Source organism: Loxodonta africana, chromosome 12 (genome assembly GCF_030014295.1).
Source record: "Loxodonta africana isolate mLoxAfr1 chromosome 12, mLoxAfr1.hap2, whole genome shotgun sequence".
NCBI classification, from domain to species: domain Eukaryota; kingdom Metazoa; phylum Chordata; class Mammalia; order Proboscidea; family Elephantidae; genus Loxodonta; species Loxodonta africana.
The window spans coordinates 61,280,331-61,352,419 of record NC_087353.1 but is presented as its reverse complement, the minus strand read 5'-3'; positions in this window follow the sequence as shown (position 1 = coordinate 61,352,419).

Here is a 72,089-nt window from a genome sequence, read left to right as displayed (position 1 = left end):
GACTGTGAGAGAATAAACTTCTGTATGTCGAAGCCACCCATTTGTGGTATTTCTGTTACAGCAGCACTGGATGACTAAGACAATTGTTGTTGCTGTTAGGTGCCCCTGAGTTGGTTCTGACTCATAGCTACCCTAGGTATAGTAGAACAAAACATTGCCCAGTCCTGCACCAACCACACAATCATTGCTATGTTTGAGCCCATTGTTGCAGCCACTGTGTGAATCCATCCTATTGAGGGTCTTCCTCTTTTACGCTGACCCTCCATTTTACCAAGCATGATATCCTTCTCCAGGGACTGGTCCCTTCTGGTAACATGTCTGAAGCATGTGAGACAAAATCTTGCCATCCTAGCATCTGAAGAGCATTCTGGCTGTACTTCCTCTAAGACAGATTTGTTCATTCTCCTGGCAGTCTATGGTATATTCAATATTTTTCACCAGCACCAGAACTCTAAGGCATCATGTCTTCAGACTTCCCTATTTATTGTCCAGCTTTCACATGCATATGAGACAACTGAAAACACAGTGGTTTGGGTCAGGTACACCTTAGTCCTCAAAGTGACACATTTGCTTTTCAGCACTTTAAAGAGGTCTTTTGCAGCAGATTTTCCCAATGCAACACGTTGCTTGATTTCTTGACTGTTGTTGATTATAGATCCAAATAAAACGAAATCCTTGACAACGTCAATCTTTTCTCCCTTTATCGTGATTTTTTTTTTTATCATGATGTTGCCCATTGATCCAGTTGTGAATATTTTTTCTTTACGTTAAGGTGTAATCCATACTGAAGGCTGTGGTCTTTGATCTTCATCAGTAAGTGCTTCAAGTCCTCTTCACTTTCAGCAAGCAAGGTTGTGTTATCTGTATATTGCAGTTTGCTAATTTTTTTTTTTAAAGAGTCTTCCTCCAATCCTGACCTTGCTGTAAACCCTTAAAAGATTACTTTGCTTACCTCTCACAATAGTTATACAGATCATATTTTTTTCTTTTCCTTTTTTTAAATATGAATTTTCCAAATCATAACATTCTCTACTGATCTCAAACTGGTGAGCCAAAGACTAGATAGATAGACGGATTTTTTTTTTAGGTCTGGGAATGGTTTTAAAAAATGAAATGAGCAGTCAAATTTTAAAACATAGAGATTTCATATACAGACTTTCTTGTTAAAAAAAAAAGATCAGAAACTCAGGTATAGTCCTACATTGCAAAAACGGCCTAAAGCCGAGCAGTGAGCTGCCCTGTTAGACTGAGCTTGAACTCTTTATTTTGCCTTTCTCCTCACCACTCCTATAGCATCCCTAGCAGAAAAGGAGGGTCAATTGACACATAGCTTCACACACGATGTGGTGTTTTTCTTATAGGAGAGAAACATCTCTTTTTGTCCCTGTTATGGTCAAAAGGGAGTCCCTGAGTGGTGCAAACGGTTGAGCACTAGGCTGCTAACCGAGAGGTTGGAGGTTCGAGTCCATCCAGAGGGGCACTGGAAGAAAATCCTGGTGACCTACTTCTGCAAAACCAGCCATGGAGCTGAAAACCCTGTGGAACACAGCTCAGCTCTGGCACACCTGGGGACACCATGAGTCGCAGTGGATTTGATGGCAACTGGTTTCTAAGATCAAAAGTGGGACTGTAAAAACTAGACTGACACAAGTATATGTGTTGTTGACCCAGTGTTCCTCCTTCAGGTGTGTTAACTGCCCAGCCCCAAGTTTAATGCCTCTGATCCTTACACAATACACAATATGAGAGAAAAGACAGAGAGAATTGGAAGGGTCCCTTAGGTGCCAAGCCACAGGGTTGCAGGTTTAATGGAGACATCAGTTGGATACTTACCATATCAGAGCCCTGGACCATCCCCCATCACGCCTGGATTAAAGTGCCTGTTCTCCAGAGCATCACAAGCAAAAGTGACTGCTGGCTCTGACGCAGTGGAACTGTGCCAAAGACACACTCCCACTTAAGAAAATTGAATCTGATTTTGCAAAAGAGATGACCAAACTTGGTATCGATACAGCAAGCAATGACTCAGACGTGTGCTGAAATGGCTGGCTCAGGAAAAAGTGCCAGCAGGGCCCATGAGCCTGTGCTCTGGCGGTTCCACGAAGCTGCTCTAGGGCCAGCCACTTTCAAAACCATGAGGATTTCAAAGACGGAGTGTCTTTAATGCAAAGCACCAGAGTTTGTGTGTCTTGTTAGATAGTTTGGAATTTTCCAGGAACACGTTCTGAAAAGGAGATAAAAACTGCATCATGATGAATGCTCTAATATTTTTCCCTACGAGAAGAACTCTCAGTGACAATGTTGTCCTATAAAATCTAGGTGGGAAAGGCTTTACTGCATGATGGTTATTTTTAATCTTGTTGACAACACAAAGATCACTTTGAGACATTGATTTAAAAACTATGAACATTCTCTCCAGGAAAAATAAATAAATAAAAATCACACGCCACACACATATGGAGTTTTGTGTGCTCTTTCAGATCTTGAGATGGTTGCATAACATGATTACTGTAATTGATATCACTAAATTGTATGTTCGAAAAATGTTGAATTGGCAAAGGTTTTGTTATTTATATCTGTGTGTGTGTGTGTGTATAGTACAGCAATAAAAAAAATTAAGATCTTCAGGTGGACACTTGAGACTATGTTGGCATCTCCTGTCTGGAGGGAAGATGAGAGGTGGAGGGGGTTAGAAGCTGGCGAAATGGACACCAAAAGAGAGAGTGGAGGGAGAGAGCGGGCTGTCTCATTAGGGGGAGAGTAAGTGGGAGTGTGTAGCAAGGTGTATGTAAGTTTTTATGTGAGAAACTGACTTGATTTGTACACTTTCACTTAAAGCACAATAAAAATTATAAAAAAAAATTAAGATCTTGATTATGTGGAATCCAAGAATAAAATATAATTGTTAAAACTGAGTATGGTGGTAGCTTTTTGGAGTCCCCTCTGGCTCATTCACACCCTAAGTGAACTGTCTGAGCTTCAGCTCCTTCATCTACAAAATAAGGGTTCTATCCATCCATAAAGGAGCCCTGGTGGTGCAATGGTTAAGCGTGTGGCTGCTAACCAAGAGGGTTTGAACCCACCCAGTGGCTCCACAGGATAATGACCTAGTGATTTGCTCCCATAAAGATTGCAGCCTAGGAAACCCTATGGGGAAGTTCTACTCTGTCGCATGGGGTTGCTACGAGTAGAAATCAATTAGGCAGCACCCAACAACAACATCATCAACCCATAACTCATAGGCTTGTTTGGAGGATCAAAAAAAAAAAAAAAAAAATTCTGTCGAGTCAATTTCGACTCATAGCAACCCTATAGGATAGAGTAGAACTGTCCCATGGGGTTTCCAAAGAGTGGCTGGTGGATTCAAACTGCTGAATTTTTGGTTAGCAGCCATGAAAGAACTAAATTCATACCAAGTGCTTGGAATAGCTGCTCCTACAAAAAGATTGATAACTGTTTGCTGAAGACTCACTTTCTGATTTAATATTGGCTGTGTTACAATTTTAATGCAGACATTCAAATATATTTTCCACTGGTATTCCTAACATTTTCAATTAAATGAAAAAAGGCTGCATTAATGCTATTTATATAACTTATATAATGCATAAATACTATCTATATAATAAAACACTAGAGCTTGACATTCTCCAAATGAAACGAGGAGGAAGAGAACAAGAGAGGGAGGAAGGTGAAGATGATGGAGATATGGAGCAGACATAGATCCGCATGCACAGCAAGGATACAGAGGCTTGTCCGTTGTCCGTGTCCACAGACCACACAACTACCCCACTGCAGGGCACTGTCTGCATTTGGCCAAGACAATCAGGTCTGAACCAACAGATCTACCATTTGGCCATCTGTTCTATAAGACAACTAGTCAGTGTAAACACGTCAGTCATGCATGTGGCCAAAGTCTCAGTCAGGAACCCAGCCCAATTGGCTGCTTCAAGTCCCAGGGACCCAAACGAAGACACACTGATGTCCAACTGCATTGAGTGAGTGTTGAAGCATCATGCAGCTGTCGACTCTGATGGTTTGCTCAGCTTATCCCCAGCCAATGGCCAGGAGACCTTCAGAAGCCAAGCAAAAGTGTGGACCAGGGCATCCTATTTCTTTAGTATGTATGTGATGGAGGGCATAGCCTGAGTTCAACAAGTGGGAGGACTAAAGGGCCAACCTTCCCTGTGCTAAGAAGACCATCAACCCATATGGATATCCTCTCCTTTTATGGATGTTAGGTTCTAGAGCCTCCCATGGCCAACTCCAGACCAGACCCATTGCCATCGAGTCAATCCCGACTCACAGAGACCATAGAGTAGAAAGTAGAACTGCTCCAGAGGGTTTCCAAGGCAGACTGCCATCTTTCTCCCTTAGAGCAGCTGGTGGGTTCTAACCACTGACCTTCTGGTTAGCAGCCGAGCATGTAACCACTGCAGCACCAGGGTTCCTATAGACAACTAGCCTTTCAAAAAAAATAGAACAGAATTTGACGCCTCTTGGGGGAGGAGTCTGCCTTCAGACGAAAGTATTAGGAACCTCTTCAGCCATTCCTTTCATGTTCAGAGACCCGGGAACACGTCTCCTTGTCTGCATTTTGGCCCACCTCTTTCTCTTTTTTTGCCTTCTTCTTTACCTTACTTTCAGAATCAATTTTGGAAACAAGTATAATGCCCCCATCCATTTCATAGATGATGGGATTAAGTCTCAGAGAGGTCTGGTGACTTGCCCATGGTCACACAGCTGTCACATGAGACAGCAAGACCTGTGCCTGCTTTTCCCACGATGATGAGCTGTGTCTGTCATTATCATTTATTTCTATTTATCTGTGTGCAAACATGTCACTGAATTCCTGGTGAATTATTCTATCAGTCCGTAATGATGAACTACTCATGTAACAATGCTTTCCACACCTATTACAGAGTGTGTATGACATATGTGTGTGATGCGTGTGTGGTGTGTGTGTATGGTCTATGTGTGTATAGCAGTGGTTCTCAACAGGGAAGCATTTGGCAATGCCTGGGAATATTTTTTTATTGTTATGACTTGGGTATGCGCGTAATGGAATCTAGTCGGTAGAGGCCAGGGATGTTTTTTTAAAACATCATTCTACAATGTTCAGAACAGTTACCCACAACAAAGAATTAGCAATCCAAAATATCAATACTGTCCAGGTTGAGAAACCACACACACACATATATATACATACCTATTTTTTTTTTTTTTAGAGAGAGAGAGAGAGAAAGAGCCCTGGTGGTACAGGGGCTAAGAGCTTGGCTGCTAGCCAAAAGGTCGGCAGCTTGAATTTACCAGCCACTCCTTGGAAACCCTAGAGGGCAATTTTACTCTGTCCTATAGGGTCACCATGAGTAAAACCTACTCGACAGCATCTAACAACAACAAACAAATAAACATTGTGTATATGCATATATACAATTATATCTACCCATTTGAATTATACCTGTCTTCCAGGTATGAATTTTCATAATTCATTTTTCCTGAAAACACTGACATGGTGCCACCTTTGCACAAGGAGAAATGGAGGCAACAAAGAAACTTCTTTGTTCCTTACTGTGACTTCCTGTACAACATATTTTAAACCCACCTCCCCCCTACAATCCCCTAACTCTAACAAAATCCATGAAGACCCATGCTATACAGTATTTGCTGTGAATTTTTAATAACTTTTACAATGTCCTGGCCAGAAACATTTTAGTTATCTTGAATGAACCAAAGGGCTTAATTAAACAAGCACACTTAGATGTTGGAATGCATAATTTGCTCAGTGAACTGCAAATACCCTAATACCACGGGGAATCACAGGCTGTTTCCAAGACAGCTCATGGGGCCAGGAGGTGACTTGCTCTCTGCTTGGTCCACATCCATTACTCAAGCTGAGAAGAATTAAAATAAATACCAGCACTGGAACAAGGTGCCAGAATTCAGTTAATGAGTATGAGCACTACGTTGCGATTTATGTTAGAGGTGGGGCAATGCATTCTGAGGTTTTGAATAATCAGTCCTCCTGTGGTTTTCTCATTTTCCAAATGCAAGGGGTACTTCTATGCTGGCTCCCCTAGCCAGAAATGGCAATCTGATGTAAATACTAAAAATCCTGCTTAATAATAAAAAGTTGCTTTCCTAACCCAAACCCAATGGCTTAATTTCCATCATAGCAGAATTAATGTTGTTGTCCATCAAGGTGATTGCTTGGTAAGGTGTGGAGGGAATAAATGTCACATCTGTGTAAGAAACTTTTTTTCTGCTGTTATTTTTTAAAAATCTAAAGCAATATCAGTACTTCAGGAAAAGTTTTCCAAAACAGTATAAATAAAAATCAATATAATAAAAGCATACTTGTCTTTTGTCTTTAACATATATCTTTAACACACACAGTATGTATCAACTAAACCAAAAAATCCATTGCCACTGAGTCAATTCTGACTCATAGCAACACAATAGGACAAAGCAGAACTGCCCCATAGGATTTCCAAGGCTGTAAATCTTTATGGAAGCAGACTACCCCACCTTTCACCCTTGGAACAGCTGATGGATTGGAACCACTGACCTTTAGGTTAGCGGCTGAGTACTTTAACAACTGTACCCCCAGGGCCCCTTCATATCTGAACTAGGGATTGTCTTTTTTTGTTGTTGTTAGTTCAGTTTCCTCATCTATTAAATGTGGACGATGATACATAAGTAGTATATACTCATTTTGTGAAGTCCCTGGGCGGCGCAAACAGTTAACATGTTGGCCGCTAACTGAAAGGTTGGAGATTTGAGGCCATCTAGAAGTACCTTGGAAGAAAGGCTTGGTTATCTACTTCTGAAAAATCAGGCATTGAAAACCCTACAAAGTACAGTTCTACTCTGAGACACATAGGGTCACCATGAGTTGGAATACATTTTTTGAAAGTATTTTATGAAAAAAAAATTTTATGAAGAATAATGAATTATCACAGTAAAGCACTTAAAACTGTGTCTGATATATGTCATTCCTGTCATTTTATTATTGTTCAGGAGAAAGATGTGGCAGACTGCTTCCGTAAAGATTTACAGCCTTGGAAACCCTATGGAGCGTTCTACTCTGTTCTATAGGGTTGCTATGATTGGGAATCGACTCGAGGGCTGAGGGTTGGCTTTGGGTTTTGGGCTGTGTTGTTGCTGGCCACCTCTGATTTGGTTTCAGCTCATGGCGGCCCTATGTGTGCAGAGTAGAACTATGCTCCATAGGGTTCTAAAGGCTCTGACCTTGTGGAAGCAGACTGCCAGGCCTGTCTTCAGGGGAGCCTCCGGGTGGATTCAAACCACCAACTTTTCAGGTAGTAGTCTAGCACTTAACCATGTGCACAACCCAGGAATTCCTATCTTACAGTGTTCTATAAATGTTAATTATCATTTTTATCAAATTTTATCATCTCAACTAATAAGGAATTTTTGGAATTTCATGACAATTGAAATATTAATCAACAGTGAAGAATTTTCTTTTGAACATAGTGAGCTCTATGGAATGTAGAGCTAAGCCTTGCTGGAAAACAAGTTGATGGACCTGGGCTCAGTTTCAAGTAATAAAATGAATATAAATGGTATTTATTTTTTGCCTACAAGCCACATGTCCCATTTCTGTTCTTAAATGAGTTATTGCTGATTCAAAAGAAACATACACAAAACCTCAGCAAATTCTAATAGGCTAACTGCCAGGATCAAGGGTCTGATGTCCAGAAAATAAAATAATCCTCAAATTTAGGAAAATTGTGTCATCACAGTCCTACCATGAAAGGGGAAATGGTGCCTTAAAGCACCCCTACATTTTTCTGATTTTATCTTTCATTTTTTGGTTTTCACACAAAAAAACAGACCTGAGGGTCACTTAATACACCTTTTGCAGCCTGACTCCAGCTGATACTACCTTCTCTGAGCACATCTCAGAGTTCATGGTCTCTACAAAAATGGTAGAAGCTCCATGGGAGTAGCAAAAGCTGTGCCTTGGGAATGGCAAAGAAGGACAAAGACAATGGAAGGAAATGCAGATTATTGTTGTTGTTGGGTGCAGTTGAGTAGAATCCAACTCCTAGTGACCCCGTGTGACAGAGTACAACTGCCCCATGGAGCTTCCTAGGCTGTAATCTTTACAGAAGAAGATCGCCAACCTTTTAGTTAGTAGCACTTAGTTGTTGTGCCACCAGGGCTCCTCATGCACTTACGAGATTCAGAATTAGGGAGGCACACCAGGTGGAGAGAAGACAAGGTGGGTTTTACTTGAAGGACTTGCCCTGAGAGTTAAAGGCCTAGGAAGCTGGTGACAGAAATTAGAGGCAAGGGGCTAGAAGCAGCTGAAATGCCAGATATTCTCCATTCCTTCAAACGGGGGCCAGGAACCTTCATAGGAAGCCGACTTGGTTTGGTGGCATGGGGAAGGCTTTCCTAAAGATAGGATGTTTGGGCCAAAGTTTGGAGAGTAAGTAGGGTTTATGTAGGAAAAAGAGCAAAGGCTGTGGGCAGAGGAAACATCCCGCACAAAGGCCCTGCAGAGGTAAGGAGTGGGGTCTGCTTCAAGAACTCACAGAAAGGTGGTTCGCTCAGGTGCAGAAAGCTAGATTTATCTTCTGAAGTTATGCGTATGGAAAAAGACAGGCTGGGATATGAAGCTTCTTAGTCCAACTTAAGGGTACAATACCATTTTCTTTAAATGCTGTCTTGGTACAGTTTTGAGGCCCTGGCTGGAGGTAGTCCATTCCCCTTCTTCAGCTGCTGATGAAGTCCAATCTCCAGCCACCCCCTTACACTCCTGGGCCACTATGCATTGACCCTCATCAGCCCGGGCCAGGTGCCCGACAACTGGGACCGCCCCTAGGGCCCCTGAGCTTGCAGAATTATTTAAAATGCCCGGTCCCCAGGAAGCCCGCACAACCTAGCCTGCCCCACCCTGCTTGCCATACACAAGCCCTCTCCTACAATTCCAGCTTGGTGTTACCTTGTCCCCAGGTATAACCCCCTATGTGGTCCTGTGTCATGGTATGCTGTGCCTCCCTGTCTCCGGGAACTGTGAATATAACAAACCTCATTACTTTCTGTGGCCTCCCTGACTTCTCTTTCCCATGTCACACCTAACTTGCCATCCCTTGAATCTGTTAGAACAGAGGATCTGAGCTATTTGCTTTTTACTTTGCTTGTTCCCTTCTGCTTTAGGCTAATAAGATATGTAGGTAAATACCAATTACGTAAATGAGTTACAATCTGTGCAGCAATTAGAACGATTCCTGGTCCATCTGAAAAAAAAAAAAAATTGCCTTTGAGTTGATTCTGACTCATAGCGACACTAGAGGCAGAGGTATATAAGGATTGGTTTATATTATTGTTATCAATTGTTACTACTATGCATAGAACTTTCAACTCAGGGTACAACCGAAGTCTATTTCATAGTCTCCAACGGCCCATCCAAACACCCAGTGGATGTGGAGGATAAAGGAACAGAGGGGCACATGGGACCAACTGGCCCACCATGTGGTCTTCAGGTTGACAAGGCAAGACCAGGTGCCAAACAGGGCAGTTATTTTCTGTGACTGCATCTGGCATGCTGGCCTCTCCTACTGACATTTGTGTTGGCTGGTGTGTGGCAGTCCCTGGGAAGTTGGGGAGGCATCTGACTGCTCCAAACCCCACATTGCTCTTCACCCTCTTGAGTCTGGCTGATGAGTGATGTAATAGCCTCTCCTAGTGAAAGAATAAGCAGCTCTGGTGGTGTAAAGGTTAAGTGTTGGGCTGATAACTGAAAGGTTGCAGGTTCAAACCCACCAAGCAGCTTTGTGGGAGAAATTGGTGGTGATCTGCTCCTAGAAAATCCTATGGGGTGGTTCTACTCTGTCATGTGGGGTTGCTGAGTCAGAATCAACTCAAGGGCACCCAACAATGACAGTGAAAGAAAGGCTCTCATTTCCCCAAGCCAGCCTGCCCTATGTCCACCTGGAATCCAGACCACAACACAGAGGCAGGCACACCATGCTCATTGATGTTGGAAAGAATCCTATCAAACACAAACCTCCCAGAGAAGGGAAACCAGACTTCTCACCACCTCTCGCACCTATGTGCTTACAAGGAATCAAGTGTTTGCTGAGAACAGATGTGTTGTCAAACCCAGACACAATGACCAGACTCTTCGCATCACAGACTGCTTTCTCAATGGCTGGTGAATAATACAGATCACTGAACCCTGCTGCATGCTCTTTGTGATGGAGGGAAAAACATTTAAAGTCTTTAAATTATTTCGGAAATCAACTACCAAAAGCCACACGGAGACATCGCTATTTAGGAAGGTGACTACCACAAGCTACCTTACAATGGGGCCATTTCCAGCTTAGAAACATCAGCTCTCGTGATGGTAATTACCAAAACAGATGGGCAAAGAGCCAAAAGGAAGATCTTAATGGCAAAGGAATGACTGCATATGGCAGCCATGGAGCAGAGAGAGATTCTGCCAGACTGTGTGACAGCCAAGAGGAGAACTGGTGGCCGTCTGCCATGCCATCTCAGAACCACCTAAAGGGGGGCATGATACTAGAAATAAAATGGGAAGGGAGGAATTGCTACATGTTTTTGCATATGTGACATTTTTCTCTCCATAAACTGAGTTAAAGCATATGCTGTTAAACACATCCTATTAACGCTGGCTCGCCCTTAATGTGAGTGCTTGGGCCTCCCCTAACCTGTTGCCATTGAGTTGATTCTGACTCATGGCAACCTCATGAGTTTCAGAGTAGAAGGGTTAAGTGCTCAGCAGAAAGGTTGGTGGTTTGAACTCATCGGTGGCTCCTTGGGAGAAAAGACCTTGAAATCTGCTCCTGTAAAGATCACAGCCTAGCAAACCTCCTGGGGCAACTGTGCTCTGTCAAACATGGTCTCTATGAGTTGGAATCAATTCAACAACACACAACAGTAACAATCATAGGGTTATCAATGGCTGTATTCTCATGGAAGTAGATCAACAGGCCTTTCTTCCCCAGCGCTGCTGGGTGGATTAGACTGCCAAGGTTTCAATTAATAGGGCTTCCCCTTAGTGATCTAAATTAAACTACTTGAATATTTCCTATGTGATTTTCGAGATATGAAATAGCAGAGAATTAATGCTTAATAATGGCATTGTTTAGATGTCCAAGATGGAACACAAAGAAGAAAACCCTCTAATTCCTGAGATGCTGAAGAGTTGAGCTGTGTCCAGATAGACAGTAGCCAGGATCCTTTTGATCTGAAGAGTTATTAAAACGAGATGCCCAGTTCCAGCTAAATCCCTCTTCTCACTAATCAGCTATCGTGCAATCCAGAGAATGCACCTTTTGTAATGAATATTGAAATTGGCTGTCATTAGGAGAGAGTGCTCATAGGAGGGTAAGGAGACAGTGATCAATATTCATATGGATCCTTGCTGCCTCATTGATTAATAGCCTTCAACTGAAAAAACTAGAATAGCGATAATAAAGCATTATTTTTAGTGCAGGCTGACACAGGATATTACTTAGACTTAATTTTTTTTTTTTCTAATTAGGAGCAAGCCTTAATAAATAAAGGAAGGAAAAAGGGAAGGCTTCAGTACACCCCTAGACGGGATGTTCCTAATGCCATAGGAGAGGGCAGCATCATAGTCATCTCAGAGGGGCTTGCTCATCCCCAGACATGGCCTCTCGTACACTCATACAGCCAAATGCTGCCCTCCTCCTTCTAGTACACATCTGATAAAGCTATGGGGCTCGAACAATGTCCCAAACTACTTGCTTCCCCTTGCTAATTTATAACGTTGGTGGTTCAGTGGTAGAATTCTTGTTTTCTATGACAAAGATCATGGTTCAATTCCCGCCCAGGGTACCTCACGCACTTTGCTGTGATGCTTAACAGATTTCGGAGGTGCTTCCAGGCTACAATGGACTAGGAAGAAAGGCCCGGGGATTCACTTCCAAAACTCTACCAGTGAAAACCATATGGACCGCAGTGGTCTGATCCTCAACTGATCAGAGGGATGGCACAGGACTGGGTAGCATTTTGTTCTATTGTGCATGGGGTTGCCATGAGTCTGGGGCTGAGTCTATGGCAGCTAACAACAACGAGGACATATTTTAGATACATAAAGATCCTTTGGCCAAAATATTATGCTACACCATTTCTCTAACAAGTTTCTTCATCTCAGGCTGCCAGATACACATCCCCTGTCCCCTCTCCCCTGAGATGCACACCCTTTTCTAAGATGAGAGCCAAAAGTCTGACTGGGATGATGGTCAGGCTGGTTCCTACAGTTTGACAACCTTGAACAACTTACGAACTTTCTGTCTGGCACGTCCCTTACACGTGAAAGGAAAATTCTCGTCCTAGAACACTTCTTCCCTTTCCAAGGGTTGTCATTGCTTTAAAGCACTTTGAAAATATATGATGCTAAATGAATGGTTATTATTAGTGTTACTACTACTGATGTTTAGATTTATATGCTCCTTCAAGAATCTCTGCTGCCTTATAGTCTTGCCTCTGGTGAAGCTTGCCTTCCAGAGAAAAAACGCCGCCATGACACTTTGACTCTCCGAGCAAAAACTCATTAGACATTCCTTTTTTCTGACTGCAGCGGTAGAAATAAATTTCTTGGATCCGAGCTATAACTATAAAAGCAAGTTTACAATAGGTCTCTGAAAATGGAATTGGGAGATGTTCGTGAATAATTCTTATGGGATATATAAAATTTCTATCCATTAAATGCTAAAAAAATCCATGTAGCAAAAATGGGTGCCTTGCCTTTTTTTTTTTTTAATTGAAAAATGACATTGAATGTAGTCTATTACCGAGCTTCTGATTTCTCTGTTCAGTTTGGAAGGAGTTTGTGAAAGAGCATGCTCACTTGATTTTTGGGGGGTTGTTTGCATCGAGCAAACTTGATTTGTAAGATTCGTAAGTGCTTAATATGACCCAGGACACAGTGTTTATATTCCAGGCTGAAGGCAAATGTTCAGGCCAAGTTCCCCCTTCTTCGTTGGGAGGGGGCTTGTTTCATGAATGTCATGCCTTACCTTCCACCATTCAAGAATTAGTCATTTTCACCTTGTGGTTTTATTGGCAAATGCAGAGAACCAAAACCAAGTGGATTTCTCATCCTAGCTCACTCTTGGATGTCTATGTTACATGCATGGTGTTCCTTGCATAGACCTTTCTGGAGGAGTCCCTGGGTGGTGTAAATGGTTAACAGACTAGGTTGCTAACTGGAAGACTGGAGGTTCAAGTCCATCCAGAGATGCCTCAGAAGAAAGGCCTGGAGATCTATTTTTGAAAAACCAGCCATTGAAAATCCTGTAGAGTGCAGTTCTACTGGGACACATGTGGGCTCGCCATGAGTCACAATCAACTTGTCAGCAGCTGTTTTTTGTTGTTGTTGTTTAACTTGCTGGAAGCTAAACCACTGAGAAATTAGCTTTCCCCACTCCTCAGAAGTGTTAGCCTTTATTTGACCTGAGGAACCCTTGACTTCAGCATGTGAGGACCAACAGTCCGTTCGCTGTGTGCCACAACTCGATTGCTGTGACCCACATACCTGATGAGGGTGTGGGGCGGCAGAACACACTTCTGTGAACGGAGCTGAATGCAATGGGAACAGAACAAGCAAGCTCGTGAAATAATTCCCAGGCTGTCCCCTCTCTTCATGATAATGTGGTGGTCTCCTTTGAGTGGTCTCCATTTCGCTGAAAATGAAAAGTATCCAAACGGAATTAAGCACATTCCGCTCTACTCTCGTAGGACCAGCAGAGCCAGTCAAGATGGAAATTTGTCCATTGGCTGACCCGTCAGAGCAGCGCCTGTCTGGCAGTGATTGACTCCCTGGCTGAGCTCAGCAGAAATGAAGCCTGTGGTCAATTAGCTTTTCCCTTAATAGCATTGTGTTGAGTAAAATAAACTAGAGAAAGAAATGGAAGGGGAAACCGTCATTTAATGAATTCCCAGACGATGTCACGTTTCCCTGACATACGCATCATAAATAAAAGAAGGGTTCCAGGTTCACTGGACTGCTACTTCATGCGGAAGTCACAATCTTGGTTGAAATGATGGAGTATAAGGACACAATGAGCATCCAAAAGGCAAACTATAGGTGTGTCTGCTAAAAAGGTTATTCCACCAGTTTGTACTTTGGGCAAAGCAGACACTGGAGTCTTTCAGGACCATACTGGTAGTCCCTGGTTTAGGACGTATTCTAGTTATGAGCAACTGCACTTACGACCATCTTTTTTTTTTGATGCTATATACAATGTTGCAGTGAGTAATTTGCTGTTATTCTCAGAGGTTCACTGGCACATGTTTTTTGTAACATTTCCAACCCCCAAAGACAAATAGAGATTGGATTTATAAAAATACTGACAATAAAAGGCAATAATAATGAAAACTAAAAAAAAGAGAAGGAGGTATTTGACTTAAGTCAGAGCCAACTTACAACGGAGTCTTCGGAACAGAACCCCGTCGTAAGTTGAGGACTACCTGTGATGATAATTTCCATACATTAATCTCATTTAACAAATGGTGATTGCTGTAAACCAAGTACCAGGTTAGTCAGTGGAGCTGTATTCATGAATAAGCCAAACAAACAGCAAACACAAGTCAATTAGTAAAATTACAAATTGTGCTATGAGTTTTGAAATAAGCAGGGAGCCGTGACAAAGAATAAAGATGGAATAGGTCTCTCTCTTTTTTTTTTTTTTAAATGAGTGGCGAGAGAAGGTCTTTGAAGAGATAACTTTTGAGCTGGGATGGAGCCAAGCTTAGGAAGATTATGAGGGAAACAATGTGATCAGATGGGAAAAAAAGAGGGATGTGTTCATCAAAGGTGGCAGTAACCTGATCTTTCAGGGTCTCACACAATGATACCAAAAAAAAAAAAAAAACCTCAAAAAACAAAAGCAAACAAACAAACAAAAACCTGTTGCTATCAAGTCGATTCCAACTCATGGAGAACCCTGTTTTACAGAGTAGAACTGCTCCATAGGGTTTTCTTGGCTGTAATCTGTTCCGGAACAGATCTCCAGGCCTTTCTCCCACAGAGTTGCTGGTTGGGTTCGAACTGCCAACCTTTCAGGACTATACTGGTAGTCCCTGATTGATGGCTTATTCGAGTTGTGAGCAGCTAAGCACTTAACCATCGTGCCACTGGAGATCCTTCAAAGAAACCCTCTCTAGTAGGAATTATTCCGATACCAACGCGTGTGGGTATATTTTGGGGGTATGTGCATGTACATATTGAGTACCTACTAGTTTCTCTGAATAATGCAGTTAACGTGCTCGATGGCTAAGCGAGAGATTAGAGGTTCGAGCCCACCCAGAGGCACCTCAGAATAAGGGTCTGCCAATCTGGTTCCAAAAAATCAGCCACTGAAATCCCTATGAAGCACAGCTCCACTCTGACACACTTGGGGTCGCTAGGAGTCAGAGTCAAGTCACTGGCAACTGGCTTGGTATTTTGATATTTTCATATCTCAACATCTGAATAATACAGTTACCTACTTAGCTGAGAAGAAAACTTGGCTAGATCATCTCCATCCATCCTTTACAGGGCAAAGTCCAAAGCGCTGTTATCTTTAAGGTTAATGCAAAGAAAGCTTAGTAGTTCCATTTCATTTTTTAAGGAAACTTGGACCATCTGAGCGACTCATCAGCTTGGGGGGGGAAAGTGTGTCTTCAGGAAATACTTTAGTGTCTTGCAGAAGATTGCAATGAATTATTGGGACATTGCAAGGTTTAAGACCAACGCTTTCTGAAGCATGAAAGAAGTATCTGCAGCTTTTCTTTTTTATGTTTAAATTACTTTGCTTCTTACTTGACTACTTTTTCTGACCTTTTAGAATGCTTCCTTCTTTACATTTCTCCTTGAGTCCCTTAACCATTTTTTAAAGTAGTTTAGATACATCTCTTATGCGTTTCTCTTTCTCAGCCTTCTGTTCCCCATCCTTCCTCACCTTCTCCTCACTTGACCCTTCCATATAAAGCCTTGCAAGATGATTATCCTCTTTGCCCCACGCCATCCATCTTCTTCTGCCTCTAACCACACAATAGGCAGCGGGAGGCTGTGGATCTGTGAAACTCCCACTTATCAGTTCCAAGTGAACATGGAGTTATGACCAAGTGGTTCTGTTCTAAATCCCATTTAAAAAACAAAAATTGCAATGAGAAATTTGGTCAAACCCACTTAACCCCTTGAACATCTCACCTAGAGGTTAATGACGTTCATGCTGTCCTGCTTTGAACTTTGACTGAAGAGACCAAAATCCAGAGCCAATGGGATGCAGAGAGAAAAGGGGGCTCTGAAGAATCCTTCCAAACCAGGGCTGGAATCAGGTCTCCACTAACTATCCCAACTGTGTGGCCTTGGGCCAATTACTTAACATTTCTGGCTTTTATTTTCCCAATTTGTAAAATTTGGTTGGTATTACCTACTTTCATGGGTCATTATGGAAATTGAATTCAATGAGGACACCTATTTAAGTTGCCACACAGTGGTGCTCAACTTGGGAGAGCAAGGGTGGATTTTATTCTGCAAACGGATATTGAGCTCATTTGATAAAGATGGTTGGGGAGAGGAGAGAATGAGAAAAAAAGGTAGAACAAAATTCAAATTCTTAAAAAACACCAGACTTACTGAATTGGTGGAGGCTAGAGGAGGCCCTGAGACTGTCACCCTGGGAGACCCTTTACATTTGGAACTCACACCACTCCCAGGGGTCACCTTTCAGGCAAAAGACAGGGAAGCTGATAAAATAAATAATATCACCTGCCAGTACTGTGCTCCTCCAGGCAATCATCTAATGAGACCTAAGAGTCAACATCTACCCTAGGACGGAGATGGGAAGGTAAGGGGGCCAAGAAAGCTGGATTAATGGAAACAGAACAACCAGAATGGAAATAATGAGAATGCTGACACAGTGTGAAAAGTGTAAACAATATCACTGAATAATACGCATAGAAATTGTTAACTGAGAACATAATTTGCTAGGTAAATTTTCTCCAAAAACACAATAAAATATATATATATATATATTTTTTTTTTTTTTTTAAAAAGATGGTTGGGGAAAGGGAGAGGGAAAATAGAGGCCCTTGACTTCCCTTCTTAAACGTGAATTACAATCAGGATTGTTTTTCCATTTAACCTTGGGGATGAATATGACCTTCAGCTGTGACCAGTAGCAAGCTCCTTCATCCAGTCAACAAATATTTGTTGGGAATCTACTGTGTGTTTGGCCAACAACCATGCGCAAAAGCAGATACAACGCTTGCTCTCACGGAGTTTACTGTCTAATGCTCTCGTCTGGGCTACGTTCCCGTGAGACAGCAATTCTCAACTGGGGTGAACTTGTCCCCAGGGGACATTTGGCAATGTCCAGAGGCATTTTTGGTTGTCATGATTGGGGTGGGGTACTCCTGGCACATAGCGGGTAGAGGTAGATGCTCCTAAGCATCCTGCAACGCACAGAACAACCCCCTGCAACAAAGAATTGTCCAGCCCAAATGGCAATAGCGCAGAGATTGAAACACCCTGTAATCAGGGAAGGAATACGGATGTGAACTAATCTGCCATATTGAGGCTGCTACTGTTGTGTACCATGGAGTCTATTGCAACTCATAGTGACCCCATGTGACAGAGCAGAACTGCCCCGTAGGGTTTCCTAGGCTGTAATTTTTATGGGAGCAGATTGCCACATTTTTCAACCACAAAGCGGCTGGCAGGTTCCAGCTGCCGACCTTCTGATTGGTTAGCAGCCGAGCACTTAACCATTGTGCCACCAGGCAAGGACTAAAAACAGCCAAGACTGACTTTGCCATTGCCCTGGGCTTTCTCGGAAGCTGCAGTTATGAGATTAGAGTGTCATGAGGCTGCCACAGGAAGGAGAGGATTCCTGGTGCCTGGGCTAGGTGGGTGTGGGCCAGGCTAGAGGCAGGAGGATGGCCCCACTGCCCACTGGGAGTGTCCCATCCTCCCCCGCTGCAGTGACTGGGCTGGGAGACCACAGGCGTGCAGCTGGCACCCTTGGCTTTACATTTCAGTTAACGCTCTCGGCCTCCGAAAGCTGCCCCCAGGGAAACCACTGCGTATGGAGAGCTGCAGAAGTAGCACTTCAGTAGAGATAGTTAGATAAATAATCCTGAATAAAATTGCATATTTCTAAGTGCTTTATTAATATGGTTGGATAGAGAGCATGCTAAATTCCCACATTGTGGAGATGAAGGTTACAAGAGGCGGATTACGCAGCGAGCTAAATGAGAGGGGGCAGGGAGAGCAAAGAGCAGCGCCAAGGTGAATTCTTGACTCAGTGTGTGTGTGTGTGTGTGTGTGTGTGTGTGTATGAATAGATATAGATACACAGATATGGAGCACATGGCGTGTTTGGGATCAGTTCTGAAGGGACTTAACACATTGCATAAGCTACCCCATACATGAGGAAGATAGCGATGTGATGCTATCACTCCAGGCTTGCAAATGCACCAGGGCCAGACAGACTCCAAAAATGACTGAAGCTGGCCTGGTAGGGACTTTGGGGGAGTTGGAGGCAGCACGCATGGCAAGAAAAAACCACCATGTTCAACTCCAGCCATTTCTTATACTGGATGGGTAGGGAGAAACCAGAAATTCAGATTTTTTATATGAAATGTTATGTTTTTAATTTTATATATGTATGTATGTTGGAAAGGAGGCCTGGTGGTGCAGTGGTTAAGCACTTGGCTGCTAACTGAAAGGTCAGTGGTTCGAACCCACCAGCTTCTTCATAGGAGAGAGATGTGGCAGTCTGCACCTGTAAAGATTACAGTCTTCAAAGTCTCCTGGGACAGTTCTACTCTGTCCTGTAGGGTCACTATGAGTCAAAATTGACTCGATGGCAATGGGTTTGGTATTTTTTGGTTATCCTGATATACAGCCACTTTCAACTTGGTACATTCAAACTATAAGGTATGCTGGTCAACCAGCCATAAGAAATATATGCATTATAATAAAGTCACTGCTATTTCTAGTTTTTTTTTTTTTTTTTTTATTGGTTAACAAATATCCTAATTTCTATCAGACTCCCTCCTCCCCACACACACACAAAAAAAAATCACCAGGGAGAAATTCTCCACCTCTATCCAGCTTGCTCCATGAAGGTGGAAATCATACGTTGCACATTTTTGTATCTCCCATAATCCACTGTTTGCACATAGTGGGAAATTTGAGTCAACATTTCTTTAGCTGCAAGGCATAAGGAACTAAAACGAATAACGCGGTGCTTCAGGGCTTTTTTTTTTTTTTTTTTCAGGGCTTGGCTTAGGAGTTAACCTGGCTCGAACTCGTGCTGAATCTCCTGTGCAAATCATTAGCTGTGTCAGTTTGAGCCAGTTACCTCCCGTCTCAAAGCCATATTAACTCACCTGTAAAATGGAGGTTCTGCTAAGTACCTGCTACAGGTAAAGCACTTAAGCATAATCTCTTTTATTACATCATTAACATTATCAATACTAATTTGTCATTATCAAATGAAATGCACTTTTTTTCAAATTGTGATTTAGGTGAGTGTTTACAGAGCAAATAAGTTTCTCATTAAACAGTTAATACACAAATTGTTTTGTGACATTGGTTGCCAACCCCATGATGTGTCAACACTCTTCCCTTCTCCACACAGGTTCCCTGCTTCCATTCATCTAGTTTTTCTATTCCTTCCTGCCTTTTCAACTTTGCTTTTGGGCTGGTGTGCCCATCTGTCTTGTACACAAGGTTGAATACAATGCACATTCCTCATAGGTGTTATCGTTGGCCATATAGACCTGTCTAATCATTGGCTGAAGGGTAAACCTCAGGAGTGACTTTAGTACTGAGTTAAAAGGGTGTCTGGGAGCCATACTCTTGGAGTTCCTCCAGTCTCCGTCAGACCAGCAAGCCTGGTCTTTTTTTGTTTTTTTGTGAAATACACATTTTGATTTGCTTTCTTTTATCATACCCTTTTTTTTTCTTCAGTGTAGCCCAACACAGAGACCCATCAAACCCTGAAGCTATTTCTACTACTGACTTTCAAAGTCTAGGCTCAGAGAAAAATCCTTTCACAAATTTCGGAGAATAAGGAGGCTCATGCATGTTATGGATGGAATTTTGTCCTCCAGAAAGACATGTTGAAGTCCTGACTCCCGAACCTGTGAATGTGATTTTGGAAATAGGTTGTTTCTTCCACGATGCCTTCAGTTAACAAGGTTACAGCACCACTCCCTTCTGTACAGTGTATTATAAAGGAAGGAAGAACAGGCAGGGAGACAGAGCCACATGGGGCAAAATACCAACTGAAGATGCACTTAAGAGCCAAGGAAGAACAAGGATTGCTGGCAGCCACTAGAAGTGAGGGGACAGGCATGGATGACTTCCTCTGTCAAAGCCCTCAGAAGGAATCAACATGGCTGATACCGTGGTCTGGACTCGTAGCCTCCAGAACAGTGAGAGAATAAATTTCTGCTGTTTAAAGCCACCCACTTTGTGGATTTGTTACGGCAGCCCCGGAGAACTAAGATGACATGGTTTTACCTGGACCTGCACTAACTCTCAGACCTCAACCTTGAGTTCTTAGGCTGACCCTCCCATGAATAATTAGGTTCCTGATCCTGGCTAGTCCACCTCGTACTTTAGCCTCTAGTCCTTAGAGACACGGGATATGCTCTTGTGTACCCCAATAGCCAACCTTCCAAGCAGCTGCTGCTGACATCTAAAAGGGAAGCTGGAAGCTGTTCTGCAATCAAGCTTGAGCATACAATGATTTCTTTTCCTTCCTTCCTTCCTTCCTTCCTTCCTTCCTTCCTTCCTTCCTTCCTTCCTTCCTTCCTTCCTTCCTTCCTTCCTTCCTTCCTTCCTTCCTTCCTTCCTTCCTTCCTTCCTTCCTTCCTTTTCTTCTCCTTCTTTTTAGATGGAAGGCTGAAGAGTAAGCCACATTGGCATGGCCATACATCAAAGAAGTACATTCCGGGTCACATGGAATCCTCACAGAAACAAATTCACCACAAATAAGAGAATGGTTGTGCAAAACTTAGAGGACCAAGGATCCTGGCAGCACACCTTTTGGTAAACCACTGAATGATGCCTACAAATCAGAGGCTGTGCTCTTTCATGAAGAGAGAGGGCATTGATGGTTCAGTGGTAGAATTCTCACATTCCCTGCAGGAGACCCCAGTTCAAATCCCAACCAAGGCACCTTACCCACTCATCTGTCAGTGGAGGCTTGTGTGTTGTTATGATGCTGAACAGGTCTCAGCAGAGCTTCCAGACTAAGAAGGACTAGGAAGAAAAGTGTGGCAATCTACTTATGAAAATCAGCCAATGAAAACCCTATAAATCATAATGGTACAATCTGCAATGGATCATGGGGATGGTGCAGAATCCCACAGTGTTTTGTTCCATTGTTAATGGGGTCTCTATCAGTAGAGGGCCAACTCAAGAGCAACTAATAACAACAACAACCCTGGAAAGAACCACTTCTTGTAGCTGAGAAATGGTACTGGTTCCTGGCTACTACTTTAATAATAATTGCTATAGAGCACATGGAGCCCTGCTGCTAACCAGAAGGTCGGCAGTTTGAATCCACCAGCTGCTCCTTGGAAACCCTATGGGGCAGTTCTACTGTGTCCTATAGGGTTGCTATGAGTTGGAATCGACTCGACAGCAACAGGTTTGGTTTGGTTGTATAGACCATATACTGAATGTCAATCATTGGGCTGAACCCAACACATGATCTCATTTAGTCTGTACAATAATCCTGAAGAGGAAACACAGGCTTTGAGGTGCTAAGGCACTTGTCAGAAACACACAATTCACAAGTGGCCAAGGGGAGAGGTTAAGTATAGGCGGCCAAATTTTAGCCCCCAGGTGCATACCACCCTACCTGCTGCCTCCCCGCTTCCTGTAGGCCCCATTATTGAGAGTTTTATTATGCATTAGGTTGTCACTTCCCTCCGGTGCCAACTTTCCAAGGAGGACAACTCATTTTGACAGAGCTCTGGGCCACTGCATGCCCTAACCGTTTAGTAAGAATGAACGAGAAGGCTCTCATTGCTGAGGAATATATTCTTAATTGGGGCTGACACGGAAACTACCTACACAGCGAATGTGAGACTTTGCACATTAGGCTTGTTTGCTGTCAAGTGCAGAATTATATCTTTAATTGCTCAGATTCACTTCACCCAGGCAAAATAAACAAAAGCAAAGAAGATTCCACCACCCTTTGAGAACCCCCTTCTTTTGGCTGCGGTCGTTTCTCTGGGTCTCTCTTGCTGCCAGCCAGGCTTTTGAAACGAGGACTCTTGTCTTAGCTGAAATATTCACCACAATCTTTCATAACATCAGCTGGAAGCAGTGACCACGGTATTCAAAACTCCGCTCCACGTCTTCACGAGGAAATTGTAAATGACTGGCAGGCTGGCTAATGATGGAAAAAATAAAATGCTGCCTCTTTCCTTTTCCACCAGGACTGAGGTGCCTTTTACAGAGGAGAACTGGAGTCTTAGAAACTTCGTCTGCATTTCATTGTTTCCTGTCCATTTTGTAGGTGGCGGTGCTGAGACATCAGTTACGGCGGATTACGAAGATAAATCAGGAACGCTTCTGAAAAGAGAAATCAATTTTCCCAGTCTTCAGCGTCTTGCATCTTTCTCTCTCAGATCTCACTTCTGAAAGATGTGCCCCTTCCAGTGGAAAAACAAACCTCAGTGGGCGTGCAGTAACTGTACTCATATTTTGAGTACTTTTTTTTTTTTAAGTACTTCTTTAAAAAGGGTTGGGGGGAGTTTTTAAAGAAAACAGAAGTTGGGATTTGCTTTTCGCAATTTGATCACCTCACCTTCTGAGATCTGCCTGGTGACTCTGCAGTCCTTCTTCGGACAATTTCCAAACTCTATATTGAACCCTCACGACGTTCAAGGGACCTGTTTTGAATTGCACTTCACAAAGGGCACGAGAAGCCAGAGTGTTGCTATCATGGACTGCTGCAGCTCTTCCGGCCCATTGCTGTCGGGTCGATTCCAACTCTTAGCAACTGGATAGTACAGAGTAGAACCATCCCATGGGGCTCCCGAAGCTGTAAATCTTTACGGGAGCAGACTGCCAATCTTTTCTCCCGCAGAGCAGCTGGTGGGTTCCAACTGCCAACCTTTCAGTTAGCAGCCGAGCATTTAACCACTGTACCACCAGGGTTCCTAACTCCATGGCAGGTACTTTAATTTCAAAATGAAGCCTTAATCAGACCATATACACCATACCATCAAAAACCAATTGGCTTCTGTTTTTTTCTTTTTAAATCCGAAGCTGCCACTAGAACCTATTGACTTGCTATTTTTTGATTAAATAGGTATTCTCTTTGGATTGGAAATTTGTTTGCCCAAATGCTCTTTTCTTTCAGCAACAGTGTGAAAACCTTTGGTGGAAGGTCGTGTTTTTATCTTACAAACATAGAGAAAATAATAAATTATCTATCTGGCTTTCTCTGAGAAGTGCAATGTTTCCAACACCACTTTATAAAACTCCCTCCTTTCCGTTTCCAGGGTGCACTCAGAGCAGCTGTATCTGCAGAGGAGGAGCCAGGCTTCGCCTTCATATTTGTTGTGTAAAACCTCCGCCATGGTGCTTTTCCTGGAACAGCGACGTCTCCTATTTTCTGGGCTCTACAAAATGCCTAGTCTATCATGTTTGTTTCCAAGTGCACATTACATCTGTTAACATACCTAACAGCTACTTTCAGGGGAAAATACACTTATAAATGAGCAGACTGCAGAACCCTACAGTCCCTTTTCCCCCAAAACTTTTAACTATGCTCATCAATTACTCTTAACACTGTAAAGAGTTGGCGGTGTTTACCCGCCATCCTTTCTGAGTTATTCAGCTCGATCTTGCGGCTCATTAAAAGCATCTCTATTTATTTGCTGTGTGTTACAGTCCTTAACTTTGGCACAACATGCCAAAAGAAAGCCCATTTCACTTTTCCCTGTGGTGTTAATTGGTGGAGCATGCTGCCTGCCTCTTCATTAATTATGTCAATGCGTATGAAACTTCCATTTTCATGGGGGTGAATTAACAAGGCTTCTCTGAACAGGGCTGACAAAAAGCCAGCCCGGCTGCCTGCAACGATAGGGCTAATGAAGACTGCTGGTGGTCAAAGCCATGTTCACTTGCAAAGGCTTGCTTTGTCTGGCCCCAGAGCCCTCCTCACCCCCCCTTCTCCTCTGACCACCAACATGTAACAGGAATTCTTGCGAAACCAGCAATACCAGCTCTGCTGAGGAAAACCCCTATGGCTGCCCATACCACAGAGATGAGATCACACTGAACACCCTAACTGCATGGGGTGAATGAAGGATGGGGAGGTGAACAAGATTCAAGTTCACAAACATGTAGTAGTGACTTCTGATGCTGCCGGACAGTTTCCTGCAGGGGAAGAGAAAAAATAAAAGGAAATCCCTGCTGAAACTCCTCCTTCTATTTCAATAAGAGGGAGACAACTTGCCAATGTCTCATGTTGTGGTAGAAGTGAAAAGAAAACACACACACACACACACATGCACACTGCGTAACCCTGAAAACCTTAAGCCAAATCACATCTTCTGGGTAACAAAATCATTCAAAAAAATGTTTTGCCTACTTCTCTGCTCATTTACTGCGAAGGTTGGTGGAAGAGTGACACCTAGTTACTATTTTCTCTCTCAAGGATGCATCCTCTTGTTTGAGCTGTCTCCTAGGATCACATGCAGATCTCTGTCCCTCTCTTTCTCACTCTTGCTCTCTCTCTCTCACTATCTCTATCTCCATCTCTCTTTTCATTTCTGTGTGTCTCGTATTGCACACATATTGCAGTAGAGTAAAAAAAAGGTAGATAGATGATTGATAGATATAATAGATATAAAGAGATACCTAGATACAGATAAAGATGACAGATAGATAAGTAGATATAGATACATACGATAGACAGATGATTGATAGATATGATAAAACCCATTGCCATCCAGTTGATTCTGACTCATAGCAACCCTATAGGACAGAGTAGAACTGCCCCAGTAGGGTTTCCGAGGAGCTGATATGATAGATATAGATGACAGATAAGTAGATATAGATAGTCTTGACAGACAGACAGATAGATGAAAACCTAGTTAGAGAATATTTTTAACTGCCACCACCATCTTCAAAGAAGCAGGAACTGCATTCCATATCTCTGTGAAGAACTGAATAGTGATTTGCTTGGGATTTAGTCAGACTCATGAAAAGTAGGAAAAAGCAAGGCTTAAGCTCACTTGCCAACTCCCCAGCTAAAAACACTGCAGGGTTAGAAAGAGCCAGCAAGATGGGAATGGTTCTACATGTCCTTTGAAGAGCAGTGCTCCAGTCAGCTCCAAGGCACTGGATAAAGTCCGTGTAGAAAGCACCATCCACCACCTGTCTATCAGTGTGTTGTACTGCAGTGGCTTGCATGTTTCTATGATGCTGGAAGCTATGCCACTGGCATTTCAAACACCAGTAGGGTCACCCATGGTGGACAGGTTTCAACAGAGCTTCCAGACTAAGACAGATTAGGAAGAAAAGCTTAATGATCTACTGCCAAAAATTAGCCAACAAAAGTTCTATGGATCACAGTAGAATATTATGGATATTGCCATAGATTGAATTGTGTCCCCCTAAAAAATGTGTATCAGTTTGGCTAGGCCATGATTCCCAGTATTGTGTGATTGTCCACCGTTTTGTCATCTGATGTGATTTTCCTATGTGTTATAAATTCTGCCTGTATGATGTTAATGAGGTGGGAAGAGACGGCAGTTGTGTTGATGAGGCAGGACTCAATCTACCGGATTGGATTGTGTCTTGAGCTGGTTTCTTTTGGGATATAAAAGAGAGAAACATGCAGAGAGACAGAGGACCTCATACCACCAAGAAAGCAGTGCCAGGAACAAAATGTGTCCTTTGGACCCAGGATTCCTGCGTGGAGAAGCTCCTAGTCCAGGGGAAGATTGAAGAGAAGGACCTTCCTCCAGAACCAACAGAGAGAAAGCCTTCCTTTGGGGCTGACACCCTTAATTTGAACTTTTAGCTCAGTTTACTATGAGGAAATAAATTTATCTTTGTTAAAGCCATCCACGTGTGGTATTTCTGTTACAGCAGCACTAGATAACTAAGACAGATATAGTGCCGGAAGACAAGCTCTGTAGGTTGGAAAGCACTCAAAATATACAATAGTGACAACAATGGATTCAAACATACCAATGATCAAGAAGATGGTGCAGGACTGCGCAACGTTTTGTTCTGCCATACATGGGTCATGATGAGTTGGAGTTGATTTGTTGGCAACTAACATCTAAGGTGTTCACTGAAAAACTGGGTCATGCTACTTGCTAAAATAGAGAATTCTGTTGAGAAACATATTTACTGGGCAAGATCATTGTGTCATTGTGAAGGCTTCTGCTTCCACAGTCAGAAGAAATTAAGCCCAGAAAGTGCTTTGGGGAAGACAGATTGGAAAATAGTATGGAAGACAGCCTTGATGAAATGAAGTATCTACATCTGCTTTGTTAGAAATGTAACATTGCCTTGCTTAAGATGCACAATCCAACCAAAAAAAAAAAAAAAAAACCCACTGCCGATGAGTCAATTCTGACTCATATACCCTATAGGACAGAGTAGAGCTACCCTACAAGGCCTCCAGTGAGTGGCTGGTGGACTAGAACTGCTGACCTTTTGGTTAGCAGCCAAGCTTTTAACCACTGTGCCTCAAGGGCTCCAAGAACAGGGACCAAAAAAATAAGATGGTGGTAGAAATAAGAGAGAAAATAAATTTCCTTCAGCAACCTTAGAAGTTTACAGAGAATATCCAGTTCTAGTCAAGGTGATAATGTCAAATTCCTCCTTACATGCTCCTTCAGGACAGTGGAGACTAATCCTGAGCTAAAGTGCAGACCTGGAAGATTTTACTTTCTTAACAATGCACCACTGCAAGTTGCTATTTGCCCTCTGGCTGGCAAAGCCCTCTAGCTGTCTTTGAGTTCATTCCCATATTTCTGAGCAGGACTTTTTCAACCCTCATTCATCAGGGAAGTCTATTAAGAATTGGCTTTGGCATTAAGTAGATTTGAGCTGGTTTATGGCTCTATCCTTTATTTGGGGTGGCATCTAGGTCATGTTCCCTAGCTTCCTGGAACCTCAGCTCCCAAGTATATAGTAAAACAGGGCACCACCAGGATTGTTGGGGTGGCTCAATGGAATAACCCATCTACAGTGTACACTTCAGATCTTGGCACATGGTAGGCTCTCAATTAAAGGTGCTGATTGTTACCATCATCCTTCAAAACAATGACTTTTTACCTCTTTTGGTTTGTTGGCATTAGGGGATCCCCTTGAGAATTAGGAAAAGCCACAGCTCACGCTCTCAGTAAATGCTCATGTGTGAAAATGTAGACAAATCTTTAAAAGTCTGATCCATGGACCACAGTCTGCCCATTACAATTACTTTAGATAAAACCAAAACCATAAAACTCTTAGAAGAAAACATGGGGATAAAACTTCAAGGCCTTTTATGACGATGGGTTTTTTGATATGACACCAAAAACACAAGCAACAAAAGATAAAACTGATAAATTGGACTTCACCAGAATGAAAATTTTGTGCATCAAAGGACTTTATCGACAAGGTACAGAGGCAATCAACAGAATGGGAGAAAATATTTGGAAACCATACATCTGGGAAGGGTTTAATATCCAGAATATACTTGAAAAAAAAAAAAAAAAAACCTCTTACAACTCAACAAGAAAAAGACAAACAGCCCAATTTAAAAAACAGGCAAATTACCTGAATAGACATTTCTCCAGAGAAGATATACATATGGCCAGTAAGCACATAAAAAGATGCTCAATATCATTAGTCATTAGGAAACTGAAAGTCAAAACCACAATGAGATATTGCCTCACGCCCAGGAGGATGGTTGTTATCAGAAAAGCAGAAACTAACAAGTGTTGGCGAAGGTTTGGGGAAATTGGAACCCTTGTGCCTTGCTGATGCAGCTGGTATAAAAGAGTTTGGCAAGCCCTCAAAAACTTTGAACATGGAACTACCATATGACTCAGGAATTCCACTCCTGACTATATATACAGGAGATTTGAAAGCAGGGACTCTCACAGATACTTGTAAACCAGTGTTCATTGCATTCCAATGGCTGAAAGGTGGTAATAACCCAAGTGTCCATGAACAGATGAATGGATAAACAAAATGTGGTATATCCATACAATGGAATACTCAGATATGTAGAGAAATGAAATTTTGAGACATGCTACAACATAGATGAGCCTTGAAAACATGCTGAGTGAAAGAAATGTCAGACACAAGAGGACAAATATTGCATGACCCCACTTACATGAAATAGCTAGATAAGGCAAATATGTAGAGACAAAATTGTATAAGCGGTTACAGGGCATGGGAGGAGGGAGGACATTGCGAAGGGGCACTGAGTCTCTGTGCAGGTAATAAAAAAAACTTTTAGACAGGAGAGTGGTAATGGAAGCACAACATAGTGGGCGTAATTAACATCACTGAATTCCACACTGAAGAAGGGCTGCAATTATAAACTTCGGTTATGCATATCTCACATATAAAATGAGAAGGAAAAGAGAAGAAGCAGACACCGGCGGAAAAACACCCTGTGAAAACGGAGTTGGAGACCGGAGTTAGGCCTCTGCTACAAGGAACACCAAGGGTTACCAGAAGCCGGAGGAGACAGGACGCGCCTTCTCAGAGAGTCCTTGGAAAAAGCCTGCCCTCCTGACACTCTGATGTTGGGATTTCAGCCTCCAGAGCTGTGAGAGAATATATTTCTGTTGTTTTAAGCCAAAACAAACAAAAATTTACTTGGGGAACATTAAAAAAAAAATTGGATAATCAAGTCCCATCTCCCCAAAATTATTTTTAATTGGTCTGGGGTTGGACCGAGGCAGCATTATTTTTTCAAGGCATCCCAGGAGCTTCTAATATGCAACTTAGAACGCAGAACCATTGGAAAAGGAGAAAATACGTACACTACCTTTCCTCAGCCCAAGATATTGTTCTGAGTATCCTGTGTTTCCTCCCTTTCTGGCATTGTTTTGTGGGGGTTGGGAGGTCAGGGTCTGGGGTCAGTATGAACTAAAGCCATCCACTCTAGACCCTACATTAGCATAATCATGCCCGTGCAACTCAACACTGTAGTTCGCATTTATTTCTCCCCATCTGTACAAAAAAGGGGTGAAGGTGATCATATTTGTCTTCCAGGGTTATTGAGAGCACCAGATGAAGTAATAGTCTCATTCGACAGTTCTCAAAATACACCTGGCATAGCCATAGCTCCAAAATAGGTCACATTCAGCCACCACGACTTTCATTACCATTAGTTAATATCATCATTTTAGCATCGTATTTCTCTGTCCTCAATAACTAAACTCCTCAAATATTGATGCTATTTTTCTTTTTTTTTTTAAGCAAATGTCTAAGCATCTGCTGAAAATTCCTCAAGGAGTGTGAGACTCCTGTGCCTGAAAAATGTTAGTGCGCAGGCCCTACCGCTAGTAATTCTGGCTCAGTCAGCCTACAGCGTGGCTTGATTTTATTTTTAGGAGTCCTGGTAATGCTGAGAAACTCTGCTTCAAGGTGGACCCAGATCGGAGGAATTCCCAACAACCTAAAGCCACTTCTGGGGTGACTCAAGCAAGCTCACACATTCAAAACGTGGGGAATGCTAATAAAACAGGTATCCCTCAGTCATCAGACACTGTTTTTGGTGGTGGTCTTGTTAGCTGCTGTGGAGCTGCCCCCGACTCACAGCGACCCATGCACGATGGGATTGGAAGGTTGTAATCCACAGGGTTTTCACTGGATGACTTTTTGAAAGGAGATCACCAGGCCTTTCTTCCTAGTCTGTCTTAATCTGGAAGTTCCACTAAAACCTGTTCAGCATCATAGAAACACCAAATCTACACTAACAGATAGGTGGTGGCTGTACATGAGGTACATTGGCTGGGAATTGAACCTGGGTCTCCTGCATGGAAGGCAAGAATTCTAGTGCTGAACCACCACTGCCCCTTCATTAAACACTAGCTCCACTGATACTTTTTCAGCCAAGAGCACACTCACCCTCACGATAAAGAACCTCTCCAATGCTGAGAAAGCAGAAGCAAAGAGATCCTATGAAAGGTGGCCAATTGTTGGCAAAATTCAGTAGCATGCACTTCTCTCACTTCCGGCTCCTTTCTTTTGACCCTGAGTGACACATGTCACTCAACCCTTCTGCTCTGAGCAGCCCTTCCAGCCCTGCCACCCACACGCGTTAACCACATCACTTTTCTTTTGGTGCATTCCCCTTATACGGCTGCTCATCAGCTAACCATCACTCCGTTGACTTGTCTGGAGCCTCCCTGGCCCTGTTTTCCAGAAATAGTGACTCAGCCAGGCAAGGCAGGTTATTTGGGGTGGCTTGATGGGGGTGAGGGTGGGGGTTAGAAGGGGTAGGCAGGAGCGAGGAGGGGTAAGAGGGAAAGGCAATTTGTGGTGCCTGTGGGTAGCTGGCTTCCCCCCGCTGGCACATTTCTAATTTTATGTTGCTCGCATTTATATTAGGAAACACAGCACCACCTCGTGCTAAGGGCGGGGGATGAAAAGGAGGAAGATGTGAAGGCTTATAGCAGCCTGGAGACATGGGGGCTGGGAACCACCCTCTGAGGCTTCCTAGCTCAGGCCATTGCCCACCTGGTTGGTCTAGGAGCTGAAGAGGAAACACACCCATCACTCCCAGTGAAGAATGACCTGGAAAATGGGTTCTGTTCACTTACCAGGTGTGCTTCTTGATCCCAACAGCACTCTCTTCCTCTCTCCTTCAAGTTTCATGGGGGCACTTTTTATGTGGAAATGATTCCTGGAGCTTTTTGATAGTTCCTATGTTTGTTAATGGCAGAGCCTGGGAATCCAGAATTTCTGTCCCTTTGACAGCTACTAGCCCACTGGGTTAAATCATGGATTAGGAGATCACATGGATGTGAGTTTTATCCAAAGAACTGTCAGTGTAAATTTGGATAAGTCACTGAACCTCCTGGTGTATGAAATGAGGATAATAAGAGGGCTAGCAAAGTTGTAACTTAGAAAATACATGCGAGAATCTTAGAGTGTCTGGTACCTACTAAGAGCACACTGAAGAGTAGCAGTTATCATCACCATCGTCAGCATCATCACCACTATCATTGTGATGGTCAGTTTTATGTATCAGCCTGGCTAGGCTATACTATCCAGCTATCCAAGAAAACGCTAACCTAAATGTTGCTCTGAAGGCATTTTGTAGATGTAATGGACACCTACAGTTTTTAATTTTTAAAAAGGGAGATTATCCTGGGTGGGCCTGATGCAATCAGTTGAAAGGCCTTAAGAGCAGAAATGCGCCTTTCCTAAGGAAGAGGACTTTTCACCTCTGGACTGAACTATCAGCTCCTGCAATAAAGTTTCTACTCTACCCTTCCTGACTGGCTGATCTAAGGATTTCAGACTTGCCTAGCCAGCCCCCACAACTGCATAAGTCAATTCCTTGCAATATCTATCTGTCCATCCACCCATCCATCCACCCATCTATTCTATTGGTTCTGTTTCTCTGGTGGAACCCTGCCTGATACAATCATCACCATCATCACTATCCCCTTCCTCCTCCTCCTCACTATTATTGTATGCATTTTTATGACAGGTTTGCAAGTGATGACTGCACTGGTATAACTGATATCACTGGGTTTTCCTTAACCTGGGGAGCCTGTCCAGAGCTGTGTCATGCGTCAAGTTAGTGGAAGGAAGAGCAAGTGCAAAGGCCCTGGGGCAGGGAAGGAGTTTGGCATGTTTGAGGAGGAGACGCCCACTGGAATAGCTGTGGTGTGACTGGGACACAGTCGCCGAGGGACAGTGTGGTAGGGGATGGAGACGGAGGAAGGAAAGAGGCCAGATTGTGTAGGGGTTTTTAGCCATTGTCTGTAGCTTGTATCTGGGGTCTGTGAGAGATAAGGGACTAAGGATATCCACAGCAGGAGACTTTCTTCTGCTTCCCTATTTCCTACCATGCATCCTCCTCCAGGCCACCCCTGGCAGCCCTGAGAGTGGGTTCCCTAAGAGCAGCTGTGTTTTCATTTTGTGGGCTTGGCCTTTCCATATTTTCCATGGAAACATATTTAGTGTGGGATGGTGAAAGAAATGGCTACAGTTTAATATCTCTGCCTCCAAAAGTCAAACTCTCAGGATACACAGATGGCTGTCCCCAGGCTTACCTTCAGCAAACCAAATCTCTCTTGGCTTCACAACAGTTATTAGACATGGGATTGATCATACCTAAAGTTCTAGCTTACGGCAGATGATAACCAAGTTCAGTGGATGGCATGCAAAATGAATTCCATGTGTATAAATGCCCCAAACAGAGGTTACTGATGAGGTCCCTCAACTAGGAGGAGAGTGGAGGTAGGTAAGGCAGCTTCCTTGGAGCCGGATTTCCCTGCTGTGCTGGTATGTCGTCTTTCTGGCTCTGTCTCTGGACTAAAGTAAGATGGTCACCATGACAGATGGTGGTTGGCTGTCCACCATCAGTGCAGATTACGGCAGGAAGCCATCTGGCCTCGGCCCACCAGGACAACTAACCTTCTCTGAGCTAGAAGCAACTTCCATAGAGAGAACTCCAGGTTGCTACTCAGTTGTTGGGCTCTGCCTTCAACTCCACCCATCTTTAGGTTGAAAAGACAGTTCTTACCATGGAGCACTGTTTGGTTGTAAGACTTCGTAGTAAACATTTTGAACTTCATAGTATTACCATGGAGCACTGGTGACGAAGTGGTTAAGAGCTCAGGCTGCTAACCAAAATGTCGGCAGTTCCAATCTACCAGCTGGTCTTTAGAAACCCTATGGGGCAGTTCTACTCTGTCCTATAGGGTCACTATGAGTCAGAATCTGCCCGACAGCAAACAACAACAACAACAAGTATTACCATGGTCTCTGGGTGGCTTAAACCATTTGCATTGAACTACTAACCTAAGGGTTGGGGGTCCAAATCCACCCAGCGGTGCTGTGGAAGAAAGGCCTGTCAATGTGTATCTGTAAAGGTTACATTCAAGAAGACCCTATGGAGCAGTTTTACTGTGTAGGATGTTGGGTTGCGGTGAGTTGGAATCAACTGGCCGGTAAAGGGTTGAGTGTTACCACACATATTTATCTGGTTCCAAATATGAAAGGCTGCATTTTCATCTCATTATTTTTTGTAGCGAGATCAATGATTAATGCAATTATTTAGTCCCTGTAGTAATATTCATTGCTTCATCTATTATATCAAGCGCTATATTAGGGGCCAGTCCGTAATTTTTTTTCCTTTGGTAAATAATATTTAAATAATAATATGGTAAAATTTTTTTTGGTGAAGGTTTACACAGAAGCTTAGGTTCCCATTCAACAATTTCTACACAAGCTGTTCAGTGACGTTAGTTACATTCTTCACAATGCATGAACATTCTCGTTATCTCTGTTCCGGTTGTTCCGTTTGGTTTGGTTTTGACGACGCTTCTGTTTTGGCTGTTTCATGCTGTTGGGTTCCAAAGAAACACCCATTTATGAGTTTTATTTTTGTTCCTTCCCTCACTACCATGTGAATCTAATGGAAGGAGTAAATATTCTTGGAAGGGACATTGGAAAAATAATGAGACGCATGTTCCCTGTGCTAAGAAACCGGCACAGTTGATCAACCTGAAGCTAGCAGAATGAAGGGCCAGAGTGAGGCTAGAGGACCTGTCATTAAGCCTGGCGGATGATGCAATATACATGGAAATAGGCAGCTATGTAAGAGGCAAAGGTAATGAAGATGCTATAAAAGAAAATACAATGTAAACCTCTTGCCGATCAGGTAAGAAATGCCGTTAAGATGGATGGGGTTATTTGAAGACTCAGCTACCAGACTCAGAAGCAGCTACACTTCGGTATGGTATTTCCAGAAAGCCTTTGGAGATGCCAGGATGAGGAATGAGATTATGATGAGCTGCAGAGGACTAAACTGGCTGCAAAAGGCCATGGAGCCGTGCACACTGTAAGTGGAGGGAACACGCCAGAGAAGGAACGGACCACAACAGTAAGAAGAAACAAGGAGTGCTTCACATCCAGATGATTTCTCCAGCCTCCTCAGCAATTTTTTTATGATAATAATATTGTTTCATAAGTTATAAATCCCAGGCTAAAAAATATAGACAGAGAGAGAGAGGAGAGAGAAGCAGAGAGGGAGAGACCAAGGCGACAGGGAGAAAGAGAGAGACAACTGCCTATATTCTAAGATGTGTCTGTGGTAAAATGGCCCCTTTCAAATTCTCCTAGTGCACATTTCTTCTTGGCCAGGAGCTGGGATTCAGTGATGGGAAATCTCATAGTAAATGTCATGGGCATGTGTTTGTCACTTCGTAAATCCTCACTCTGTGCTTGACAGGACTCCAAGATCACCTTTTAAAGCTAATCTAGCCGAGGGATAAGACAGCATTCTTAGCACTTCAACTCGAGCACAATATGACTGGCAATAAAATCAGCCTTAACCCACATGATTGGCGGAGGGCTGTAGCATGGTAGGCAACTCGCTTTTGAAAGCTTGCATGTTTCTCTTTTACAAAAACAAAAAACAAAACAAAACCTACAAAAAAAAATCTTTATTCCTAAAAACACGCAGTGTATCAGTAAGGGGTCTGTTTAGGTTTATTTAAGAGTCCCTGAGTTATACAAGCTTGCTTAGCTGCTAACCAAAAGGTGGGAGATCTGAGTCCACCCAGAGGTGGCTCAAAAGAAGGCCTGGCAATCTAATTCTGAAAAATCAGCCATTGAAATGCCTACTCTGCTACACATGGAGTCTTAATGAGTCAGAATGAACTCAATGCACCTGTTTTTTTTTTGTTTTTGTTTTTTGTTTTGAGGTTTATTTGGCAATACAAAGTCAAACACATTATATGGTGCCAGCGTCAAATTACTACCCATCCCATTCATCATTCTTGATTTAACCAAACTATTACACTGCAAACACCAAATACTAAGGCATTATTTCCACTTTACCTAAAGTAAGTCCATTTTACCTACTAACTCTCCCTAGAAAGATAGTCTCTACTGGTTTACTCCGACACTAAATATTATTATATATACGGGATTATTTGTCTACATTAGACATAGAAGTAAGCAAGTACCAAAATCTACTGAACAGTTTATGAGATGGAATTGACTCGGTGGGAGTGGGTTTGGTTTGGTTTTTGGTTTAGTGTTGGCTCAACTAAAAATAAACATTCTACTCCTACCTAGGTGACCAAGCCACATTTGTGTTCAAAGAGCATACCCTCCAAAGACTCATCATGGTGTTGACTAGTCATCTCAGAAAGCTGGAGGATCTTCCTCTATTTTTCCCCAAACACTGAGGAGTGAGCATGAAGGACCACGTTGTTTTCAGTGTGTATGCAAAATACTGCTTGCTCCTCAGTAGTTACTAGACCTGCCACCTGTCTGTCTGTTGCACTGTGCTGGCTTGCATGTTGCTATGATGCTGGAAGCTAATGCCACTGCTATATCACAGACCAGCAGGGTCACCCATCTTAGACAGGTTTCAGCAGAGCTTCCAGACTAAGACAGACAGGGAAGCAAAGCCTGGTGATCTACTTCTGAAAATTAGCCAATGAAAACCCTATGGATCACAACAGAACACTGTCCAGTATCAGAAGGCACTAAGCAATAGCTACAGCAGTGGACTCAAACATATCAATGCTCATGAATATGGCACAAGGCCAGTCAATGTTTGTTATGTTATGTTAAACGTAAGCTCGCTATGAGTTGGAGCTGACTCGATGGCAACTAACAACAGCAACAATTGCTAGACACAGTTTGCTCCATGATGAGGGTTATGGATTTAACTGTGTCCCCCCAAAATATCTGTCAAATTGGCTCGTCCGTGGTTCCCAGTATTACGTGATTGTCCACCACTTTGTCATGTGATGTGATTTTGCCGTGTGTTGTAAATCCTATCTCTATGACGTTAAAGAGATGGGATTAGTGGCAGTTATGTTAATGAGGCGGGACTCAATCTACAAGATTAGATTGTGTTTTAAGGCAATCTTTTTTGAGGTATAAAAGAGGGAAGCGAGCAGAGGGACAGGGGGACCTCATACCACAGGAAGGCAACACTGGGAGCAGAGCACGACCTTTGAACCCAGGGCCACTGAGCTGAGAACCTCCTAGACCAGGGAACGATTGATGACAAGGATCCTCCCCCAGAGACTACAGAGAGAGAAAGCCTGCCCCTAGAGCTGGCATTCTGAATTTGGACTTCTAACCCCCTAAACTGTGAAAGAATAAATTTTTCTTTGTTGAAGCCATCTACTGATGGTATTTCTGTTATGGCAGCACTAGATGACTAAGACAATGAGGCATCAACTCACCTTACAGAGATAATCATAACAACCCCTGTACTGGCCTTCACCCTTTCAAAAGACTCCAGGAGCTCCTCCTCTGACTGCCCACCACCAAAGACTGTAGGTTGAACGACCAGGTTTATGTCAAAGCCATTAAGGACTCCAAAGACATGACAATCCAGTTTTCGAAATGCATTATACATTGTAGAAAAAGATGGCAGAAATATAAACATGGTGGGCAGAAATAGAATACTGAACATTTTAAATTCCTCTGGGATGGGGCGAGAGACTAGAGACGGGAGGAGATAGTTCCTTGGGAACAGAAGTCTAGAAGGAGTGGCAACTGACAGAAAGTAATTAATCCCTCCAGGGGGATCACAGACTCAGATATAACCTAACACCTTGTGAGATTGATTTTCTAAGTTTGAAGGCCCAGGATCTTAGTCTTATGGGACAACTCAGTCAACTGGCATAATATAGTTCACGAAGTTCATGTTCTGCATCCTAGTGACCTGAGCAGCATCTGGGATATTAAAAACTTGTGAGTGGCCACCTACGATACAACTATTGGTCTCTGTGCATCAGAATCAAAGGAATAAGAAAGAAACCAAAGTCTCAGAGAAGAAACAAGTCTACAGGGCTAATAGTAGCCTATACAAGCTGTGGCCTCATCTACCCTGAGACCAGAACTAGATGGTACCTGGCTACTACTGTTTTGACCAGGGTCACAGTAAATGGTCCTGGATAGACTATGAGAAAAGTGTATAACAAAACTCAAATTCTTAAAAAATGACAGACTAACTGGGCTAGTTAAGTAAGACCAGAGGACTTCCTGAGATACTCTTTAAACCTTGAACCGAAAGTATCACCATTTAGCGAAATAACAGAGTGGCACACAAAATATAGGATACATTACCCATAAACACAGCACTCTACTATAAAAAACCCATCTACATGATAACAAAGTGTCAACATTTACTCTAAAGCAAAGATGAAAAGATAAAGGGGCAAGGAAACCCAAAGTACTGGAAATGGAACAACCAGAAGGGAAATAATGAGAATGTCGACACATTTTAAAAAATGTAACTAATGCCGCTGAAAAATTTGTATAGAAATTGTCAGATGGGAACCTAATCTATTGCGTAATCTTTCACCAAAACCACAATAAAATATTAGTAAAAAAAAAACCAGGAGTCATGGACTTCAACATCTCCTGTCCTGCGCATCCATGGGGGTGGGCTAGAGCAGCTTAGATGCAGAAGTCTGGAGAAGTCAAGGGTGCCCAGGCTGCAGACCTAAATGGTAATCAAAGATTGCAACAGTCTTAAAATATAGAGCAAGCGAAGTTGAGAACATAGCACAGCTTGTGCAGCCCTATGCAAAGCAGATGCAAATCATATGTAAATGTGCACACATCCTCCTTGACTGGTTCTGACTGCAGGCCCTTCTGAGGGTTAGTTCTCTGGAAGTACTCAGAACTCCAGTGAAATCAGTGGGCAGTGAGCCCCTCACTCCTTAACTACGCTGTAGGGTTTCCCAGGCTGTAATCTTTACGGAAACAGACTGTCACATCTTTTTCCTGCGGAGCCACTGGTGGGTTCGAACCACAGACCTTTTGGTTAGCAGCTGAGCGCTTAACCACTGCACCACCAAGGATGACGGGACAAATGGCCATTGGGTAGGCAGCTGACAGTTTCTGTCACAATGCCTCCTTGGATGTTTTTCCTTTACCAGGAAACACAAGTCTTTGCAAACAGCACTGCTGTTGGGTGCTATCTTACAGTGTCCCCAGTGCCTACTACAGTGTCTGGTGGGCACACCATAAACGGAGGGGCAATAACGTTGCGGAATAAGGATGAAGCATAGTTGGGGCTCTTATCTTCCAAGTGATGTTTGAGAATATCCACAGATCCTCTGTACCACATTCAGATCCTTCCATACTCCACGCCAATTTAGCACCGCCTTTTTTTTTTTTTTTTATAATCCCATCCACCCTGGGAAAAATCCTTTGCCTTAAATAGGAGACTCCTCATATCATTCTTATTAACTAGAAAAAAAGTTAGGCTTTGTTATAGATTGAATTGAGTCCTTCCAAAAATATGTGTTGTAAATCCAAACCCCTACACCTGTGGTGTTAAAGTGATCAACTGCTAAAAGAAAGGTTAGCAATTGGAAACCTCCAGCAGCTCCTGGGGAGAAAGATGTGGCAGTCTGCTCCCTTAGGTGTTTGCAGCCTTGGAAACGCTATGGGGTCCCTATGAGCCTGAATGGACTCAATGGCAGTGGGTTTATACCTGTGGTTATAATCCCATTTGGGAATAGGTTTTCTTTGTTATGTCAATGAGGTCGTATTAGTGTAGGCTGTGTCTTAAATCAAACTCTTTTGAAATATAAAAGAGCAGACTAGGCAAGCAAGAAAGCATGCACAAACGGAGGGGAAAATACGTGCCACACTATTGCCAAGAATAGGAGGAACAGAAGCTGAGAAAAGACAAGGACCTTCCCCCAGAGCAGACAGAGCGCCTGCCCCTAGAGCCAGTGCCCTGAATTCAGACCTCTAGCCTCCTAAACCGAGAGAATAAATTTGTTCGTTAAAGCCACCCACTTGTGGTATTTCTGTTACAGCAGCACTAGATAACTAAGACAAGCCGCTGTCTACAAAGGACTGCTGAAAAGTTGTTCCAGGTGGAACCCAATTTACAGGCCAGAACAATTTAGACTCTTTCCATGGATGCTATCTGTTCAAGTCCCCAGCTAAAAAAGTAACGACTGTCAGACTTTTTGCTTCCTCTCCAGAATTTCTCAGGGATCTGTCTCTGTGATTGTGACTGTCTCCATTCACTGCACATTCAAAAATGTGGGTGATCACAAAAGCGGGCTCTACAATGTTCTTTTTGTCTGACGTGATTCAAACGCCACGCGGGGTTATTGGCTGATGAGCCGTGTACGGCAGCGGTTGTCATTCTTCTGCAATATGCGCCTACAACGGCATGACAGGTGTTTGGCTGTGTTAAAACTTTCAGACCTTCAGGTGCCTGCTGCCTACAGCACTCAGACATCCTTTCCCAAAGACATTTTAAAGCGCACCATTTGGGAGCCGTCTCAAACGTATTTCTCATCTATTACTTTTTAATCGATTACCATTCGATTTTTCAAACGATAAAGCGGGAAGACCTTTAAACACTCAGTGGATCCTGAATTATTAAACATAAAAGGGCACTTTGGGGTATTTATTATCACACTGAAGGAAATCTCGCCTGCTTTTAAGCTCTTAGGTCCTTAAAACGTCCCCCCTACACACCAACGTGGAGATAAAAATGCATTGCCATAAAACACCATCCATTTTCAATTTTCTCATCATCTGTTTCTGACATTATGAGCTGTCACCTTCTCAGGCTGCTCACTTCCTCCGGGGAGGAGCATGGTCCTGTGGTGGCATTGGTCATACTCCACTGGACCTTCGGAACTGAAAATGAGCCCTGGTTGAGAGCTGCCTCCTTCTCCACTCTCCAGATTTTGCTTCTCCAGGCATCAACTTCTGGAGCCTTCTTGCAAGCAAAGTTGGTGCTGCCAAGACTGTGTGCAGTGCAGCAAACTCAATCCTTGGAAGCTACATTTAGTGTAACTTCCAATAGCATTTTTCTTTTACTTCTTTCATTTTATCTATTTATTTATTTTGCCTTTATTTCTGTGGAGGCGAAATTCACATAACATAAAATTGTTGTTGTTGGTGAGTCAGCTCCAACTCATAGTGGCCCTGTGTACCACAGAATAAAACACTGCTCGGTCCTGCGCCATCCTCACAGTTGTTGTTATGCTTGAGCCCGTTGCTACAGCCACTGTGTCCAACCCGTCTCATTGAGGGTCTTCCTCTTTTTGCTGGCCCTCTAAGTTACCAAGCATGGTGTCCTTCTCCGGAGACTGGTTCCTCCTGATAATATGTCCAAAATATGCGAGATGAAGTCTTGCCATCCTTGCTTCTAAGAAGCATTCTGGCTGTACTTTGTCCAAGACAGATTTGTTCATTCTTCTGGCAGTTCATGGTCTATTCAATATTCTTCACCAACACCATAATTCAAATGCATCAATTCTTCCTTGGTCTTCCTTATTCATCATCCAGCTTCCACATGCATATGAGGCGATTGAAAATACCATGGCTTGGGTCAGGCACACTTAGTCTTTAAAGTGACATCTTTGCTTTTTAACTCTTTAAAAGAGGTCTTTTGCAGCAGGTTTGCCCAATGCAGTGTATCATTTGATGTCTTGACTGCTGCTTTCATGGGTGTTGATTACGGATGCAAGTAAAACGAAATCCTTGACAATTTCAATCTTTTCTCTATTTATCATGATGCTGCTTATTGGTCCAGTTGTGAGGCTTTTTGTTTTCTTTATATTAAGGTATAATCCACACTGAAGGTTGTAGTCTTTAAAATTAACCATTTTAAAGTGTCTAAACTGTCTAAAACCAAAACCAAACCCAATGCCATCGGGTTGGTTTCACCTCATGGTGACCCCGTTTGTTGCAGAGTAGAAATAAACTCCATAGGGTTTTCTTGGCTGTGATCTTTATGGAAGAAGATTGCCAGGCCTTTCTTCTGTGACACTTCAGGGTAGGATTGAATGGTTGAGCTTTAGGTTAGCAGTCAAGAAGTACAAGCCGTTTGCACTACCCAGGGACAACCACTGCCTCTATCTGGTAGCAAAACATTTTTCTCATCCCAGAAGAAAACCTCATACATATTAAGTAATCGCCCTCTATTTTCCCTCACTGGAAACCACCAATCTAGTTTCTGTCTCTATGGGTTTACATACACTGGATATTTCATATAAATAGAATCATATATGAACCTTTGTGTCTGGCTTCTCTCAGGTAGCATAACGTTTTTGAGGTTCATCCATGTTGTGACACGGACCAGTATTTCACGCCTTTTTATCCCTGAATAATATCCCATTCTTCGGAAATACTGTATTTTGTTTATGCATTTGTCACTTGATGGACATTTGAGTTGTTCCCCATTTGGCTATTGTGAATAGTGCTGCTCTGAAAAATTGGTGTGCACCTATCTAAGTGAGTCCCTGCTTTCAGCTCTTTTGGGTATATATCTAGGATTGGAATTGCTGGGGCACTGGGTTTGGGTTTTATGGTATTTCTATGTTTAACTTTTTTGAGAAAGCGTCAAATTTTTTCCAGTTAACCGTACCGTCCAAGAACTCCACTCAACATACAAGAACTGGATAAATTGAATCGTTATCATCATTACCATTCTGACTATGGGACCTACTGCCTACTGTTTAGGCTTCACAGTTAGTGGTCCAAACCTTTTTCTTTGCTTTCATTTGGAAGGAAAGAGGGGTAGAAGAGGAGCAGGAGGGAAGGAAGGCAAGAAGGAGGGAAGGGAAGGAGGAAGGAAGGGAGGGTATAAAGAAGAAAGAGGGAGGGAGGCAGGGAGGGAGGGAGGAAGGGAGGGAGAAAAGGAGGGAGAGAGGGGAAAGGAAAAGAGGGAGACAGAGAGGGAGGGAAAGAGTACAAAACAAAACAATCCAGTGACCAATGAAGTTTCAAAACTCCTGACGTACTATAGTACTAAACCAAAACCAAACCCATTGCCGTTGAGTTGATTCCGACTCCTAGCAACCCTATAGGACAGAGTAGAATCACCCTATAAGGTTTCCAAGGAGTGGCTGGTGAATTCTACCTGCTGACCTTTTGATTAGAAGCCGAGCTCTAAACCATTAAGCCAGCAGGGCTCCATACTCGAGTGCAGTGCTAGTTTATTAAGCCATCTGTCCGTGGTTGCTGGTTACGAGCATGGCTCGGGATCACTGTGTAATTTTCTGTTCTGTTGCACAGTAGCTGTGTGTCACCAGACAAGTCATCATCTCTGTCTGATCCTCCCCATCTATAAAGGAGGGTAAAATGTAGTGCCTACCTCATTGGATTAAGAGCAGTAATACATACAAAACGTTTATAACAGTGCCTGCTTACATAAGGACCATATAAGTATTTCTTTGCTGTTCTATTGATCACCTGCAAGCGTAACAATTGTGAGGATGGCACAGGATCAGGGAGTGTTTCCTTCTGTCGTACATAGGGTTGCTCACTCGGAGTCAGAACTGATTTGAAGGCACCCAACAACAATTAGTTTCCTACCGCTGCTGGAACAAATTACCATAAACAGAAGGGCTTAAAACAACACAAATGTATTATTTCACAGTTCTGTACAGTCTATAGGTCAGAAGTCCAAGCTAAAATCAAAGGGTCAGCAAGCCTGTGTTCCTTTCTAGAGGTTCTAGAGGAGAATTTGTGTTCTTGCCTTCCCCAGCTTCTACTGGTTGCCTGCGTTTCTTGGCTTGCAGCCTCTTCCATCAGTGATGGCTGGAAGCGTATCTATGGAAAATGGTGCCTATGGCAACCTCTAAACCTGTGCCCCTGTCCAAACATCTGACACCCCTCTTTTAGATAACTTTATCATAATATCAGCTCAAAAATACAAGTCAAGCTCGTGAATCTTTTACATAACACATTATGGCACTACATGAAAATTACAACTCCACCTTCCTTGATTTCACTGATGGACATCCATCTATGATGTGCTCAAAGTCACTGCTTTTCAGTTTCTTTTCTTTCTACACTCAGCAGAGCAAGATCACAGAGTCCGCCCTTACCCATGGAGGCTCACAAATACAGAAGTATTTGTTTTAACTTGCTAAATGATCTCTCATAGCTAGCGATGGAAACCGTGATGGTTAATAAGAACTGCTCAGTGGGGCGGGTCCCTTCAAATGGCACCTAGGGCACCTGCCAAACCTGCCGTATCTGAGAAACACCTCTGATGATGTCTGTCCATCACTCTCTCTCTCTCTCCTCTGCCTTTGTCCTCCACTTACAAGGACCCCTGTGATTACATTGGGCTCACCCAGGCACTCCAGGATAATCTCCTCATCTCAAAAGCAGCTAATTAGCAAACTTAGCCCCATCTGCGACCTTTTTTTGTTTAATTTTATTGTGGTAAAATACATATACCCAAAAGTCTGCCATTGTAGGAGGTACAATTCAGTGATGTTAATTACATTCACCATGTTTGCTACCATCACCACTATTTCTAAAAGTTTTCCATCCCTCTAAGAAGAAACTCAGTTTTCTTTTAGCGGTAACTCTCCACTCCCAGCTCTGCCCAGGTTCTGGTAACCCCCGATAAGCTCTAGTCTCTACGCATTTGCCTAATCTGGACATTTTATCGGAAACCCTGGTGGCGTAGTGGATATTTTACGGTCTTCGTCATCTAGTGCTGCTGTAACCGAAATAACACAAATGTGCAGCTTTCACAAAAAGGAATTTATTCTCTCATGATCCAGTAGGCTAGAAGTCTGAATTCAGGGCACCAGCTCCAGGGGAAGCCTTTCACTCCCTGTTGGCTCTGGAGGAAGGTCCTTGTCATCAATGTTCCCTTGGTCTAGGAGTTTTTCCACGCAGGAACTCCAGGTCCAAAGGACAAGCTCTGCTCCCAGTACTGTTTCCTTGGTAGTATGGCATCCACCTGTCTCTCCGCTGGCTTCTGTCTTTTATATCTCAAAAGAGATTGGCTTAAACTGTAGATTAATTTTGTAGATTGAGTTTACATAACTGCTGCTAATCACATCTCATCAACATTCATAGATAGGATTTACAACACATAGGGGAATCACATTAGATGACAAAGTGGTAGACAATCATACAATACTGGGAATCATGGCCTAACCAAACTGACACATATTTTGGGGGAACACAATTCAATGCACTACTTTCATGTAAGTGGGATCATATAATATTTGTCCTTTTGTATCTGACTTATTTTACTCAGCATAATGTTTTCAGAATTCGTCTATGCCATGGCATATATTGGAACTTTATTTCTCTTTATGGCTGAGTAATATTCCGTTGAATGGGTAGACCACATTTGGCTCACCGATTCATCTAATGATGAAGAATTTGATGTTTTTATATTGTCTTCAGAAATATGCGAGGCTGTCCAGATGGAAAGACTTAAACCTTAAGCCTTGTACTTAATCTCCCCCCCCTTTTTTTTTAATGTCTCACACTTGGCTTTTATTGATTTTATTTTAAATACTTTATTTTTAAATAATTCTAGATTTATGGAAACACTGCTAAAATAATACAGAGAATTCCTGTATATCCTTCACCTAGCTTAATGCTAATGTCTTACTTAATCACGGTATAATTATCAAAACCAGGAAATTACCAATGGTATAAGGCTTAACTAGACAGCAGATCATGTTTTTCCAGTTGTCTCCCTTTTCTGCTCCAGGATCCCACCCTGCAACTTGTTGTTATTTTTCTGTAGTCTTCTCAAAGCTGGCTCCAGGCTGTCAACATCTGATTGAGTTGAATGGTGCCACCAAGGCCTTCACCAACTGCCTTGCATTCTAACTCCTATTTAGGTGACCTTCCTGGCCTCTGTAGGCATTCGCTCTTAACCTTTTGTCGAAATAACGACCACTAGCTGAAAGGTTGGCGGTTTGAACCCACCCAGAGGTGCCTTGGAAGAAAGGCCTGATGGTCTCCTTCCCAAAATCAGCCACTGAAAGCCCCATGGAGCACAGTTCTACTCTGCACACATGGGGGCACCACGAGGCAGAGCTGACTCTGTGGCAACTAACCACAATGACGGGGATTCTGAGAAACTTCTAGTCCAGCACCTTTCCCACCCCAACCAGATCCTCTTAGATGAACCCTCTCCCCTGATAACTGCCCTTCCGCTAGCTTCAGATTCACCAACAAATGCTGCTTTCAGAAAACACCAAAGAGCTACTCTGAGACTAAAGCAATCAAATGCCATTAAGACACAGAAAAGTCTGAGATATTTTATGTCGCAACTTCGACTGCTGGCCAGACTCCCTTCTCTTCTTCCTTCTTCGTTTTTTCCTTCCTTCTGGTTTTGAAACTAGCTTGTGGAATTGCACGGAAAGGGCATCGATAGATTAAAAACTGTTTCCCTCTAATAAAATGTTAAATGATGTTGAAAATTAATCACCAGGGCATTTCGTGGTGCCCTCCTCAGAGGGAGACGGCTAGGGAAATTTAATAAATTATTATCACAATGATGTTCTTATTATAGAATTTGCATTTCATTCCCAATGCTTGCATTCAACCTCAAAGTTGCCTGATGATGGTTAATAAAACCAAATGACTCTTTAGCCTCGATGGTGAGAGGGCTAATACTCAGAGCTGTCCGCCAGAGAGTCTTCTTGGGGCTTCACACTTAATTATCTCAGCATCTACTTGAACCCCCTTCTTTATAATCTTTGTTTCTTTAAGACAACTAAAGACAGTATTTAATCGTGAGCATGCCCTCCTGACGGAAACACACGCTGTAATGATATGCCTAGCTTAAAAGCAAATCTAATCTACTTGCTTATTAAATTTAAATGTGTTTAAGGCTGATACGGTTTGAAGATGATATGTAAAATAACAGCTTCCATGGTTATAAATGTCAACTCTAAAAATTATATGCAATATAACATACAAAATAAATGCTGCCTTGCCTTTACATTCCACTGTGATCAATTCATTAAACGATGTATTACAAGCCATGAGGACGATTGTACAACTCGAGATGCCATTTGTCACAGCGAATTCTAACGCACCCAGGAAATGCTATAGAGATTGTTTTTGTTAGCAGTGGGTTACAGTTCTTATTAGAAAGGGGAGGGGGGAAGCAGTTTTCTGATGTACCATGACGGGAATTACTTCCCCAATCAAATATTAAAGAGTGAGGAAATCCATTCGCATGACAAAGTTCCATACTAAAAAGTGGGAGGGGGTGAGAGGAGTTTCCTGCCGAAGAGAGTGCTGACTCTAAACAGTGTGTATAAGTATGAAGAATTAAGATGGATTTCCTCTGGGTTATGGGTCACAGTTTCATTTAGTCTAATCATATCACATTCATACCCTGTTGTCGTTAGGTGCTGTGGAGTCAGATCCCATTCAGAGTGACCCTATGTACAAGAGAACAAAATACTACGCCATCCTTACAATCCTTGCTATCCTTAAGTCCATTGTTGCAGCCACTGTGTCAGTTCATCTTGTTGAGGGTCTTCCTCTTTTTTGCTGACCTACTACTTTGCTAAGTATAATGTCCTTCTCCTGGGATTGGTCCCTCCTGATAAAGTGTCCAAAGTAAGTGAGACAAAGCCTCACCATCCTCACTTCTAAGAAGCATTCTGGCTATACTTCTTCCAAGACAGATTTGTTTGTTCTTCTGGCAATTCATGGTGTATTCAATATTCTTTGCCAACACCATAATTCAAGTGCATCAATTCTTCAGTCTTCTTTATTCATTGTTCAATTCATTGAAGACCCTAGGGGTCCCCAAACTTGATTGATCATCAGGATCAAATAAGTGGCAAAGGGAAGCATGTAACATACATTCTTGAAGTCCCTTCCTCAAGGTTCTGACTGAGATGACTGGGGAGAAGCCCAGGAACATGCATTTTTTAATCATTGTATTGTGGTAAAAATATCTGTAACAAAGCCTTTGCCAATTCCGCATTTTTTCACGTGATATTGATTATATTCATCGTTAGTGTAACCACCACCACTGTTTGTTTCCATATTATTCCATCACACTTAACAGAGGTTCAAGGTCCTCTAAGCAATGACTCCCCTTGTCCCGCTCTCTCCCATCCATGGTAACCACTGCTAAACTTTGGTCTCTACATATTTGTCTATTCTGGATGTTTCATGGGGGCGGTGGTGGTTCAGAGGTGGGATTCTCTCCTTCCATAGGGGAGATCTGGGTTTGATTTCCAGTGAACACACTTCATGCTCAGCCACCAACATCTATCAGTGAAGGCTTGTGTGTTGCTGTCATGCTGAATAGATTTCACAGCAGCCCTTCCAAACTAAGACGGATTAGGAAGAAAAGCTTGGCAATCTACTTCCAAAAATCAGTCAGTGAAAATCCCATGGAATCCAATGGGTTTATCCCCAACGGATCACGGGGATGGTGCAGGACAGGGCAGCTTTTGGTTCAGTCGTACCTGGGATAGTCATGAGTCAGGGGGCACACTTGGCTGTATCTAAAAACAACTGATGTTTCATATAAGTGGGATCAGACAATATGTGTCCTTCTGTAACTGAATTAGTTCACTTAGAACTTGAATTTTTAAAAATAGCTTTCTCTATGATTCTTTGAATAGTTAATATGCTCTGAAGCATAGCCAACACTTGTTTAGCAAGTAAGTGTGCATGTGTGTGCAAGTGAGTGATACAGTGACTGTGAGAAACTCTCTAAGCCCCAATGTACAACTTACTCTACAGAGTTAGGAGAACTGGCCAGGAGAACAACGATCTCACTCTATTTGTTGAAGCACTTCAGATGGTGCTGATTCAGGGCAGTGACACCACTCTATACGTCTGTCCTCTTGCCAACCTTCTCAGTGGTCCTTTCTAACCTAAGTCACTTCCTATGCCCCCCTTACCTAATTATCTGGATATTGGAGTTTCAGAAAAAAAAAAAAAAAAAGGCACCTAGCTTAAAAGTCAAAATCTCTGTTGGGAATTTATCGAAGAGAGAAAAGCATCAATGCTTATAAAGGCTGACAAATACAGAGGCCAGTTGACTCTGGAAGGATTTTTCATTTTATTTTATATGCAATTGTGCTAGGCAGGCTAGTTTATCAAAGGTGTCCTGTTTCTTAGTGGCCTTCCAAAAAGTGTGGGGGTTTTGTCATTCCTCAACAGATAACTCTGCATTTGGGTCACAAAAGTGACGTGCTGTCCAATGGCCTTCTATTTCAATTAGGATAACGGCCCTTGTTATGGACTGAACTGTGTCCCCCAAAAATATGTATTGTAAATCCTAACCTCTATGCCTGTGGTCATAATCCTATTTAGGAATGGGTTGTCTTCATTATGTTAACGGGCAAGATTAGTGTAGGGTGTGTCTAGAGTCAATATCTTACAAGACTTAATGTGAACAGATTAAGCAAGCAGAGCTGGCGGAAGAGAGATGGCAAGCCACATGAAGATCACCCAGGAGCAGAAAGAAGCTCAGAGAAGACAAGGACTTCCCTCCAGGGCCAACAGAGATAGAAAGTCTTCCCCTTGAGCCAGCACCCTGAATTCGGATTTCTAGCCTCCTAAAGTGTGAGAAAATAAATTTGTTTGTTATAGCCATCCCCTTGCGGTATTTCCATTATAGCAGCCCTAGATAACTAAGACAATTCTTTTTTTGTTTCTTTTTCCTTGTATTTTGGTTGAGTTCATTCCAGGCACACAGGCAATGAGGATATAGACTAGATGGAACAGATTCTTCTAGAAAGCCAGAGGAAAGAAATAAAACTATTCACCAGATGTGCTGAGAAAGTTATGCAAGGGATTTCCTGCAGCTATCTGTGGAAAGTACGGAAAATGCTGACTAACCTCCTCAGGAACATGCAGCCTTCAGCACCTTTCTCTCAGTGGTAGGTGAGTTTATAAACTAACGGACAGTGAGATACAGATATTTATGCTTCACAGAATGACTAGGTCCTTTGTTTAGTGTGTGTGTGGGTGGGGGGTTCTGTTTTGAGGTGAGGGCAATGCATTTCTGGAAATGGGAAAACTCCCTGAATAGCAGGGTCCCCACATAGATACCATCCTCCTTGGCTTCATCAATTAGACACCAGTCAGCCTTCTCTTTAGATGCTCGGAAGTCTTGACCTGCCTCTGGCGGTTTCCAGAACCAACCCTTCATTCAACAGCTTATCATTCCTCCCAGGCTGATGTCAAAGGACTTCTTCCTCCAGCTCCTACTTCCTGCTGGCCTCTACCCTCTGTTCCCCTGACCATTTTTGGAAGGCTCCTTACACCCTGAAACATGTATCTTAGCAGGCGCCTCAGTGGCACTCCTCCATTCCTCTGGGCGTGCTCTGCACCATCGTGCACAACCATTCCATCTGCCATCAGGAGGCAAAGCTGCATCAGAACCCAAGGTAATAAATGGTAGAAATGCAGGGTGCCGCAGGAAAAATACAACCTGGCGCAGGGTGCATAAGTCAGGATAGCAATGCTGAAAGCGGTACAATGAGCAAATGCCTTTTGGATAAGCCTGCAGCGCTGTCTGTTCTGATTTGCTCTCTCTCTCCCACACACACACCCATGCTGTGGGATTATACACACATACATATATAAATCTACACACTGTGTCTGTATATCTGTGTCCGTATCTATATCTGTATCCATACCTACTATCTGTATCTATCCACAGCCATATCCAAATCTTTATATCTATCTATACTCAACTTTAGAAAGAACAGCCTTTGCACAAGGCTTATTTGTAGCTTGTGCTGTTTTTACTTTTCGTTAAAGAAAACATGTATATATACTTCAAAAAGTGTGTCATGGCCACACGCACACACAGTGCTATGGGGTTACACACAAATATACACGCCTGCATATGTCTACATATCTATCTATGTATAGATATATTTAATTTTATAATGAATAAAACTTTGTATTAGGCTTTGTGGGTTGTGCAGCTTCATTTGCCATGAAAGTGTACATATATTTTACATACACAGTCCCTTTCTCACACCTACACACATCTATTCATCTCTCACCTAGTGTGCACACACACACACAGGTATTTAACTATTACCATCTGTCTGTCTCTCTCTATTGTCTATCCGTCTATCTGCTCAACTTTATAATGCATAAACTTTGCAAAAAGCCTATTTACGGCTTCTGCAGTTTCTGTTTTCATTAAAGAAAATGAACATATTCACTACCGAAAATCTGTCATGACCACACATGTGGATGTGCACACACATATGTATGTATGTATGTATGTATCTCTATCTCTGTCTGTCTGTCTATCTCTCTCTCTCTCTCTATCATCTGTCTACCATCTATCTAACTATTCAACTTTATGATGAGTAAGCTTTGCACAAGGCTTATTTGTGGCTTCTGCAGTTTTTCCTTTTCATTAAAGAAAACATGCTCACATAATTCCAAAAGCATGTCATGGCTACCCACGTGGGCACACGAACGCCAAAAACATCCCCTTCCTGTATAACATCACTTAGAGTCCACACACAACTTCTTTAACATAAAGTTAAAAGCCGCCTACAAATGGCATTTTTAAACTAATTGAATGTACAATTTAACTGTAGGGTTTTCATAAAACCTATATACTATATTGAGTCGGAATCGACTCAGCGGCACTGGGTTTTATATTATATCTGTATATCTTTTTCATAAAACTCCTGCTAAGACAATATCAGGACATTTTAATGCAAGACTTAGAAAGCCAAAGTAAGCACAGGAAAGTGGGTTATAGTTTCTTTGTTCCAGCCTAAAGCACTTATGCTGACTTCTCCAGCTCTGAGGGTGTGGCCAGGAGCCTCAGCAGAAAAGATGGGCATGGGGGTAGGGCAGAGGTGGGCGGGGGCGTGAGGAGTGTGGGGGTGTTATCCTATCATATTTGTGCCTCTGGTTTCCTACCCAGTGAGACAATCCCTCTTTTGCCGAGTTCACTGATTCTCAAAATCCTTTAATTCAATTGCCAAAATATTCCATGTTTCATGCAGAAGATGTGGAAATTAAAGAAAAATTGAAACAGAATAAAAATGATATATCATCCCACTATCTAGAGATAACTATGGTTAACACACTAACAAACCTATTCTCGAGATTTTTGTTCTGTGCGTGCTTTATTCTGCCCATACAGAGGCGGGATCTGCTCTGTTCACTTGACAAAACATGGTTAGCGTTTTCCAATAGCACCATCATAAATTAGCCAATTCTCTATGTCAGAAACTTAGGTTGTTTCCAATCATTCACTATTAGGAAAAATGCTGATAAATATTATTTTACAGAAATCTGTAGTCATCTCCATAATTTTAAGAAGGCTTTCTTACGGCATGAAATTATGTGTATACTCCTCTTTAAGACTTCATATGGTTTTTTAAGTGATTAATAACCTCTCAGAAGTACAAAGAAAGGACAGGTACATTTCAAATTTTTAATTTCTTTAAATTAAGCATTTATAGCCTATCTTATGCCACATTCACTCTCTCCTACATACAATTTCAGTAGTTCAAAGTGACTAGAGAGCTACGTTTTAAGAAAATGTTACAAGCATATTTTTGGAACACGAGTAAATTTGAACATAAACTAAAACCAAACCAATCCCGTTGCCGTCGAGTCAATTGCAACTCATAGCGACCCTATAGGACAGAGTAGAGCTGCTCCATAGGGTTTCCAAGGAGTGGTTAGTGGATTCAAACTGCTGACCTTTGGTTAGCAGATACTGGCTACGTATTTGATGAACTTAAGTTAATGATGTTCGTTGCGATAATGTTATCATGGTGGTTACAAGTAGGATAATCTCTTTCCTTAGGTGCATCATTACGCATTTCAACGTAAGTGTCATGCTGTCTGTGATCTGCTTCTGAAAGGCCACAGCTATGAAAACCCTACGGAGCAGTTCTACTCTGAAACACATGGGGTCGCCATGAGTCAGGACTGGCTCCTTGGCAACTGGTTTTGGTTTGTCACAATATCTGGAATTTCCTTTAAGATGGTTGTGCATATCTACAGAATTATTAAATCCTGATGGTGAGTATATAGTCTTCACTGTATTACTCCTTTTGCTTTTCCCTATGTATGATATTTTTCATAATCAAAATAGTTTTTAAAAAATAAACTAGAACATTCTTCACAGGCGAGGGGGCATACCCAATACCATCAGGTTGACTTGAGTGTGCAAGACTGAGTACATTTGTTTAAAGCTACTTGCCCACGAACAACTATAAAATCTCTATTTTTGGTATTTACCATGGTATTTATTACATGGGAACCTGCCTGCTGACGGTGAGGGGTAGGAATAGCCTAATGAATGTTCCATAAAATAGAACCATTCTTGTTTCCTAGAGGCATCAAAGATCCCTGACTCAGACTTTCTTGGTCCCCTTGATCTACTTATTCTAAAGCACACCAAAAAATGCTAGGTGCTAAAGGCTGAGGGGGCAGTGATGGTTCTACTGGTAGAATTCTCACCTTCCACGTGGAAGGCCCAGGATTGACCCCCGGCCAACATACTTCAAGCACAGCCACAACCCATCCTTCAGTGGAAGCTTGTGTATTGCTATGCTGCTGAACACATTTCAGCAGAGCTTCCAGACTAAGACCAACCAGCAAGAAAGGCTTGGCAATCTAATCCTCAAAATTAGCCAGTGAAAATCCCATGGATCACAACAGTCTGATCCACAGTCAACCTTGGGAATGATGCAGGATTGGGCAGCATTTCATTCCATTGTGCATGGGGTCACCACACATACGGTGCTGACTCAACTCAATGGCAGTGAACAACAACAGCAAAGAGTGAGGGATGCTTGAGAAGAGGAGGAGGAAGGATCAGAAAGTGAGCCGTCACTGGACGTTTGTATCTTGATCTAAGAATGGATTGGGCTTTGTTGGCAACTAGGGATGGAACAATGGGTAAGTGCTTGGCTGCTAAGTGAAAGGCAGGTGCTTCAAACCCACCAGCCACTCCCCAGGAGAAAGAGGCGACAGTCTGCTCGTGTAAAGATTATAGCCTTGGAAACCCTACGGGGCAGTTCTACTCTGTCCTATACAATTGCTATCAGTCGGAATTGACTCAACAGCAAACAACAAACACAGTAGGAATGAAATGGTCATTTTGCTGCCTTCACCAAGTGCCTGTGAGTCTGACTGATGCTCAGATCTTCATACACCAACGTAAAGACTTTAGACTCTACAGAGGAATCCGATATCTCAACATCTCTGCTTGCTGTTCAACACTTAGTCAGAGCAAGAAAAAAAAAAAAAAATCAAGTGTATTTGAAGATAAACTGCATAAATAGGCCTATCTCTGAGGAATAAATTGATTTATGATTCTGACACACAAAGATCAGCCCAGATGTTTCTCAAGGTGTAATAAAAATGGCAGGGCTTCTTGCAAACTGGTGTGTCCCATCTGGCCAAGAATGTGTGTGTCCACAGAGATGATCCGCGTTATCATGGGAATTATTAGGATGTAATATCGTTGGGGCACTAGACCCAGATAGCTCTAATCTAGTCTCATCGCTTGCCGACAAAAGCATGGAATCCAATGGACTTTCATGTAATCCATCTCTGTCAACTGCATTAAGGAAATTACCTGTCAGAAACATCGCGGCTGAGATTCTGTGATTAAACGCAAACGTGGAAATGCTCAAGGGTATGGTGGAATCATTAGGAAGCAAAAAATTACCTACACACACCTCCTTCAATTTGGTTTCCTTAGAATTTATTCTGTGGTCCTAAGTGTTTGAAATCTGTAGAGAGAGAGAGACCATAAAACTTATTAAGCACCTATTCTGTGGCTGGCGCCACGCCAACTGTTTCCACATGCTATCTCATAATATCCCATTGTTTGGTGGATTAACTGAGATAAACTATATGGACACAGCTCAATTTCCTTACTGTGCAGTTTTGAATGTGGTACTTCCTCTACGGCTCCATTTCCTTACCTGCACATGGGACGTTAATACATGGGGTCAATGTAAGGCTTCAAAGTGATAATGTATACAAAGTATCAAGCAAAGATTTTTTGCACAAAATAAATGGTATTATGCTTATAGAATAATAATTATGAGTAAACATTATTACTGTTGTTAATTAAACCAGCTGTCTTCAAATAGACTCATGGCGACCCCATGTGTGTCAGAGTAGAGCCGTGCCCCATAGGGTTTTCAATGGCTGATTTTTTGGAAGTAAATCACAAAGCTTTTCTAGTCCATCTTAACCTGGAAGCTCCCCCTGAAACTTTTTCAAACCTCCACTGACAGACAGGTGGTGGCTGTACATGAGGTACACTGGCCATCAATGGAAGCAGGGTCTCACTCAGGGGGTGGGAATTCCACTACTAGAGCCAGCACTGCCCCCAGGCAATCCTTACTGTCTATTATAACCTAGTAACAAAACTGTAGAAGGCAGGCAGAGGAAGAAGAATAAGGAGTTTGGGAATGGAAAGGAAAGTAAAATGTAATTTCTTTGATGGAATCTGGCACTTCCCACAGCTACTTTTTAATTCTTATGATTACACTGAGAGGTAAGTGTGATTTCACACTTAGCAGCTGAGGAGATAGCTGCTAAGAGAAGTTCAGGGTCTTGCCCAAAGTCATCTCAGCTGGCAAATGTGAAGACCAGGAGAGAAACCCAAGTCCTTCCTTACTCCTAAACCCATGGCCATTCCTTTACAGCAAGGGTCAGCAAACTAGGGCCTCTGGGCCACATCTGGCTCGATGCCAGTTTTTAAAAGTAAAGTTTTATTGGCACACGGCCACGCTCATTCATTTACGCATTATGGATGGCTTCTTCTTCGCCACAAGAGGAGAGCTAAGTAGTTGCAACAGAGACCATATGGCCACAAGCCTAAAATGTTTACTACCCGGCCCTTTATGGGAAAAGTTTGGTGGCCACTGTTTCACTGCATCGTAATGAGCTTTAGGCAAAAAAAAAAAAAACATATGCTTCCTTTTAACCTTGATGTTTAAAATAAACTTTCCCTGTGGTAACATTTTGCCTAAATATTTTTTCACCTTGAAGCAAATGTTCTGGCTTTTTTTTTTTTTTTATCATAATCACCCACAGTGGAAACGGAGTGTGGGAGTGCAGGGGAAGATCATTTTCCCCAAGTAAATCTTTTGCAATCATTTCTAACACCACAGGGAACCATCTCACCTTTCACAGGAAAGGGAACCAAACAGTGTCACTCTACTTAGTGCCATCTCATCTATCAGCCTTCAAAGTCCTACCCAATAAAATCAAAGGCCCTGACCAGATAAATCAATACAGGGGCATAAACACGGCCCACGCTGTCTGCAAACCTGCCTTTGGAATGTCAGCTTTACCCTGAGCTGTTTCTGGTGAGAAGGGTGACCCATCACAGGCATCAGCCTTCCAGAGACTCTTTTTTCCTGGCTATGTGATATCAATAACCTACCTAACCTCTCTGAGCCTCAGTTTTCTCATCTGAAAAATGGGAATACTAATAGTACCCTCCTTATAGAATTACATGGAGTCCCTGGATTGTGCAAATGCTTAATATGCTTAGCTGCTAACTGAAAGGTTGGAGATTCAAGTCCACCCAAAGGTGCCTTGAAAGAAAGGCCTGGCGATCTACTTCTAAAAAATCAGCCACAGAAAACCCCACAGAGCACAGATATTCTTTAACACACAGGGGGTCGCCGTGAGTTGGAGTCAACCTGACAGCAACTTTTTTTTTTTGTAGAATTACAGAAGCATTTGAAGAGTTAATACATGTAAAGTAGCTGCTAACCAAAAGGCCCAAAGATTGAATCCACCAGATGCTCCTTGGAGACCCTATGGGGCAATTCTAGTCTGTCCTGTAGGGTCACTACGAGTCCAAATGGCCTCAATGGCAATGGGAAGTGGTTAAAGAAATCCTCTGGAATACAGTAAGTGCTACATGAAAAGCTGGTATTGTTGTTCGGATATTGCTATTATTATCATCGTGTGGATAATATAATTTTCACTTGGAAGATGGCGGGATTTGTAAAACAAAATAAAGCTACAAAACAAAAATCACAGGATATTTTTTCTCCAAGAGAAACAAGCCCTGTGCAGAAATTCTGGGGAAATCATGACTTCTAAAAACATTTCTATGTACAAATGAAGGGCAATCAACCTGCAATTTTTTTTTTTTTTTTTTTTTTAATGTTGTTGTTGGAATCACCCCTGTGTGGTCAGCTCCCTGCTTAAGAAAAACAAAAGCAAAATGCGTGTGCATTAAATCGAAAACCTCTGAAAAAGTGGGAATGGCAGCACTTAACAGACAGCCCCAACAGCAAACATAATGAATGGGTCTGCAGCCTGGCAAATTCTCTTGCCAATTTTGGTGAATAGTAAATCAGTTCAAGAAGAAGCCCGGCAAATGGGGGAACCAAGCAATCCACTGGGACAAATGGAAGACAGAGAATTATTCTCCAAGGAAAAGATCTTTACAACTGTGTTCTCTTAAGTAATGGGGGGTGGGAGGTGTGCTTTGAAGAAATTCTGAACATTGAATTGCTTTACATTTTCAAAAGATATTAACTCTGAAAGCAAAACTAATTGGAATGTTTCCCTTTAAAAAATAAAATCCTGTTTAAGCAGACTTCCAGAGAGATGAAGAGCTGGACACTTTCATCCCCCTCTCCTACCCTCAAATGCAGCGAGAAAATTTACACCCCAGAATGCATCAAGTCAACTGGGATCTGACAAAAAAATGAAATAAAAAGGTGAACTCTGTGCATTAATTATGTATCAGATTAAAGAAACGGTCATAAAAAATAAAAGCAGACCTATGGTCCATGTGGCAGCTTTAGTAGTTAGTTTATCACCCACCATATGGGCTGTCACGGAAAATTATAATGGGCCACCATTGTTAACCACAAACAGAGAGAGACTGGATTGTTATTTATGGCCTTGTTAACTAAATTAGTAAAGTCAACCAGACCAGATCAGTGTAGGAAGTGGAGCTGAGTGCTCATCTGGCAGAACTCATAGAGCAACACCGGAAACTCAGTGTGGTGGTCAAGGGACATTGGGTCCACGCGGAGGGGCTTGACTTTTTTGAAGAGAGAGAAACATTGTGAGGTCAGAAATGGGATGAACCACACTGGTAACATCAAGTACGAGACCCCAGATCGCCCGGTCTTTCTCCCAAGGAGCCACTGCTTGGGTTTGAACCACCAACCTTTCAGTTATCAGCCAAGTGCTTAATCATTGAGCCACCAAGCTTCTCGACCATGTGACTAGCTATGGTCAAATTGTGAGTGGCCTAGTCATTTAACTGTTGTTGTATGACCAGCCACTCTTGTCCTTTCTTGGCCACATCGATGTAGGAGTCTTGATTATTAGTGGCACCTCCGCCAAGTGGACCACTGGAGGAGTGCTGCCCAGGAGTGTCACCCAGACCCATGGTTCACTTCGCATGAGCGAGAAACAAACCTGTGTTGTGTTGTTGCTGAGATTATGGGGGTTGCTTGTACTCGCAGCACACCTGGCACATGCTATCTGCACAGCTTGCTTATGAGTATACACGGCTGGTCTTCACTCCCAGAGAGTCTGAGTCAGTGAGACCGAAGAGAGGAGCCAACGTGTATGAGAGTTGCATAAGCTCACCACTTGATCTCATGTACACACCAGGCAGAGGAAAAACTGCAGTAGTACCAAAACCCACTGCCACGGAGACCATTCAGGCTCACAATGACCCCATGTGAGTCAGAGTACAGCTGCGCTCTATAGGGTTTCCAAGACTGAGACCTTTTGGAAGCAGATGACGAAGCCTTTCTTCCGAGGCACCTCTGGGTGGGTTTGAATGAACAACCTTTAGGTTAGTGGTTGAGTGCTTAACCGATTACACCACCCCAGGACTCCTTCAGGGGCTGGCAAACTACAACTCACAGGCCAAATCCTGCCAGCCTTCGGTTTTTGCTAATGAAGTTTTATTGGAACACAGCCATGCCCATTCATTTACATACCTAAGGCTGCTTTTGTGCTACCCTATGGAGACCCTATGATCTGGGAACCTTAAAATATTAATGTGTGTTTCTTTACAGGACAGAACTGCCAACTTTTGCACTAGAATAGTGTGGAAGCATCCTGTTTTCTGGTACCATCTGGTTAATAGCACAATTTGCTTGGATCATAACAGTCATGGCAAGTGGCCACTGTGAAAACACTCCTGAAGATAAGACACGAGGTAGAAAATCTTACCCAGCATCTCTGACCTACTTCTTATTCCTCTTACCCTTAGCTCTTGAGGCCCCGAGGGCTCCTTTTTGGTTTGTAGAAACAGTGCTTTTCAGTCTGGCCTTGACCACGTACAACCAGCTGAGAGGGCCACAGATCCAGCTCGTCTCCCACCGGAAGCAGTGGTGGCCGTGTCGCTATTTTCCACATGAGCAAACCTACTCATGCGCATAAATACATGCCAGTCTGCAAGGTGCAAAGGGATCTTTGTTCAGTTTCATAAAGTGTACACGAGGTCTCTCGAAGCCAGCTTTTTCCTACCTACAAATTGTCTCAGGGCACCATTTCACGTATTTGTTGGGAGGATTTGTATTATTCATATACCAGTTGCCAAGTATAAAGGCGACCTGTCGTCTTTCTTTGTTGTTGTTGTTAGGTTCCATCAGGTGGAGTTGATTTTGACTCATGGGTACCCCATGCGACAAAGTAGACCTGCCCCATAGGGTTTTCTACGCTATAATCCCTATGGGAGCAGATCACCAGGTCTTTTTCCCCCAGAGCCACCGAGTAGGTTTGAACCACCAGCCAAGCTCTCAGTTAGAAGCCAAGTGCTTAGCCAGTGCGCCACCAGGGCTCCCTTTCCAAGCCAGCTTTTTATGATAGGCCACGTCTGGATTTATTTGCATCCTGGGGTCAGTTTTCAATGTGCTTAATACAACTTTATGGGGCAGTCAATGTTTATTTTTCCACTGAAAATTAACTTGTTAATAAATTACTAAAGAGAGCCTTTGAACTTCTAATCTGGAATTAAAAAAAAAAAATTGCTCGCAAGTTGATTCTGACCCACAGCAACCCCATGTGTTACAGAGTAGAATTAGCCCATTGCCCCACAGGGGTTTCTTGGCTGTGATCTTCATAGAAGTCAATTGCAAGGCCTTTCTTCCACAGCACCCCTGGGCTGGGGTGCAAACTGCCAACCTTTAAGTTAGTAAAAAACTGAGTGTAAACCATTTGTCCCACCGAGGGAAAATCTGGGATTTAAATAAAATATATATATATATATACATATAAACATATATATATACACACAAACACATAAATTGCCATCAAGTGCATTCCGGTTAACAGTGACCCCATGTGTCTATGTTAGAGGCATCTAATCTCATAGCAACTCATAGTAACCATCACCATATTGGACAGTGTAGAACAGCCCCATACGGTTTCCAAGGCTGTAATCTTTATGGAAGCGGATTGCCACATCTTTCTCTCACAGAACTGCTGGTAGGTTTGAACCTCTATCCACTTGGTTAGCAGCCAAGCCCTTAATCACTGCACCACCAGGGATCCTTAATCTGGGATTAAAACAAAACAAAACAAAAACCTGTTGCCATGAGTGGATTTCGGCTCATAGTGACCCTATAAGACAGAGTAGAGCTGCCCCATACAGTTTCCAAGAGTATCTGTGGATTGGAACTGCCAGCCTTTTGGATAGCAGCCATAGCTCTTAACCACTGCTCCACCAGGGCTTCCAGTCTGGATTTAGAGGCATCTAAATGGGAAACTTTTGTTTTTTCAAGTATTTTTCCCTATCCCGTCCCTGGTGCCTCTCTAACCTCTTTGTTGTTGTTGTTAGCTGCCATGAGTTGGCCCCCAACTCATGGCAACAACTTGCACAAAGGAACAAAACAGTGCCCAGTCCTGTACCATCTGGATGGTGGGTTGTGGATCAGACCATTGTGATCCGTAGGGTCTACACTGGCTGATTTTCAGAAGTGCACGTCCTTATTTTTCTTCATTACACTCATCACCATAAAACATTGTATATGTATTTGTTTGTCTATTGTCTGTCTTATCCTGACTATGAAGAGGACAGGAATATTGCCTTATATTCCCCAGTATTTTATTCTCAGCATGTAGAATAGGGGTTGGAAAACTTTCTCTGTAAAGGGCCAGATAATAAATATTTTAGAGTTTGAAGGTTTCTGTTGCAACTGCTCAACTCTGTTGTAGCCTGAAAGAAGTCAGAGATAATATGTAAATGAACAGACACAGCTGTGTTCCAGTAAAACTTTATTTATAGAATTGGATAGTGAGCTTTGTAAATACAGACTGTACGAATGGACAGACATCTCAACAGTGTCTGGTTAAGTAATACACACTCAGTGCACATACACACTAGGCTTTTTTCCATGAGTGCTAAAGATGTGAAATCAAATATAATGTAAAACTTGTCCCAACTAAATACATGCAGGACGATGCTAAGCACTTTACATGCATTATCTCATTTAATCCTATCAATGATTTTAAGAACCAAGTATTGTTATTAATCCCATTTTACAGTTGAGTTAACCGAAGCTTAATGTAGATAAGTACCTTGTCCAAAATCACACACACAGCATGTAGTACCAGGCTTCCAACCGAGGAAATCTGATTTAAAGGATACTCCTAACCACGCCACTGGTCTGTTAGTGAGGCCTTCTCTTGGCTGGGGTCCATCTTGCCTGTGTGCGAAAAGTGAGCTCACCCTGGCGTAACAGCTGCCAAGCACTGGCCTCCCAGATACTGAGTTTCCTGCTTCCAGAGCTTTCGAGGGTTTACAACCTTTGCATCAGAGGAAACAGTGTCTGTTTCTTTGGCCCCAGACCTGCTCCAGGGGAGATGAATGAACCTCTAGTCCTTCCAAATTCTCTAAGGAGCGATCTTTTCCTGGGATGAACAGATTACTGCAACCCAGCTGAGAAACATGGTGCAGAGGTTTGCTTTACACTGAGAGAGTCAGTCATTTTATCAGATGATAAAAGAAACAACACCCACCACTGTGTGGCTGGAAGAGGTAACTACAGAAAGCCTGAACTGGCAGGAGAGCATGGTGCAGCTTTCACGCACCACAGCAAAGCCAAGCTGCTGGAGGGGTAGGGAGATGAACCAGACCCCCCCCCCCCACCTTATCCACTGCCGGTTCTCAGACTTTGCAGATGAGGGCAGTGTCCCTGCATACGCCCGGTTGCCCCAACTAGCCTGTAAGTTCTGTGAATATAACAGGGCAGGGAGAGGTTCAGCTCACTGCACCCACATTTCAGGTTCTGCACATAAGAGAGGGGCTCTTCTTGCACGTCAGCCCCTCTACCCACCACTGCAAGGAGCCCTGGATGTGCAGTGGTTAAGCACTCAGCTGCTATCCAAAACGTTGGTGGTTGGAACCCACCCCGTGGCGCTGAAGAAGAAAAGACCCTGGCAATCTGCTACCATAAAGAAGACAGTCTAGGAAAACATATGGGGCAGTTCTACCCCATCATATAGGGCCACTGTGAGTTGGAATTGACTTGACGGCACCTAACAACAACAACAACCCACCACCCCACACTCAGTGGCATGGACTGACACAACAGCTGCAATGATGGACTCAGACATGGTGGCGATTCTGAGGATGACACAGGATTGGGCAACATTCTGTTCTGTTACACCTGGGATCGCCATGAGGGGGAGTTGACTCGAGGGCAGCTAACAATGTCCACTTCTTTGCTGAGTTCTTCACAAGAGCGAGGGAATTGTTGATACAGATAAGAGACTTCTCATTTTACAAGTAAATAAGGTTTCCACTGAAAGGTCAGGCACACAGAAAGACGCTCAGCATCATCAGGCCTTAGGGAAACGCAAGTAAAAGCCACACAACGAAGGACCACTGAAGACTCATTAACCAAACGCCCACTGCTGTTGAGTTGATTCCAACTCATAGTGACCCCATGTGACAGAGTAGAGCCGCCCCATAGGGTTTCCAAGGCTGTAAATCTTTATGGGAGCAGAATGCCACATTTTTTTCCCCATGGGGCAGCTGGTGAGTTTGAACTGCTGACCTTTTGCTTAGCAACCAAGCCCTTAACCGCTGTGCTGCCAGGGCTCCTTACATACTCATTACCCAAAATAAATGGCTATAATTCAGAAGATAATATCAATAGTTGGCAAAGATGTGGTACAACTAGAACTCTTGATTTTGCTGGTGGGAATGTAAAGTGGCACAACCACTTTGGGAAAGTTAATCAGTTTCTTAAGAAGTTCAACTTAAACTTAACCATACAGTCAAGCAATTCCACTCATAAATATCCACACGGGAAAATGAAGACATATGCTCACACAAGCCTTGGGAACGAATGTCCACAGCAGCATTTCACATACAAATGAAAACCTGGAAACAATTCTTGTATCCACCACTTGGAGAATGGATAAACAAATTTGGTGTATCCATATAACGGAACACTTCTCAACAATAAAAAGAAACTACCCATACATGAACATGGGTGAACTTCAAAAATATTCTTCTAGGTTAAAGAAGCCAGAAGGGGGAGAGCATGTATTTTATGATTTTATTTAAATGCTATGTCCAGAAAAGGCAAATCTATAGATGTAGAAAGCAGATCAGGGGTTTGATCTGGCACTGGTGTGAGAGCGGGATTGATTGAAAGTAGACACAGGGTAACTTACTGGGGCGATGGGAAAGCTCTACAACAGGATTGTGGTGATGGTAAACTGTAAGTTTGCTTAAAATTGAACTGCACATTTACAATAGATGAATTTTATGATATGAAATTATACTTCAATAAAGCCGTAAGCAAATAAAAACGAGTGAATGATTACTTTCAGCTTCTCCATCCCTGCAATTGTGATAAGTCATTTGCTAGTCTACTCCAAACACATTTTGGTAGAAGTTACAAATTATAGCCACAAAGATGGGCAGGTATGGCTCAGACCTGGTAAATATACTCCATTTCCTTGCGTAGGACTCGAGCTCAGCTGAGACATAGCCTTCCTTAAGGTTTTTCTAAATGGAGTCACCCAAGAAGCGCTCTGGTTGCTCTGTGGTCTTGAGGTGTACATCAATTCGAATGCTTTTGACCGCAAGTAACAAAAAGCCAGACTGAAACTAACTTAAACAATACAGAAATGAAATATTGTACATCATAGTAACTCAACAGCTAAGACTAAACTTACCTGCTTCCATTCCATTTGGGCCGGTTTAGATCACATGCCCACCTGTCAACCATCTGGGTCATCACCTAAGGATTGACTTAAGGTTGGCTTTCAGAATGTAATATAGACAAGGGGGTGCGGTTATTAAGACTAGCTTAGACCAATTAAGTCCCTGTTTCACTTCAACCCCAACTGGAGATGTAATCAGATTCTCAGAGTCACGTGAACTTGATGTAGAGGAATGGATATGTGAATACATGGGCAAACAAAGGTGTGAGAATGAAAGGCCAGACTTACCTCTGCTTTGCCTCCTGCTGGTAGACAAAGCCCATTTTTTACTAGGAGGGAAGTTATTGAGAGAAATGGGAGGTGGAGAGTGGTAGACCAGTTGGCAATTCATTACTTGGTTCTGATAATCTCCTGCCCTTCCTGGTTTTTGATCTAATAATTATGACCACCCCATTTTTTAGCTCAGTTCAAGTGGAATTTCTGTTATTTATAATGGAAAGAGTTCAGATTGATCCAAGTATAAAAGAGAACTGGACCCACCTTGCAGTGGGAAGGGATGGTACGTTCCATGGACCTAAGGACCAGGAGTGCTCCATACACTGTCCAGCATCTAACACGAAGCAGATGCTCCATAAATGGCTGTTGAATGAATGAACCTCCACCAACCAGTTCGCTATTTTTGACTGAACTCTTTCTGAGAAAGGACGAAAACGATTTGCCTTTCATGTCATTTCTCAGCATGGCCTAGGGCAGAAAATTTTTATTTCTAATCCTCAACTCTCAGAAAAGCAAATAGGCATAATAAGTCATTTAACTTGTATAACGTAACAGTTATAACACTATGCTAGTGAATATTACTTGAGGCAATTTATGATGCTTTGATCTGTAAGTGGACTTCACCATAGATGGGTCTATGGAATTATTTTCTTTATAGATGATCAAAATAAAAAATGCCCTAAATTTGTTCCACCCTCCCTCCTGGAGCCATTCTCAGTCTTAACTACCACCTCCTAATATCTTTACTGCTCTTTCCCTAGTGTTTCTGAAAATTGCATTCAAAGTGTAAAAATAGTATGCAGCACTGTAATTGAAATGACAAATCCTGAAATACAAGGGAGGAAGCAAGAAGTAAAGAGACAAAATGGCTTCTGAGGGGAAAAAAAAAATTGCCAAATTGAACTCAATTTTGCACAAAATATTTGAAAGTAGTACCCTCCTTTCTGAACCCTTCAGCACAGACGTATACGTGAATGTGGTTGTTTCTGAATGCTGTTGTGTGGCAATAAAGTGTGTGGGGTTTGGAGGGACATGTGTTTGTGGCAGTGACCCTGTCCCTTATGAAAAAAAAAAAAATGTTGTTGTCCAGTCAATTCCAACTCGTAGCGACACTGTAGGATGGAGTAGAACTGCTGCAACGGGTTTCCAAGGCTGTAAATCTTTACGGAAGCAGACTGCTACATCTTTCTCCTGTGGAGCAGCTGGTGAGTTTGAACTGCTGACCTTTGGCTTAGCAGCTCAGCTCTTAACCACTGTGCCACCAGGGCTCCTTCATCCTTGAAATAGTGGTTTCTAAATGCGGGCTTGGCTTGGCTAAGTGTCCATAGTCTTGGTGAATATGTGAAATAAAAAAAGATCAGGTGCAAAGTAGTGATTAGTTTTCTTTCTGATATTAATAACAAACTATGTTCATTATTAAACATTGTTCTGTATTCTGAGCTCATATTCTTTTTACTTATTGGGCATTAAAACGTCATTTCTATGAGGAAATTCAAGGGAAAATAGATATATGGTAGTTTTTTTATGGAGTTCCTGGGTGGTACAAGCAGTTAACCTGCTTGGTTGCTAACAGAAAGATTGGAGGTTCAAGTCCACCCAGAGGCACCTCGCAAAAAAGGCCTGGCCATCTAGTTCTGAAAAAATCAGGCACTGAAAACAAAATGGAGCACAGTTCTGCTCTGACACACATGGGGTCGCCATGAGTCGGAGTCAACTCAATAGGAACTAGTTAGTGCTTATTCTTGTTTTCAATTCTTTTATATGGAAAACTCACATAGAGTCCCCAAATTTGATATTAAAATTTTACGGCTTTAGGATATTGAAGTCTCCTGCTTAGGAACCCCACAGCAGGTCAGTTATAAATTGAAAGAAGAATTATCTCCCCATGTTCCCCAAACCTTCACTTCAAAAGGCAATGTGCCAGCTGTTTAACTCCACCTTGGGAAGCCAACCTTTCCTTTGAAAAGCCAAGAATAAAGATTTTGATTCTGCCACTTCAGCCCCCATGAAGGTGAATCAGACTTGGGTGTCAAGATGCTTCTCTGTCTCCTGCTTCCAGCTGACACTGTTGGTATAACTTGGGATGATGTGTGTTCATGGTAACTCAGAAAGAGAGATTTTTTTTTTTTTCCCTGTTATTTGCAGTGCAAAGGAAACAATGGGAATGCTAATTACATTTAATGGAACTTGGCACAATTTCTCAGGAGGTGGTGCTAATTTGCAGAAGGTAGCACTTCTGATTTGCTGATAAAAGGCTGAGGATAAAAGAGTGGTTGCAGGAGAGACAGAAGTATGTATTTTTTATCCACCACTGCCACAGTGGAAATAGCGATGTCTTCCACATTATAAACACACCACTGGGAAGATTTAGTTTTAGTACATACTTTATTAGGAAAATGTGTGGGACACTGGGGGATAAAAAGAGAAACTGCTGAGTGTTTGCGTGTTGGCGGGGGGGGTGGATATTTTGATGGAATGTGAGCGCTCTATAGTGGTATTGTTTCAGTTATTCAGTCCATCTATCTCCTAGAGGGTTTCCCTCGTTTGCTCTGACCCTCCACTTTACCAAACATAATATCCTTTTCTAGTGAGTGGTCTTTCCAGATGATGTGTCCAAAGTAAGTAAGCCACAGGATTGCCATGCTGGCTTCTAAGAGCATTCTGGTTGTATTTCTTCTAAGACTGATTTGTTCACTTAGCTGAAACAATGGACTCCAACATGCCAATGGTCATGAAGAAGCACATACATAAGGTTACCATGAGTTGGAGCTGACTCAGTGTCAATTAACAACAACAATATAAAAACAAAATCCTTTCCCATCAAGTCAATTCTGACTCATAATGACCTGATAAGACAGAGTAGAACTACCCCATACGGTTTCCAAGATGCCACTGGTGGATTCAAAGTGCTGACCTTTTGGTTAGCGGCCAAACTCTTAACCACTGCACCACCAGGGCCCCAAAACAACAACATAGTGTTATATTTATTGTGGGATAGGTGGATTTTAGCCAAAATGAGGACAACATGGAATTATTTGCTCGTACATAAGAACTCCAATTCTAATATGCAGAATTCTAAGTATGAAAGGGAATTCATAACTTATCTGCTTCATTTCTAAGAGGGTAACATTGAGGCACAAAATTTTTTTTCTAAAACGCCTAAGGTCATACAAATTCTGAGGAAACTGGAACCAGAGGCCAGCCTCCTTGTCTGAAGGATGTTCTCTTTCCACTGTACTACATAGTCTCCTGGGCAGAAGCTGGGGCCTGAATTCGTATCTTCTCTCCGGAACTCCTGGGTGGTGCGAACAGTTAAGCACTTGGTAACTGACAGAAAGTCTGGCAGTTGGAGCCCACCCAGAAGTGCCTTGGAAGAAGGTCCTAGTCACCTACTTCTGAAAGAGCACAGCCATTGGAAACTCTGTGGAGCACAGCTCTGCTCTGACACACATGGGGTCCCCATGAGGTGGGATGGACTCAATGACCCTTTTTTTTTCATCTCAGGAAATGGCTCTACATGGAGACATGTCTTCCTTCAAGTGGCACTCACAACTGTACTGTGTCTCAGTCATCAGCCCACTTTAAGCTATATGTTAAGGAACATTTTACAGATAAAAAAAGACATCAGCAAAACCAATGTCCAAAGGACCCAGGGACTTCAATGAAGTATGTAGACAGATTGATAATGAGTTATTATAGTTCTGAAGCTTGGCTGCATAGGGCACATTAGCTGATTGCTTTCCATATAAACCCCGTTTGCAATGGCCCTTCTTGTATGGTGAAATAAATAGAAATGGCTTCTTCCATGCTATTGATAAAGACACCAGAGTTAAGAATGCAAAAAGAGAAAACTATGTTCTGAACATTGAAGTGACCTCTTGGTCACAGTTTTACCTGTTCTGCTATATTCTGTTGTACGTTAAACACCTTCCCTGAAAAAAATATTTTTTCTGGGAGAGTCTAAAGTAGTCGGAGAGATGAAGCACGCATACAAAAATCAACCACAGAACATTCAAGATAGTGTGAATGTGACGTTGATAAGGGCAGTAATTTACGGAGAACTTGCTGTGTGCCAAGGACTATGTTAAGCATTTGCTCACTGAATTCTCACAGTACGTGGTGATATAGAGCAATGTTATTGTCCTTATTTTACAGTGGAGGAAATAGGAATTTCAAAGAGGTTCAGTTGCTTGCCCGAGGTCATGTGGCTTGTAGGGTTAGCCTTGTGATTTAATCCTGGTATGTCTGTCTTGCCCAACTCTTCACCAATCCTTGACCTTGGCACTGGTAGCAAGATTCCTGAGTACCCTGAGAGCTGAGAGGATATAGAGAAAGTTTTCAAGAAGGCTGGAATTGGGCTGAGTGGGTCTTGAAAGACAAAAAAAAAAAAAAAGATTTAGACAAACAGAATTGAAGGAGACATTCCAGGTGATAAAGTAAGCAAAGGAACTGGGGCAAGATGGGCAAGTGTGCTTATAATCACCAACCAGCAAAAAGAAACTAGCAGGATATTTGACATGAAAGTAAAATCTTGAAAGACCTGCTGGTTCAGTGGCAGAAGATCTTGGGCATCTTAGATGTCAGCCTGGGCAGGGCACAGTGAGTACTAGTGAGGGCTCTGTGGTCAGACCACTCGGGTTTGAGCTGAAGCTCCATTACCACCATGAGCAAGCTATATACTTTGCCTAAGATACCATCTCCTCATTAATTCGCTCACTTAACCAAGGTGTATCAAGCCCTTACTTGTGCCAGGTACTTTTTCAAGCATTCACAATACAGCAGGAAACAAAACATAGCTAAATCTCAGTGCCTAGAATTAAAGAATAACCAGAGTACCTACAGAAGCCCTGATGACACAGTGGTTAAGAGCTCAGATACTAATCAAAAGGTCAGCAGTTCAAATCCACAAGCTTTTCCTTGGAAACCCTATGGGGCAGTTCTACTCTGTCCTATAGGGTTGCTATGATTCAGAATTGACTGGATGGCAGCGGGTATTTTTTTTTTTTTTTTTTTGGTTTAAAGTACCTATCGCATGAATCTTGGGATTAAAAAGGTAATTCAGGTCAATCCTTTAACCTGCCACAGAGAAAGTGCTCAATAAATAGTGTTGGAGAGGAGAAAAAAGACTCTGAGATGGAGAAAAGAGTTTGAGATGGATTGACACGATAGCTAGAACTATGTGCTCAGACATACCAATGATCATGAAGATGGCTCAGAACTGGGCAACATTTCTTCCTGTTACACATAAGGTCGCAGTGAGTCAGAGATGACTTGAGGGCAACTAACAACAACAAATTGCTATTATTAGCATTGTTACAGCAATTACGAATTTTATTATGATATTATACTTTCTATACTAGGGATTCCAAAAATTAGAAGTTATTTCTGTGCAAAGCATGAAATAATATTAATTATCTAATGCAGGTATGCTGAAATACTAATTATATCAATGATACATATATTTAATCTGAAAATATAATCTTTGTAAGAGGAGAAGGAAGATGAACCGGTGCTCTAAACCATAGTACTCAACACAGTAGCCTTGGCATGGGTGTGGCAGTAAAACCTGGGCCAGATTTCCATGCTATCACTCACTCTGAGCTTCTGTCTCTTCCTTTGTAATACGGGGCTAATGATGCATTTATTGTGTAAGGATACTATAAGGTGCAGTCAATCATACATGTTGGTGATTCTCAATTAGGGAATTTTGTGCCCTAGGGAATATTTGGCAATGCCCTGGTTGTCAGAGTGTGGGGACATTGCTACTGGCATCTACCAGGGAGAGACCAGGGATGCTGCTAAATGTGGTACAGTGCACAGGGCAGCCTCCACCCCAAACAAGAATTATCCAGCCTAAAATGTCAGTAAGGACCCCTGGTGGCCCAGTGGTTAAGCACTCAGATGCTAACCCGAAGGTTGGCAGTTTAAACCCAGTAGCCATTCCCCAGGAGAAAAGACCTGGCCATCTGCTCCCACAAAGATGGCAGCCTAGGAAGCTGTATGGGGTAGTTCTACTCTGTCCTATAGGGTTGCTATGAGTTGGAATCAACTCACCAGCACGTAAAAACAAAAAAACAAAATGTCAGTAGTGGTACGTTTGAGAAACCCTGCAATATACAAAGCCCTTAGCATAGTGCCTAACATCCAGTGTACTTGTTGTTGTTATTGTTAGGTGCCATAGAGTCACTTCCAACTCATAGCAACCCTACGTACAACAGAATGAAATGCTGCCTGGTCCTGTGCCATCCCCACAATTGTCATTATGCTTGACCCCATTGTTGCAGCCACTGTGTCAGTCCATCTCATTGAGGGTTTTCCTCTTTTCAACTGACCCTATACTTTACCAAACATGATGTCCTTCTCCAGGGGCTCATTCCTCCTGATAACACATCCAAAGTATGTCAGATGAAGTCTCGACATCCTCACTTCTAAGGAGCATTCTGGCTGTACTTCGAAAACAGATTTGTTCATTCTTCTGGCAGCCCATTGTATATTTGATATTCTTCTCCAACACCATAATTCTCTTTTGATCTCCTTTATTCATTTTCGAGCTTTCGCATACATACGCGGTGATTGAAAACACCATGGCTTGAGTCAGGCACACCTTTGTCCTCAAAATGACATCTAACTTATTCAATTTAACACTTTAAAGAGGTCTTTTGCTGCAGATTTGCCCAATGCAATGTGTTGCTTGATTCCTTGACCACCGCTTCCATGAGTGTTGATTGCCAATCCAGGTAAAATGAAATCCTTGGCAATGTCAATCTTTTCTCTGATTATCATAATATTGCTTATTGGTCCAGTTGTGAGGGTTTTTGTTTTCTTTATGTTGAGGTGTAATCCATACTGAAGGCTGTGGTCTTTGATCTTCATCAATAAGTGCTTCAATTCCTCTTCACTTTCAGCAAGAAAGGTTGTGTCATCTGCATATCACAGGTTATTAATGAGTCCTCCTCCAACCCTGATGTCACCTTCTTCTTCATATCATCTAGCTTCTCAAATTATTTGCTCAGCACACAGATTAAATGAATACGGTGAAAGTTTACAACCTTGACACACACCTTTCCTGATTTTAAGCCACGCAGCATTCCCTTGTTCTGTTTGAACGACTGCCTTCTAGTGTATGTACAGGTTCCAAAGGAACACAATTAAGTGGTCTGGAATTCCCATTCTTCAAAATGTTATGCATAATTTGTTATGATCCACACAGTTGAATACTTCTGCGTACTCAATAAGACACAGGTAAACATCTTACTGGTACTCTCTGCTTTCAGCCAAGATCCATCTGACATCAGTGATGATATCCCTAGTTCCACATCGTCTTCCAAATCTAGCTTGAATTTCTGGCAGTTCCCTGCCAATGGATTGTTGCAGCCGATGTTGAAGGATCTTCAGCAAAATTTTATTTGTGTGTGATATTAATGGTATTTTCAGATAAGTTCTGCATTCTGTTGGATCACCTTTCTCTGGAATGGGCACAAATATGGATCTCTTCCAGTTGGTTGGCCAGGTAGCTGTCTTCCAAATTTCTTTGCATAGATGAGTACATGCTTTCTGTGCTGCATCTGTTTGTTGAAACATCTCAGTTGGTATTCTGTCAAGTCCTGGAGCCTTGTTTTTTGCCAACGCATTCAGTGCAGCTTGGACTTTTTCCTTCAGTACTATCAGTTCTTGATCATGTGCTACCTCCTGAAATGGTTTAACATCTACCAATTCTTTTTGGTACAGTGACTCTGTGTATTCCTTCCACCTTCTTTTGGTGCCACGTACATTGTTTAGTATTTTCCCCATAAAATCCTTCAATGTTGCAACTTGAGGCTTGAATTTTCTCTTCAGTTCTTTCAGCTTGAGAAATGCCAAGCACGCGCTTTTCTTTTAGTTTTCTAATTTTAAGTTTTTGCACATTTCATTGTAATACTTCACTTTGTCTTCTGGAGCCACCCTTTGAAATCTTCTGTTCAGCCTCTTTTACTTCATTTCTTCCTTTCACTTTAGCTACTTGACATTCAAGAGCAAGTTTCAGAGTCTCTTCTGACATCCATTTTGGTCTTTTCTTTCTTTCCTGTCTTTTTAACAACATTTTGCTTTCTTCATGTACGATGTCCCTGATGTCATCCCACAACTCATCTGGTCTTTGGTCATTAGAGTTCAATGTGTCAAATCTATTTCTGAGATGGTGTCTAAATTCAGGTGGGATATACTCAAGGTTATATTTTGCCTTTTGTGGACTTAATCTAATTTTCTTCAGCTTCACCTTAAACTTTCATATGAGCAACTGAGGGTCCGTTCCACAGTCGGCCCCTGGCCTTGTTCTGACTGGTGATATTGAGCTTTCCCATTGTCACTTTCCATAGATGTAGTCAATTTGATTCTAGTAGGCATTCAAAATAATAAAAGTAATAATAATGGTCATTATCATCTTAGTTATCTAGCGCTCTTATAACAGAAGTACCACAAGTGGATGGCTTTAACAAACAGAAATCTATTCTGTCACAGGTGAGGAGGCTAGAAGTCAGGGCACAAGCTTCAGGAAGGTGTTCTCTCTCTGTCAGCTCTGGGGGAAGGTCCTTGTCATCAATCTTCCCCTGGTCTAGGAGTTAATCAGTGCAGGAACCCTGGGTCCAAAGGACACACTCCACTATGCTTCTTTCTTGGTGGCATGAGGTCC